Here is a 60,948-nt window from a genome sequence, read left to right as displayed (position 1 = left end):
AATACAAATCAAAACCACAATGAGATACCACCTCACACCAGTGAGAATGGGGAAAATTAACAAGGCAGGAAACCACAAATGTTGGAGAGGATGTGGAGAAAGGGGAACCCTCTTGCACTGTTGGTGGGAATGTGAACTGGTGCAGCCACTCTGGAAAACTGTATGGAGGTTCCTCAAAGAGTTAAAAATAGACCTGCCCTATGACCCAGCAATTGCACTGTTGGGGATTTACCCCAAAGATACAGATGCAATGAAACGCCGGGACACCTGCACCCCGATGTTTCTAGCAGCCATGTCCACAATAGCCAAACTGTGGAAGGAGCCTCGGTGTCCATTGAAAGATGAATGGATAAAGAAGATGTGGTCTATGTATACAATGGAATATTACTCAGCCATTAGAAACGACAAATACCCACCATTTGCTTTAACGTGGATGGAACTGGAGGGTATTATGCTGAGTGAAGGAAGTCAATCGGAGAAGGACAAGCATTATATGTTCTCATTCATTTGGGGGATATAAATAATAGTGAAAGGGAATAGAAGGGAAGGGAGAAGAAATGTATGGGAAATATCAGAAAGGGAGACAGAACATAAAGACTCCTAACTCTGGGAAACGAACTAGGGGGTGGTGGAAGGGGAGGAGGGCGGGGGGTGGGGGTGAATGGGTGACAGGCATTGAGGGGGGCACTTGACGGGGTGAGCACTGGGTGTTATTCTGTATGTTGGTAAATTGAACATCAATAAAAAATAAATTTATTATAAAAAAAACCCAAAATAATCTGTAAACTGGATTCAGGATTATTAAAATTAAAGAGAAACAGCCAGTGAGTTAACAAATAGCTATTGGTTACTTTGTGACTATCACTGTTTAGGTGTTTGAAGTTGATTGATGTGGAAAACATAAAAATCTCTGCCCTGGAATATGGAACTTAAATTTCAGTGGGGAAAGAACCAAAAATAAGTGTGTGGGCATATAAACAAACAAGATAGATGAATACAAACAGGTAGTATTTCAGTATGGTCTTTATAGATCTTGCCTAGAGAGAGGATGGTAGTGGTTGGAAGCAAGTCAGCTTGGCACAGATATATAAAGCATGAGGCTGTACGGTAAAAAAAAGAAAATGGTGAATACTAATCCTTCTTCTTCCTTCACAGTGACTTATCATTTTACATATGGCAAAACTGGCAAGAGGCTGTTTGAACTACAAACATCATTCACATTTAACCTGCTTCAGTGAAGGGACAAGCATAGCAGGTAAGGTGTTGCGATGTCTAACCAGACTTTCCCTTTTCTCAGAGAGAGGTCAGGGTTGATCTCAACATTGGTTTATTCTCTCTCTCTTTTTTTTTTATTTAAATAAAGCCTCTGCTTTAAGATATCTCCACACTTACATGTTCATATCAGGCTCTGCATTCACCCTCAAAACAATTTTTCCTCCACACTTCTTAATCTCAATAATGCTACCAACATACACTATGTAATTTGCTCAAGCCAACACTAGAAGTTATTCATAATAGTTCCTAATTTCTTTTTGCTTTAAGATTTTATTTATTTATTTGAGACAGAGAGAGAGAGGGCATGACTGGTGGAGAGGGGCAGAGGGAGAAGGAGAAGCAGGCTCCCCGCCCTGAGCAGGGAGCCCAACATGGGTAGAGTTGGTCCCAGGACCCTGGGATCATGACCTGAGCAGAAGGCAGATGCTTAGCCAACTGAGCCACCCAGGCACACTTCATAACAGTTCTTTTTTTTTTTTTTAAGATTTTATTTATTTATTCATAAGAGACACGGAGTGAGGCAGAGACATACATAAGCAGAGGGAAAAACAGGCTCCCCGTGGGGAGCCTGATGTGGGACTCGATCCCAGGACCCCTGGATCATGACCTGAGCCAAAGGCAGGCACTCAACCACTGAGCCACCCAGGTGCCCCTCATAACAGTTCTTGCTTCACATTATCCTCACCCTTATTAAATGGATAAAATCTGGGATTCTCTGGGTGGCGCAGCGGTTTGGCGCCTGCCTTTGGCCAGGGCGCGATCCTGGAGACCCGGGATCGAGTCCCACGTCGGGCTCCCGGTGCATGGAGCCTGCTTCTCCCTCTGCCTGTGTCTCTGCCTCTCTCTCTCTCTCTCTCTGTGTGTGACTATCATAAATAAAAATAAAAAAAAAGGATAAAATCTTCTTTTTGATATCTAAGGTTCTCAATAATAGCCTTCTCCATTCCAAGTATTAGCTTTATTACTGGTCAGTTTGGATCTTGGGACATGGCTCAGGATGAAACTGCCCTCACTCTAAAATATAGTCCTGGTAACTTCATTTGTGAAGAATTAGGACATTTCAGAATCATTGTCTGCCTCACACTACGTCTACTGAAAAAAAGCCAAAGAGAGGCAAAGTGCATGTTGGTAGTAGTCTTTATGGCCTTACTCCTGCCAAGAAAAAAAATCCAAATAGATTTCAGACTCTTGCTACTTTAAGAACTAAATAATCTGATCTATGGAGAAACCTATGAGGGGTTAAAAGAAGACAGAAGTTTTATTTCTGTGAGATGTGGCAATTTTTTCTTTTTTGCTATTTGGCAAGAATATTGTGTATGAGGTGAGGGATAATTTTCTTTACTCTCCCTGACGTATGGTTCTCTTGTCACATTGGGGTTCTTTTGTCGAATGATTATGGAGCTGGCCCTTCTGAAGAGCCAGAATGAAATTCTATCAGGATAGTCTTCCTCCTGTCCTCTGGAGACATACTTGCAACTAGAGTCTTAAAGAATGCCTTCTTGCAAGCAGCAGGTGGAGCTTTAGCTTTTGCTTTTGGAATGCTCTGAAATGAATGAGATGGGTATTGATTAAATTTTCCCTCTCCCTCTGCTGCTCCCCCTGCTTGTGCTCTCTCACTCTTGCTCTCTCTCTCTAATAAATAAATAAAATCTTTTTTTAAAAAAGGAAGGCTTTAAGTTCTAAAATATTATAAATATTGACATTTAAAGAACTCTTACATCTCTTTTTAAAACCTATCTACTAGTGATTAATTCCTATTACAGAAGTGTTACCCCTACTACCATCATTCATAAAAAAATGAACATGTATTCCTTAACCATTGTATGTTTTATTCTTTTCCCCTTCAACTAATATTTAACTAATATCATACTTCCCCAATTTTCTAAAATATGTAATATAAGTATATATTTGATACTTTTATTTCCTAAGGAACATTGGACTTTACATGTTATAAAATTTCTTCTGGATTGACTTATCATCAAAATTATTATGAGGATAGAATATTCAAAATATATCTTTATTATAAATTTTGATAAATCATTACCAACAAAGTAAAACTGTTCATCTCTCTTTCTTTTTTTCTTTCAAAAGATTTTATTTTCTTAAATTTTTTTATTTTTTTTAATTTATTTTATTTTTTTTTAAATATTTTATTTACTTATTCATGAGAGAGAGAGAGAGAGAGAGAGAGAAGCAGGCTCCATGCAGGGAGCCCGATGTGGGACTCGATCCTGGGACTCCAGGATCACACCCTGGGCCGAAGGCAGGCACTAACCGCTGAGCCACCCGGGGATCCCTCAAAAGATTTTATTTATTCATGAGAGATACAGAGAGAGGCAGAGACATAGGCAGAGGGAGAAGCAGGCTCCATGCAGGAAGCCCAAAGTGGGACTCGATCCCAGGACCCCTGAGGTCACGCCCTGAGCCCAAGGCAGATGCTCAACCACTGAGCCACCCAGTCATCCCAGAAACTCATCTCTTAATCCAGTGTATTCAAATATTATTACATTGAGAGAGAATTCAAGATCAATTCTATTCCTACTTTTTAGTGATGCATACTGATAAATCTTACTTATATAGATAAGTAGATAGGAATAGAAGGCGATTTATTAGACTATCTCCAGTTTTTGAACTTTTTCAGTTATTTGCCAAAAATCAGAGTATTCTGTCATCAAAAATTATTTGTAATGGTGTATTAACAGCGAATTTAGTTAAATTATTCTTCAATGTTATTGAAGGTAAAGAATAATAAATAGAATAGTTTGTAAAGGGTTTGTTATTTCCTAGTCAGTAGTCATTTGTTTTCTCAATTTCGAGGAGGTACACTAAAGCAAGGTTTTAGTAAGTTATTTAACTATTAATTACCCTTGTTTTTTAATTCTTACAAAGTACCTTGATCAGCCATTATTCTCAGAACAATTGGGAAAATAAAATATTATTAATATTATTTATGTGAGTGTACCTTTTTGACAAGTGCTTCTTTTTTTTTTTTGACAAGTGCTTCTGTTCATCACAGCTTTCAATATTTTTGTCAATCTCAGAGCTGGAGATTTCATGGTCATCATATGAAAAATGTTTGCAGTATATAATTTAATTGACAGACTATCCCCACAACCCAGTTTATCAAATTCAACTTTTTAAATTAAAATAATACGTTAATACATGTGTTGAGTTTTATGAAAAGTGATCTTTAATAATGAACAGAATACATAATTGAGATAGATTTTTAAAAGTGGCTAATATTAAGATGAAATAGATATGGTCTATCTATTTTATTCAATTCATAATGTTAAAAAGGATAAAAAGTCTATACATTGTTTCTCATCACTTAATATGTAAGGCTATAACAAAATAAAAAATAAATAAAATAGACCTACGTACAACAACATAGATGAATCTTAGCAATGTGGATTGAAAAATAAAGCCCAAGAAGACCAAATATAATATAATAGCTTTAAAAACACTCAAACCTCAACAAATCTAAATGACTTCTTATTTAGGCATATATATATATATATATATATATATATATGCTAAAATTAATCACTTGAGTTAGTTAGAACTTGATGCTTCTAATGTATAAAGGACTTGAAGAACTGGGGAAAAAAAACTTGAGCAAAAAATCCAGAGAAATTATGCAGGTAAACCCTAGTAAATATTGAAGTCTTAATGCTAAAGAATATTTAAAAGCAAATTATATAATCCAGGGAAACAGTAAACACATGAAATGAGAAACCCATCTCTAGAAAACAAATGCAGATCCTTGGAATTTTGTGTATAATAAATACTTTAATCTTATTTATGCCATCTTGCATTCATCCTCTCTTTCATGAAACACAGGAAATACCTGGGCATGTTGCCCAAGTACTTGGAAATCCTTTGGTTCCAGCTGCTACTTAATTTCTACCGAACAGAATTTTTGGTCAAAGAATGAGCAGAACCATGTTGCAATGGGTGCTCGTTTATTTGGTGGTGATCACAGAAGCAGAGGAGCTACTTTATTTTTCATTAATTTTTTGTTGTTGTTGTGGAAGAAAATACAGTATTTACAATCTGAACTGTTTTTTGTCTGTTGGGCGTGGACCCCAAAGAGGGGCTTGAATTTGCAACCCTGAGATCAAGAGCTGAGCTGAAATCAAGACTTGGGCACTTTTAACCAACTGAGCCACCAGGCACCACTGAACAGTTTTTAAATGTACATATCAGTAGTGTCAACCATATTCACATTGTTGCATAGGAAAGCATAGGAAACTTACCTATGTGTTATATAATTAAACTTGTCTGAGGAGTAGCCCTCCTCCCCTGGAATATTGGCTTTATATTAGAGAATCTCAGGATATTATATAGAAAATTCTCCTTAAGCTTACAGGTTCAATTAAAATTTAATTCTAAATTAGTTGCACTTTACCTCAGTAAAATTATTTATAGGAAAACAATCTAGACTGATCAAAAAGGTAATATACAGGTCCAAATGGAAAAATTAGACTAACAATTTTTTAAAAGAAATTAATCACTACCATTAAAATCTAATAAGCATTCCTTTATGTTTGACTTTTACAAGTAATTTCCTACTTCCTAGAGAAATACTACTTAGAATAGGGAAATTTAAAATTTGATAACCCAAATGCAATTTCACTGTTAAATAATCATAAATGAGATGAAACACATCCAAAATTATAAAATTAAAAAGTGATTAAAAGTGCAAAAACTGATGTGTAATATAAAAAGAATTCTGTCTCTTGATTTAAAAAAAGAAAAGAAAAAGAATAAAATAATACTATCTGAGATGGGTGGGTTAGGAATCCCTCCCTCTTGGAAACTTGTTGGTATTTTGGCTTGTTTTCTTGGCCAATGTAAGTGGCTCAGTTTTGGGAGATTTTATTAGTAGTGACAATTAATACTAATGTTAGCAATTATAATAATGATAACAGTTATTAAGCTCTACTAAGTGCATGTATTATATCACTTCATGAAACTTATTTTTCAGAACTCATTGTACTGGTTAAAAATTGAATAACTTTCCCAATGTCAAAACCTAATAAGATGAACTATGTTCAACTCCATGTCTATCTAACTCCAAAGAGGGTAGTGCTCTTAGCCATTACATTTTGCTGCCTCTAAACACATATAGACACTTCGATTAAATTTTTCTCCAGTTAATACAAATTAAAATATCTATGTTCAATTCTGGTAGGGTAATAATATAACAATGCTATTTATTTTTGCTTAAAAAATTTTTAAGTGTACATTGTCTTATTTGATTGTCACACAATCTTGTGTTCTATGGGGGGCCTTACTATGATTTCTATTTTTAATAGATGAAGAATATACTACTGGGGAGATTAAATTACTTCCTTAAGATCAGAATGAGCCAGCAACAAAACCAAGTTTATTAATTCCAAAAGTAACATCCTATCCCAAATTCCACCTCCTACCACAGATTGTATTCTTTAGAAGCAGGGTAACTGTTTATATTACAACCTGAAATCTGGCATTGTGATGCCCCCAGCTCTGGTTTTCTTTTTCTTTTTTTTTTTTTTATAAATTAATTTTTATTGGTGTTCAATTTACCAACATACAGAATAACACCCAGTGCTCATCCCGTCAAGTGTCCCCCTCCGTGCCCGTCACCCATTCACCCCCACCCCCCGCCCTCCTCCCCTTCCACCACCCCTAGTTCATTTCCCAGAGTTAGAAGTCTTTATGTTCTGTGTCCCTTTCTGATATCTCCCACACATTTCTTCTCCCTTCCCTTATATTCCCCTTCACTATTATTCATATTCCCCAAATGAGTGAGAACATACACTGTTTGTCCTTCTCCGATTGACTTACTTCACTCAGCATAATACCCTCTGGTTTTCTTTTTTAATATTCCCCTGGCTATTCAGGGTCTTTTCTGATTCCACACAAATCTTAAGATGATTTGTTCCAACTCTCTGAAGAAAGTCCATGGTATTTTGATAGGGATTGCATTGAATGTGTAAATTGCCCTGGGTAGCATTGACATTTTCACAATATTAATTCTTCCAATCCATGAGCATGGAATATTTTCCATCTCTTTGTGTCTTCCTCAATTTCTTTCAGAAGTGTTCTGTAGTTTTTAAGGTATAGATCCTTTACCTCTTTAGTTAGGTTTATTCCTACGTATCTTATGCTTTTGGGTGCAATTGTAAATGGGATTGACTCCTTAATTTCTCTTTCTTCAGTCTCATTGTTAGTGTATTATAATGCCACTGACTTCTGGGCATTGATTTTGTATCCTGCCACACTGCCAAATTGCTGTATGAATTCTAGCAACGTTGGGGTGGAGTCTTTTGGGTTTTCTATATACAGTATCATGTCATCTGCAAAGAGGGAGAGTTTGACTTCTTCTTTGCCAATTTGAATGCCTTTTATTTCTTTTTGTTGCCTGATTGCTGAGGCTAGGACTTCTAGTACAATGTTGAATAGCAGTGGTGAGAGTGGACATCCCTGTCGTGTTCCTGATCTTAAGGGAAAGACTCCCAGTGTTTCCCAATTGAGAATGATATTTGCTGTGGGCTTTTCATAGATGGCTTTTAAGATGCTGGGGAATGTTCCTTCTATCCCTACACTCTGAAGAGTTTTGATCAGGAATGGATGCTGTATTTTGTCAAATGCTTTCTCTGCATCTATTGAGAGGATCATAGGGTTCTTGGTTTTTCTCTTGTTGATGTGATCTATCACATTGATTGCTTTACGAGTGTGAACCAGCCTTGCATCCTGGGAATAAATCCCACTTGGTCATGGTGAATAATCTTCTTAATGTACTGTTGGATCCTATTGGCTAGTATCTTGTTGAGAATTTTTGCATCCATGTTCATCAGGGATATTGGTCTATAATTCTCCTTTTCGGTGGGTCTTTGTCTGGTTTTGGAATTAAGGTGATGCTGGCCTCATAGAATGAGTTTGGAACAGCTTTAGTAGAATTAGGTATTGTTTCTTCTTTAAACGTTTGATAGAGTTCCCCTGGGAAGCCATCTGGCCCTGGACTTTTGTGTCTTGGGAGGTTTTTGATGACTTCTTCAATTTCCTCCCTGGTTATTGGCCTGTTCAGGTTTTCTATTTCTTCCTGTTCCAGTTTTGGTAGTTTGTGGCTTTCCAGGAATGCGTCTTTTTCTTTTAGATTGCCTAATTTATTGGTGTATGGCTGCTCATAATATGTTTTAAAAATTGTTTGTATTTCCTTGGTATTGGTGGGGATCTCTCCTTTTTCATTCATGATTTTATTAATTAGAGTCCTTTTTGTTTTTAATAAGGCTGGCTAATGGTTTATCTATCTTATTAATTCTTTCAAAGAACCAACTCCTGGTTTTGTTGATCTGTTCCACAGTTCTTCTGGTCTCTATTTTATTGAGTTCTGCTCGAATCTTTACTAACTCTCTTCTTCTGCTGGGTGTAGGTTTTATTTGCTTTTCTTTCTCCGGCTCTTTTAGGTGAAGGTTAGTTTTTGTATTTGAGTTCTTTCCAGTTTTTTGAGGGATGCTTGTATTGTGATGTATTTCCCCCTCAGGACTGCTTTTGCTGTATCCCAAAGATTTTGAATGGTTGTATCTTCATTCTCATTAGTTTCCATGAATCTTTTTAATTCTTCTCTAATTTCCTGGTTGACCCTATTATCTTTTAGCAGGATGGTCTTTAACCTCCACGTGTTTGAATTTCTTCCAAATATCTTCCTGTGATTTAGTTCTAGTTTCAAAGCATTATGGTCTGAAAATATGCAGGGGACGATCCCAATCTTTTGCTATCAGTTAAGACCTGATTTGTGACCCAGTATGTGGTCTATTCTGGAGAAAGTTCCATGTGCACTTGAGAAGAATGTGTATTCAGTTGTGTTTTTGTAAAGTTCTGTAAATATCTGTGAAATCCATCTGGTCCAGTGTATCATTTAAAGCTCTTGTTTCTTTGGAGATGTTGCCAGATATTAGGTTGTACTACAAAGCTGTGATCATCAAGACAGTGTGGTACTGCACAAAAACAGACACATAGATCAGTGGAACAGAATAGAGAATCCCGAAATGGGTCCTCAACTCTATGGTCAACTAATATTCGAGAAAGCAGGAAAGACTATCCACTGGAGAAAGGACAGCCTCTTCAATAAATGGTGCTGGGAAAATTGGACAGCCACATGCAGAAGAATGAAACTAGACCATTCTTTTACACCATACACAAATATAAACTGAAAATGGGTGAAAGATCTAAATGTGAGACAAGAATCCATCAAAAACTAAAAGACAACCTAGGCCACAGCTTCTTTATCCGTTCATCTTTCGATGGGCACTGAGGCTCCTTCCACAGTTTGGCTCTTGTGTACATTGCTGCTACATCGGGGTGCAGGTGTCCTGCTGTTTCATTGCATCTGTATCTTTGGGGTAAATCCCCAGCAGTGCAATTGCTGGGTCATAGGGCAGTTCTATTTTTAACTCCTTGAGGAACCTCCACTCTCTTTTCCAGAGTGGCTGTAACAGTTCACATTCCCACCAACAGTGTAAGAGGGTTCCCCTTTCTCCACATCCTCTCCAACATTTGTTGTTTCCTGTCTTGTTAATTTTCACCATTCTCACTGGTGTGAGGTGGTATCTCATTGTGGTTTTGATTCCTATTTCCCTGATGGTCAGTGATGCAGAGCATTTTCTCATGTGCTTGTTGGCCATGTCTATGTCTTCTTTGGTGAAATTTCTGTTCATGTCTTTTGCCCATTTCATGATTGTATTGTTTGTTCCTTTGCTGCCGAGTTTAGTAAGTTCTTTATAGATCTTAGATACTAGCCCTTTATCTGATAGGTCATTTGCAAATATCTTCTCCCATTCTGTAGGTTGTCTTTTAGTTTTGTTGACTGTTTCTTTTGCTGTGCAGAAGCTTCTTATCTTAAGTCCCAAGAGTTCATTTTTGCTTTTGTTTCCCTTGCCTTCATAGATGTATCTTGCAAGAAGTTGCTGTGGCCAAGTTCAAAAAGGGTGTTGCCTGTGTTCTCTTCTAGGATTTTGATGGATTTTTGTCTCACATTTAGATCTTTCACCCATTTTCAGTTTATATTTGTGTATGGTGTAAGAGAATGGTCTAGTTTCATTCTTCTGCATGTGGCTGTCCAATTTTCCCAGCACCATTTATTGAAGAGGCTGTCCTTTCTCCAGTGGATAGTCTTTCCTGTTTTGTCAAATATTAGTTGACCATAGTGCTTTTTTTTTTCTTAAAAGCAATTTGATTATGATATACCTTGATTGTGTGTGTATATCTGTGTGTGTGTGTGTGTGTGTGTGTGTGTGTTCATGTTCATGTTCATACTGCTTGGGTTCATTAAGCTTTTCGCATCTGTATGTTTATAGTTTTAATCTAATTTGGAAAAATTTTAGTTATTTTTTTAGTCAAATAGCTTTCCTGGCCCCTTTTGTGGGACTCCTTTTGTGGGACTCCAAATATGTGTATCAGACTTTTTGATATTACTCCACAAGTCTCTTATATGTTCATTTATTTTATTTTTTTTTCTCTCTGTGAAAACATTTTGGATAAGCTCTATTGCTGTGTCTTCGAATTAACTCATCTATTCTTCATTGTCTAATATGGTATTAATTCTATCCAATGAAAATTTTATTTCAGATATTTCATCTTTTTAATCTCTAGAATTTCCATGTTTCTAAAGAAAGTCTTCCAGTTCTCTCATAATGATCATATTTTCTTAGGATATTTTTGTTTGATATCTATTAAGTGTTTTCCCCTTCATTCTTTCTTCCTCTATGTAAGATTTATATATAGAAAAAATACATCATTTGTCCAATAGAATTTCCTTCAAATAACAACTGTATTCACTTCACTTTCATGAAAGTGGGGTTCTATCAGATGGGTTTTTCCCCATGAGTCATGAGTGCTCCCTTCCTCTAAGCACCCACTCATTGTTGCCTTTCCTGGTACTCCATTAGCATAAATTGTCCTTCCACACTTTTTACCTTGGAGTTGTGGGTCTCAAATTTAGCTTGCCCCGGATGATATTTTTTAAATTCTGAAGTCCAATACTCATCCCAGACCAATTAAATCAGAATCTGTGGGAGTGGTACCCAAGTATTGGTCTTATTTTAAAGCTCCTCACTTATTACCAATTTGAAGGCAAGTCTGGGAACCACTGCCTTTGATATTTGGCTTCATATGTTTCTCATACTTATTTCTTTAGGGCATGTGCAACATCTCCTATCTCTTAAATATACATATCTTTTAAAATTACCTCTTATATTTTAGAAACACTCTATGATTGTCTTTTCAACTTCCCTATCTGCAATTTGTCTTCATGGTTTCTGATTCCAGGCCTGTGGAGAGGTAATGATTTATATCTAATCTTGAGAACTTGACCTTATTACTTGGTTAGATAACTAAGTTTCTCAATAGTCTATAATAAAACTTGTGTTCTTTCCATTGATATGTGGTGGCTCATTTATCATATATTGATTCTCATATACGTAATTCAAAGCCTTTTCCATTCTGTTCCATTCATCTATTTTTTTGTTTAAAGATTTTATTTATCTATTCATGAGATACACACACACACACACACACACACACACACACACAGAGGCAAAGACACAGGCAGTGGGAGAAGCAGGCTCCATACAGGGAGCCTGAGTGGGACTTGATCCCGGGTCTCCAGGATCATACCCTGGGCTGAAGGCGGTGCTAAACCACTGAGCCACCCAGCCTGCCCTATTTTTCTGTGCCAATAAAATACTGTTGTTGTTTTCCTACAGTTTTGTCATATTCATAGTATTTGGTAGGGCACCTCCATATCTATCCATTCAAGTTTTCTGTTTATATTTGCCTCAAGTTTAACATCCTATATTTGCCTAGAATTTTTTCCATTTCATCTATTTAAAAAAGGCTTTAGCAAATTGTTACTCCAAAGAGATTCAATTATTTTGAAATCTCTATCAATAGTTATTTTTTTCCTGTTTATTCCATTTTTAATTTAATTTTTTACTTTCTTGATAAGTCTTACTGAAATTCCGGTATCTTATTAATCTTTTGGATAAATAACCTTTTAGTTTTGCTAATTTCTCCACTTTTATTTTCTATGGTATGGACTTCTCTCCTTATCTTTAGTATTTTTCTTTCCTTTTCCCTGCTTTCCTCCTTATTTCCTTCCTTCCCAACTTCCTTCTTTCCCTCTTTTCTTTCTTTTCTCTTTCCCTTCTTCCCTCTCTCTTACCCTCCTTCCTTCATTTTTTCAATTTGTTAAAAAGAATGTTTTACTCAGTTGAGTTTCTTGATGAATGAATGAATGAATTTTTGATGAATATATTTAAATTATCCAGGGTAAAGCTAATTAGAGTCAAAGATGTCCAGTTAGTGTTGTTTGGTGTCAAATTGTTTTCTTAATCATTATATTATAAATTTCTCTTAATGATCACCTTAAGTATTTTATAAATTTTCCTTTAAGTGCATTTTAACTTCCTTGGATAAATTTTGAGATGTATTGTAATTTAGATTTTTTTTTCTTAAATTGCAGGGCACCTGGGTGGCTCAGTTGGTTGAGCATCTGACTCTTGATTTCAGCTCAGGTCATGATCTCAGGGTCATGAGATCAAGCCCCAGTCAGACTCTGTGCTCAGAGGGGAGTCCACTTGAGATTCTCTCCCTCCCTCTCCCTATGCCCCCCACCAACTTGCCTACTCTTTTTTCTCTCTAAAATAATAAATAAATAAATCTTTTAAAAAAACCCACAAATTTTAATTGTGGCAAAATACACGTATCATAAAATGTACTCACCTTAACCACTTAAAGAAAAGGTTTATTTATTTATTTCAGACAGAGTGTACAAGTGGGAGAGGCAGAGGGAGAGGGAGAAAGAATCTCAATCAGACTCCAGAGCATGGAGCTCAACACAGGTCTTGATCCTAGGACCCTGACATCAATGACCTCAGTGGAAACCAAGACTCAAACACTTAACTAACTGTACCATCCAGGCACCCCTCATCTTAACCATTTTTAAGTATACTGTTCAGTGGTGTTAGATACATTTACATTGTTTTTTTTTTTTTGCACTACCACTATAAATCTCCAGAGCTTTTTATCTTCCAAAATTAAAAGTTTATACTCATCAAACAATAACTTCCCCTTCCTCCCATCCTCCAACCTCTGGGAACCACTATTATACTTTGTGTCTCTAAATTTCACTACTTTAGGTATCTCACATAAATTGAATCAGACAGTATTTGTGTTTTTGTGACTGGCTTATTTTCACTTAGAATAATGGCCTCAAGTTTCATCCATGTTGTAGTATATGTCAGAATTTTCTTCTTTCTTTTCTTTCTTTAGTTTTATTTATTAATTTAATTTAATTAAAAGGTTTTTTTACTTTGAAAGAGGGAGAGAGAGAGAGAGAGAGCAGGAAGAGGAGCAGAGGGAGAGAGAGAGAGAATCTTGAGCAGACTCCACCCTGAGTGCAGAGCTGGACATGGGCTCAATCTTATGACACTAAGATCATGACCTGAGCTGAAATCAAGAGTTAGACCCTTAAACAACTGAGCCACTCAGGAGCCCATATTTATTTATTTGAGAGAGAGAGAGAGAGCAAGCATGAGTGGGTGAGGGGTAGAAGGAGAGGGAGGAAAATCTCAAGCAGACAATCTGCTGAGCATGGATTTCTCAGGATTCTGAAAATCATGACCTGAGCTGAAACCAGGAGTCAGATGTTTAACCAACTGAATCACCTAGATGCCCTAATAGAATTTTCTTCTTTTTAAAGTATAAATAATATTCTAGTGTATGCATATACAATTTGTTTATTCATTCATACACTGATGAACATTTGGGTTGTTTTTGCCTTTTGATTATTGTGAATAATGCTGTTACGAACATGGATGTACCAGTATCTCTTAGAGACCTGCTTTTGATTCTTTTGAGTATATGCTCACAAGTCAAATAAGTGCATAATTCAGTAATTCAATTTTTAATATTTTGAGAAGCTGCCATGTATTTTCCACATTCCCACCAATAGTTCACAAAGGTTCCACATCCTTGTCAACACATATTCTTTTCTTTTCTTTTTTGGTAGTAGCTGTCCTCATGGGTGTAAAGTGATACTTTACATTGTGGTTTTTGCTTCTGTTTTTCAAAATATTTTATTTATAATTTGAGAGAGAGAGTGAGAGAGTGAGTGAGCACAAGGGACAGAGGGAGAAGCAGGCTCTCTGCTGAGTAAGGAACCTGATGCTAGGCTTGATCCTGGTACTCTAGGATCATGACCTGAGCTGAATGCAGGTACTTAACAGACTGAGCCACCCAGGTACCCCTCGCTGTGGTTTTGACTTGCATTTTCCTAATGATTAGTGATGTTGAATAGCTTTCCAAGTGCTTCTTTACCCTTTGTATATCCTTTTGGGAGGAATGTCTATCCACATCCACTATTTTTTAATTGGGTTGTTTTCTGTTATTGAATTGAAGGAATTATTTTATACTATTAATCCCCTTAACAGATATATGATTTGAAATATTTTCTCCCATTACATGGGTTGTCTTTTCACTGTGTCTTATGGGTTGTCTTTTCACTGTGTCTTATTATGTCTTTTAATTTACAATAGTCTTAAATTTATGTATTTTTACTTTTGTTGCTTGTGTTTTCAGTGTCATATCCAAAAAACCATTGCCAAATACAATGTCATAAAGCTTTCCTCATTTTATTCTAAGAGTTTTATGGTTTTAGTTCTTATGTTTTGGTCTTTCATTACTTTTGAGTAATTTTTGTGTACAGTGTAAGGTAGGGGTCCAACCTCATTCTTCTGCATGTGGATATCCAGTTTCCCAACATCATTTGTTGAAAATTGTCCCCCCCCCCCCGCATTGAATGGTTTTGGCACCCTTACTAATAATCATCTGACTATATATACAAAGGTTTATTACTGGATACTTTCTTTCTTTTTTAAAAAATTTAATTTATTTATTCCTAAGAAATACAGAAAGAGAGGCAGACACATAGGCAGAGGGAGAAGCAGGCTCCCTACAGGGAGCCTGATGTGGGACTTGATCCCAGGACTCTGGGATCATGCCCTGAGCCAAAGGCAGATGCTCAACCACTGAACCACCCAGGTGACCCAGTTACTGGGTACTTTCAAAGATAGTTTGGAATTCTCTTATAAAGTTAAACATAATCCAGTAACTACGTTCCAAGTTATTTACTGAAATAAGTTGAAAACTTCTGTAAATACAAAAACCTACACACAAATGTTGATAGCAGTTTTGTTCATACTCACCAAAGCCTGGAAGTAGCCAAGACGCCCTTTCAATATGCAGATGGATAAATAAACTATGTTACAGCCAGTGAATGGAATATTATTTAGAGCTAAAAAGATATGAGCTATCAAGTTATGAGAGGAGATGGAGAAAACTTGAAGTCATATTCCTAAGTGGAAGAACCCAATCCTAAAAGACAATATACTATATGATTCCAACTATATGAAATTCTGAAAAAAAGCAAAACTTTGAAGAGAGTAAAAAGATCAGTGGTTGCCATGGTTTCAGAGGGGAGGGAGAGATAAATAAATGGAGCACAAGATTTTTAGAGCAGTGAAACTATGTATCTTTTAATGATTGATACACATCATTATGCATTTGTCAAAATCCTTTAAATGTATATGACACAAAGAGCTAATCCTAATATAAACTATGGACATTGATTATTATATGGCAATGTTGGCTCATTGATTTTAGTAAATGTACCACACTAGTGTAGGATGTTCATGATGGGGAAGGTTGCATGTATGTTTCCGGAAGGAATATGTGGGAACTCTGTATTTTCACTGTGAAACTAAAACTGCTTTAAAAAATAACATCTACAAAAAAATTATAGAAGTAAAAAAAGAATTCTTTGCTGTGTGTGAATAAGAATGGGTTAATATTTTAAGCTTATTACTTGGATTGGTTAGATATTTGATGTCTCTGCTTAGTTTTAGTGTGCTTAGTCTACCAGTTCAGAAAAACGTGCTAATGTCTCCAACTACAAGTTTTGATTTACCTATTTCTCCTTCATCTGTCAGTTGTTCTGTCATATATTTTGAGTCTCTCTCTTTCTACTATTAGTATTAAATCTTCTTCTATGGCTTCTTTAATGCTTATAACACTTTAACACTTGTGATGCTTCTTTATCACTTATAATATTATTTTGTATTGAGTTCTATTTTATTAGAACTTAAAACTGATATCAAACTTTCTTTAGTTCACATTGCCTGAATATATCTTTCTTTCTATTGTCTTTTTTCTTTCATTTCATTCTTTCAATATTTTTTGATGTTTTACATGTCTTTTGTAGACAACAGCCTTAGATCCAACTTGAAGTTTTCATTTCTTTCCTTCTTTTTTCTGTTTTTTTTTTAAATAGTAAGTTTAACCCATTTCTATTTATTGTGATCATTCGATACTGAATTATCATTGTTATTTCATATTTCCAGTGTACTTTTTTCAATTTTATTTCTTTTTAAAAAGTGCTTCCTGCTCTTCATTAGGTTAGTCAAAATATTTTTTTTTAAAAGATTTTATTTATCTACTCATGAGAGGCACAGAAAAAAGAGGCAGAGATATAGGCAGAGGGAGAAGCAGGCTCCCTGTGGGGAGCCTGATGTGGGACTCAGTCCCAGAACTCTGGCATCATGACTGGAGTCAAAGGCAGATGCTCAACCACGGAGCCACCCAGGTGCCCCAAAATATTTTCTTATTTTAAAAAGTTACATTCTATTTTTGGCCTGTGGTGGATACTCTTAACCTCAGATTCATGCTTGTGATTATTGCTCTTATTAATTTTTTAGACATTGTGTTAGGATAGAGAATATTATACTGTGGAAAACAATTATACGAAAACAAAACTAAAATGTTTCTTTCTCATGCCATGTATCAATTTCAACTGGCTAGATTCTACATTATCATTCTCTTCACTTGGAGGCCAGAACAGATAGAGGATCCACTCTATGGAATAATGGCAATAATTCTTGGGGAAAGAAAGCTCTGGAGGGTCTCTCATCAGTATTAAATATTTAACCTGAAAGTGACATATGTCACATATCATTGGCCAAAATGAGCTACAAGGCTCCACTTACCTTCAGAGACTGAGAAGTAAAATAATCTCATATGATCAGAAGATAGTAAAACTAGAATACTTGACAAATGTAAGTAATAACTAACATACTTATCAATGTCTTTATATTTCTCCTTAAAAAGACAAGCAATGTCAGCACATTCTAGCTTTTTTCCCCCCCTGGGCTCCATGTTGCTATTGTCTGTAATTAAACTTTTAGATTGTTACAGATATACATTCCTTTAAAAATTTCTCTGGTCTTAGGTTTTTCTGAGACAACAACAAACTTCACTAAAATCAGGTCATTTTATAAAACAATAAATTTTATTAAAATGTTTGATTCTCCCTTCTCATATCTCTGGCAGCCCTTGACTGCATTTACTTATATTTTAAGGATATCTTTGTGAGTATTTTCAGTGATAGATTTATTTGGGTAAGAATATTCTTATAGTGTTCTTGTATATAAAAGACTATTTGGCTGGATATAAATTTTAGAATCCAAATACTTTTTTTAAAAGATTTTATTTATTCATGAGAGACACACACACGTAGAGAGGCAGAGACATAGGCAGAGAAGAAACAGGCTCCATGCAGGGAGCCCAATGTGGGACTCGATCCAGGGACTCCGGGATCACGCCTTAAGCCAAAGGCAGACACTCAACCACTGAGCCACCCAGGCATCCCAAATGCTTTTTTTTAAAAAGATTTTATTTATTTATTTGACAGAAAGAGCACAGCAGGGGGAGGGGCAGGCTGAGGGAGGGAGAGAAGCAGGCTCCCCATTGAGCAAGGAACATGACACTGGGCTCGATCCTGGGACCCTGAGATCACACCCTGAGCTGAAGGCAGACCCTTAACTGTTGAGCCATCTAGGCGTCCCATCCCCAAATACTTTTTAAAAAATAAATTAAAAATATTATTTCACTGTCTTCTTGCATCCAATGTTACTATTGAGAAACATGAGGTAAATCAGACTTTTCTTCCTTTGTAGGAGATTTGTTCTTTTTCTCTGGGATTTTTAAAAATACTCCTTCTATCTTTGGTATTCTTAAATTATGGTAATTTGTCTTAATATGTCATTCTATCTTTAGCTTTTATTATACTATCAACCCTTTCAAAAGCCATAATTCTATTCAAAATGAATAATTTTGTGACTTATTTTCTTTTCATAAGTAAGAATTTCATTACCCAGCAGCTACATAACTCTATCACATTTTTTCTCTTTTTGTGATGCTAGTAGTCACTAGTGGCCACCGGTGGCTTTTGATGACTAGATCCATTAATTCACTGGGTTCCAAAATGCTGATATTGTAATTGTATAATTTCTTTGTCCTTTATCAGTTGGAATGCTTTTAGTAAGAGATTTTCCCTTTCAACTATTGTACCTGTAACATTTCATCTAAGAAACACAGGATGTATACATGATTCTTTCAATTTACTTACTATCAACATTCATGAATTTGTTCTCTGTAACTCTTATAAGATAGTTCAATTAGTTCATATGTTAACATTTTAAACTCATGGATTTAAAGATATTTGATGGGTGTCAATCCATTGGAATTCTTCATATTAAAGCTCAAATAATAACTTTTGACCAGAGAAAGACTCATTAGGTTGACTTCTGAATATTTTTAACATGATTGGAGAACTGTTTGGTAACTTCCTTGCTATTTGGAATGGTTCCAGGTTCATCTCTACATTCCTTCCCCCAGACATGCAATCATCTGTTCTTATGAGAAACTCGGCTTTCTCTTAGTGGAAAATAGCATTTCAAGACCACAGTCAGAGTGTTAACGATGGTCATTGATCAGCTGGAAGAAGTTTTTTAAAATAAATATTTTATGTTAACAATGGTCATTGATCAGCTGGAAGAAGTTTTTTAAAATAAATATTTTATGGATAAATATTTTATGGAAGTTTTTAAAATAAATATTTTATGGATACAAATATTTTATGGTTTTTTCTTTTGCTTTTAAAATGGCAAACTTTTTTTTATTATATATCATTGCTAATAAATAATATGTGCTTACTAGGTACAGACACAAGTCAAATCCCAAACACATACCAAGGTATCAACTGGATACAAAAAACACATCCTTCCCCTGTGGTGAGAGAGACCCTCACACCAGCATGAAACCTCAATAATATTGTTATTTTCTGTTATTATCTTTAGGCAGTTTTATCCATTACCTGTCAACTTCTAAATATAATTCTAGGAGAGAGAAAAGTAATTTGAGAAAAAAACCGGAATTTATTTAGGGAGTGATAAAAATAGAAAACTACTTACAGCGAGGATCAATACTGTAGTTGACTTTCTTAATAACAATCTTTCCTTATAGCTATGAGGTTATATTGTTCTGCCTAATAAAATAGTACAGCTTAAAAAAAAAATCCTCCCTGGAAATTGCATCCTTAGTACCCGAAGAGGGTCAAGGAAGAAACCCCCTAAGCATATTTTAAAGGATGCTCAGAGGGTGGCCGGAGCAGAACACTGTGCTGAAAGGTGGCTGCCTGTGCACGTCGCAGAAGGAAAGAGGCAAAGGTCCATGCCACAGCATCGCTGCAGACGGACTTCACTCTTGCTCTCTAGAGAAGCTTCTCTACTGTGGCTTTCTCCGCTCTTTTACACTTCTGAGCAACAATCGGTTCCCAACATTTGAGATACAGCCACATGAGTCTCCTATTCTGGCATGCATCGGTATTCCAGGCACCGCCACAATGTGGATCGTGCTGAAGTATGTTGGTTGGGGCAGCTGGGACCATGCACGCTCAGACAGTAGGCTCTTTAAAAAATTTTTTTTTCTTTTTGAAGATTTTGTTTATTCATGAGGCACACACACACAGAGGCAGAGACACCGGCAGAGGGAGAAGTAGACTGTGTGGGGAGCCTGATGCAGGACTGGATCCTAGGACCCAGGAATCAGGCCAAAGGCAGTGACTCAACCACTGAGCCACCCAGGTGCCCAAAATACTTTATTGTTTGAGAAATCCCTGTATTTCCTGCTTTGGAAACTGTGGATATAGTTCATCTTCTTCAATAACGTGAAAAGCCCGTGATTTTTGAACTGTCATAACTGAAGACTGCAAAAAAAAAAACAAATTTGTTTTACTCCCTTGTTTATAATGGCTATCTTCATCAAAACAGAGTATTAAGATGCCTTCATTTACATTTTGTAAATCATGACGAATGCTAAGATAATGTATGGGTCCTATGTCTTAATTCTGATTTATTTAGAGGAGATTGAGCCTTTCACCCAGGTCAAATGGATTCTACTTGCTTAGATTCTAAAAGTTATTTTAACTCGAGCTACATTTTAATTTGCTTCCTAATTGGACTCTACTTTCTCATATAGCTTTCCCCCCTACTATTGTTAATTGCCTTTTATTAGATATCCTGTTTCTGTTATGCTCTTATTTTTCAACCCTTCCAATTAGTGTGCCTCTTACATGGCATTCAGCTTTAATCTGGTGTTTCCAGAGCCCTCCTCCTACTGCCCCATAGTGGACCCATTGCTATTCACAGTGGCCATTCAAGGACTTCCCTTCCTGGCTCTCCTGGTTAGACCTACTGTTTTTTGTACATTGTGCCTTTTTCTTTGTTGTTGTGGTCATAACTCTTTGTCTACAAACTTAAATGTGTGAATAATTTCATAGTTTTAAGTACAAATAAATCTGATTCTGAGATTCTGGTATGCCAGCCTGGTAGGAAACTCAGTCTCAGTCATCTTAGGGCTCCTTTTCCCTCACTGCTATTGCAGAAGGATCCAGGAAGCTTATGTGTTGTCCAGTAAAAGAGAGAGGGACTCTTAATCGGCAGTGCAATGGGGTCACCACAGCTTGTCCCATTGTTTGAATTTGTCTGGGATCTGGGTAGTGGATGGCATCAGATTTTCTGTGACAACAGTTCAGTTTCTCTCAGTGAACTAAACAGTTTTTCTTCTCTGAGGTCTATCCACTTTGGGTATCTCTGTCAAGATGCAGGGTACAAGTCCTTAGGGTTACTGGAATGTGACAACTTGTGTTCACATCTAAGTCTTTGGAAATCTCTTCTATCTCTTTATTTGCCTTTTAGATGAATCACTCTAAGTATCACCATCTTCTGAAAAACAAAGGGGAAAAAGAGATATCACAGGATTTTTTTCTTTTTGTCCCTGTACCAAATACCTTCCCTGAGGTGAGAAAACATAGGCCCAGTGACCTATGAAGGTGTAATTACATTATTCCTAATACCCAGTTATAATGGTAAGAAGTCAAAGATCAACTTTATGTATTTCTTTTGAGTAAATCTGCATTTTTTTTCTCTCTGGAAGAGTTTAGGGTCCTTTCTTGATGCTCAATCTTTTAAAAATACTTTGAGTCTGTGAGCACTAGTTTGTCATTTTTATGTATTCACTTCTTGTATTATTTTAGGACAAAGAATGAGAGAAATATCTTGAAAAATACTGAGTCTCTGTCACATTTGAATGAGATCCTGTTTCATCTAATTAGTGGGTTATTTATTAACTATGCAATCTCATATTGTCTTTAAATCTCCCAGCACTTGTGGGATGTGGTGGGACAGACAAGTCCTATTCAAACTTCTACATCATCCCTTCCTCCAGGGTGCCTTCTTTCCTTCCTCTACATCCCTATTTCAGCCCCATTCTGAGTTATGTGCTCCCATTTTTTTTTTTTATTATAGTCACATACAGAAAGAGAGGCAGAGACATAGGCAGAGGGAGAAGCAGGCTCCATGCACCGGGAGCCCAACATGGGATTTGATCCCGGGTCTCCAGGATCCCGCCCTGGGCCAAAGGCAGACGCCAAACTGCTGCGCCACCCAGGGATCCCATGTGCTCCCATTTTTCTTCATTATTACCTGGTAATTCTTTCTGGGCAGTATTCATTAAATATATAAGCACTTGTTGAAACCTGTTTTACCATAATACAGTGTCAGCATTAGGAGGATGGACAATTTGGACCTATTTTGCCCATGGCCTTTTCCCCAATGCCTAGAAAAGTCCCTGGTACATAATAGGTACACTGTGGAACTGGTGAAAGACAACGTTCCCTGTTGTATTCCCACAAACTACAAAGAGCTTAGCACATAGTAGATACTCTCCAAATATTTGCAACTAATCAACTGATTCATTTTTATTTCCATTACCTTCCTGGCCCTGGTTTCTTCATCAGGAATTTCCCTGTTATGTATTTCCTATTTCTCTTTTTCAGGTTTCATCATCAGGCTGAGTCCAGACACTTTGAATGCAAACAACTATTTCTTTGCTAAGTTTTGACACAAGATTTGGAGTTGAAATGTTTCTTTCACTTTAGAGTAATAATTCATCTATGAGATACTGTGGGACAGTCTGACTAAAGCCATTATAGTGAAAATGGCAAAAACTGAAACCCATAGTATGGAAGAGATTGTACAACCCAAAAGAATGTGCAGCTCAGAATTTTCTCAACTAACAGGCTTTGCAATAATGCACGGTGACATTCTGAATAACAGATTATCCTGGATCCCTCACTCTAACAAACTTCTCTGGCTTGCATTCCATAGACTCATCTCCATTTCTGGGCCTGGTTGCCACACATTGGTTTGCTTATTTGGAAGGGTTGTCTGACCAACATCTTAATGAACTTAGTAGCCTGATTTGGTTTTCATATCATTAAAAAAAAAAAGATTGATTTTATTTATTTATTTATTTATTTATTTATGAGCAGTGGAAGAGAAAGAAGGAGAGGGAGAGAGAAAATCCCAAACAAACTTCCTGCTTAGTGCAGAGCCTGATGTGAGACAATCTCGCAATCCTTAGATCATGACCTGAGCCAAAACCAAGAGTTGGACATTCAACTGACTGAGCCACCTAGGTGCCCCTTCATATCACTTTTTAAAAGGATGTTTGTCCTTTTTTTGTTCTTGTTTTTACTTCCAAGAAATAATATCTTTTATCATGTAGATATTTATTGCTGTGAACTTCCCTATTAAAACTGCTTTTGCACATCCCAAGAGTTTTTTTATGTTGTATTTCCATTTTCACTTGTTTCAAGACATTTTAATTTTTAGTTTGATTTCTTTTTTTAATTTCCTCTTGATCCATTGGTTAAAACATTATTTTATGGTATGTGAAGTATGCCACAATCAAATAATAACAATTTCTTTAAAAGAAAAGAACTACATTCCCCAATCAAAATACATAGAGTAGCTCAAAGAATAGTACATATGTATAACATGTTGTTTAACCTTATATATTTGTGAATTTCAGGTTTTTTCTTGCAATTGATTTCTAGATTTATGCCATTGTGGCCAGAAAAGATGCTTAATATGATTTCAGTCTTATTAAGACGTGTTTTGTAGCCAGCCTAACATGTGATTTCTCCTAGAGAATGTTCCCTGTACACTTGGGAAGAATGTATATTATGCTGCTCTTGGATGGAATGTTCTGTACATGTGTGTTAGGTCCATGTGTCATTTAAGTTCAATGTTTCCTTATTGATTTTCTGCCTGGGTAATCAATCCATTGTTGAAAGTGGGGCATTGAAGTCTCCAACTATTACTGTACTGCTGCCTATTTCTCCCTTCAGGTCTGTTAATATTTGCTTTATATATTTAGGTGAGCCTGTGTTGGTTGCATATATATTTACAAATGTTATATCCTCTTGTTGAATTGACTCCTTTATTCAATTTATTTTGACTTTTGCTATTTCTTATTATAGTCTTTGTCTTAGAAACTCTTTTGTCTAAGAATAGCTACAACCTACTGTCTTTTCATTTCCATTTGCATGGAGTATCTCTTTTCATCTCTTTACTTTCAGACTGGGGGTGTCCTTAGAGCTGGAGTCTCTTAGAGGCCGCATGTAATTTTGTTTTATCCATTTAGCCACTCCTATGTCTTTTGGTTGGATAATTTAGTCTATTCCATTTAAAGTTGTTATTGTTATTATTATTATTATAAGACAGCTTTATTGTGATATACTTTATATACCATAAGATGTTTTAAGTATATAATTCAGTGATTTTTAGAAAATTTGTAGAGTTGTAAAACCATTTCCACAATACAGATATAGAACTTTTTCATCACTCCAAAAAGTTTTTTTTTTAAAGATTTTATTTATTTATTCATGAGAGACAGAGGCAGAGAGAGAGAGGCAGAGACACAGGCAGAGGGAGAAGCAGGCTCCATGCAGGGAGCCTCGACGTGGGACTCAATCCCTGGTCTCCAGTATGAGGCCCTGGGCTGAAGGCGGTGCTAAACTGCTGAGCCACCCAGGCTGCCCACCAAAAAGATTTCTTGTGCCTATTTAAAGTTACCCCTCATTCCCACTCCTGGTCCCTGGCAACCACTAATTTCCTCACTATATAATCTATGGATTTGCCTTTTGTAGATATTTCATTTTAAAAAATTAACAATATGTATTTTTTGTGTCTGACTTTTTATCTTAGCATGGTGTTTCTGAGGTTGTTTATATGTCAACATTTTATACTTTTTTATTGCTAAGTAATATTTCATTTATAAATACAGCACATTTTATTTATTTGTTCATGAGTTGGTAGACATTCAGATGTAGAGTAAATCTTTTTTCTTTAGAGCTTTATTGAGATATAATTTACATTCCATATAACTCAGTCATTTAAAGTATATAGATCAGTGGCTTTTTTGCATATTCACAGATTTATGCAACTTTCATCACAATCAATTTTAGAACATATCATTACCCAAGAAGACACTTCACACTGCTTAGTCATTACTCCAAAATCTATACCACCATGCCCTGCCCTAGGCAATCACTAATCTACTTTTTGTATTTATGAATTTTCCCAATCCGGACACTTCATATAAATGGAATCACACAATATGTGGTCTTTTGTGGTTGGCTTTCACTTAGCATAATGTTGTTAAGATTCATTCATATTGTAGCATGTAGCAGTATTTCATTCCTTTTTATTGCCAAATATATTCTGTTGTATGGATGCAAAATTTTCCCCTCAGTGTTATTGAGATATAGTTGACATAGAACATTGTGTAATTTTAAGGTATACAATTTGATGCATTTACAAATAGCAAGATGATTACCACTGTAGTGTTAGCTACCAACTGCATCCTGTCACATATTTGCCATTTCTTTTGTGTGGCAAATGTTTAAAATCTATTTTTAAGTAACATTCAAGTATATATAATATTTTTAGCTATATTTAACATGTACATTAGACTGTTAATCTCATAACTGGAAGTTTGTACCTTTGACCAGTATCTCCCCATTTCCCCCACTCACCAACCCTTGGTGACTACCATTCTACTCTCTGTTCCTCAGTTTGTCAGTTTTTGATTCCATACATAAATAATATCATATAGTACTTATCTTTTTCTACCTGACTTAACTCACTTAGCATAATGTCCTCAATGTCCATCCAAATGGTTGCAAATGGCAAGATTTCCTTCCTTCTTATGTTTGAATAATATTCCATTGCATATTTATACCATATCTTCCTTATCCATTCATCTGTTGATGGACACTTAGGTTGTTTCCATATCTTGGCTGTTCTGAGTAATGCTATAGATATCCCTACAATATTTTAATTTCAGTTTCTTTAGATATGAAAATATAAGTGGTATTACTGGATCATTGGTAGGTTTATTTATAATTTTTTGAGGAACTTCCATACTTTTCCATAGTAGCTGTACCAATTTACATTCTTACCAGCAGTGCTCTAGGGTTCCCTTTTCTCCGGATCCTTGTCAACAGTCGTTATCTCTTGTCTTCTTTATATAACCTTAATTTTAACAGGTGTGAGGTGGTATGTCATTGTGCTTTTTTTTTTTTTTCCACTGTGCTTTTGATTTGCATTTCCCTGATGATTAGTGATGTCGAGCACCTTTTCATGTGCCTCCCGGCAATCGGTATGTCTTCTTTGGAGATGATTCAGTTCCTCTCTGCCTGTTTTTAAATTGGACTGTTAGGGGTTTTTGCTATTGAATTGTATTAGTTCTATCTATCTATCTATCTATCTATCTATCTATCATCTATCTATCTATCTATTTATTTTATTTTATTTTATTTTAATTTATTCATTAGAGACACAGAGAGAGAGAGAGAGAGAGAGAGAGAAAGAGAGAGGCAGGCTCCATGCAGGGAGCCTGATGCGGACTCCATCCTGAGACTTCAGGATCATGCCCTTGGCCGAAGGCAGGCGCAAAACTGCTGCAGAGCCACCCAGGCGTCCCAAGTTCTTTATATTTTTTAGATGTTAATGCTGTACTAGATATGTGTTTTGTAAATGTTTTCCTCCATTTTGTAAGTTACGTTTTCATTTTATTAATAAATGCTTTTGAATATCTGAAAAAAAGGCTTTTTAAAAAAGCAGAAAGCTTTTAAATTGGAGGTCATCCTACTTATTTATCCTTTGCTTTTGCTGCTTGTGTTTTTGCTCTCATATCCAGGAAATCATTGCTGACACCAATGTCAAGGAATTTTATCCCTATGTTTTTTTTCTGGGAGTTTTATAGTTTCAGATATTCTTAAAGTCTTTACTCCATTTTCAGTTCATTTTTATAAGTGGTGTAAGATAAGTGTAAGAACCACATTCTTACACTTGTGGCTATCCACTTTTCCTAACACTATTTTGAAGGGATGGTTCTATCTCCATTGACTATTCTTGGCTTCCTTGTCAAATATTTATTGACCATAGGTGCAGGAGTTTCTGGGCTTCCAGTCTGACTCCATTGATCTACGTGTCTATTTTAATGCCAGTGCCACAGTTTTCATTACTTAGCTTTGTAGTATAATTTGAAATCAGGAAGTGTTATTTTCCAGTTTTGTTCTTTTTTTCTCAAGGTTGCTTTGGCTATTTAGGGTCTTTTGTTGTTCCATACAAATTTTAGTATAATTTTTTTATTGTGAAAAAATGTCATTGGGATTTTGATAAGGATTGCATTGAATCTATAGATGATTTATATGTATAAAATGTGTGTAGACATTTTAACAATATTAATTCTCCTGATCCATGAATATAGGGTATCTTTCCATTTGTTTGTGTCCTCCTTAATTTTTTTCATCAAAGTCTTGTAGTTTTCTGTGCACTTATTTTACTTCCTTGGTTAGATTTATTCCTAATTATTTTAGTGTTTTTGATGCTATTGTGAATGGAATTGTTTTCTTTATTTCTTTTTCAGATATTTTGTTGGTGGTCTATAGAAACACAATTATTTTCTGTAAGATAATTGTGTATCTTACAACTTTATCGAATATGTTAATTAATTCTAGAAGTTTTTCATTGGGATTCTTAGGATTGTTTTATATATGGGATCAAATATAAATAAAAGCAATTTTACTTGTTCCTTTTCTTTGGATACCTTTGATTTGTTATCCCTGATTGCTCTGGCTAAGACTTGTGTTGAATAAGAGTGGTAAGAGTGGGTACCTTTGTCTTATTTCTGATCTTAGAGAAAAAACTTTCACCTGTTCACCATTGATTATGATGTTAGCTGTGGTTCTGTCATATATGACCTTTATTGTGTTGAAGTATATTCCTTCTATACTTAATTTTTGAGCATTTTTATCATAAAAGAATGTTGTAGTTTGTCAAATGCTTTTTCTGCATCTATTGAGATGATCATATGATTTTTATCTTTTATCCTATTAATATGGTGCATTACATTTATTGATTTACATTTGCTGAACCATCCTTATATCCCAGGTATTATTCCTATTAAATCATGATGATTTTTTTTAATGTGCTGTTGAATTTGGTTTGCTATATTTTGTTGAGTTTTTTTGTATCTATATTTATCAGGGATAATGGTCTATAGTTCTCTTTTCTTGTAGTATCTTTATCTGGCTATTGTATCAGAGTAATGCTATCCTCATAAAATGAATTTGGGAGTGTTTCCTCCTTTTCAATTTTTTGGAAAAGTTTGAGGATTTCCATTAATTCTTTAAATGTTTGGAAGAAAATATTCCTTTTGCACTTGAGAAGAATGTATATTCTACTGCTATTGGATGGAATGTTCTAGATTTGTCTCTTGGGTTCATTTGGTCTAAAGTTATTTTCAAGTACATTGTTTTTTTATTGATTTTCTGTCTCAGTGATCTTGTTGAAAGTGAGCAATTGAGAACCCTACTATTATTGTGTTGTTTCCTATTTCTCTCTTTGGGTCTCTTTATACTTTCTTGAAATATTATAGATGCTCTGATGTTGTATGCATGTATGTATATTTGTTTGTTTTATCTTCCTGATGTATTGACCTTTTGCCATTATATAATAACTATCTTTGTCTGTTGTTACCATTTTGGGCTTAAAGTTTATATTGTCTTATATTAGGATGGATACTTTTTTGTTTTTGCTTGCATAGAGTATCTTTTGCTATCTCTTTATTTTGAATCTCTGTATATGTTTGGAGCTGAGGTGAATCTCTTGTACTCAGCATATAGTTAGGTCTTGTTTTTTAACCATCCAGCCACTCTATGCCTTTGATTAGAGAACTCAATTCATTAGCAATGAGAGTAATTATTGATAGGCAAGGACTTGTTAATGCCATCTTATTGTTTTCTGTGTTTCATGGTTCCATTTTTTTTCTTCCTTTCTTTATGCTTTCCTTTGCAATCAATGATTTTCTGTAGTGGTATGCTTTGATTCCTTTCTCTTTATCTTAGTTTATATTTTAGATTTTTACTTTGTGATTCCAATGAGGTTTACATAAAATATCTTGTAGATATAACAGTCTATTTTATGTTGATAGCAATTTAACTTTGCTTCCATGCCAAAACTCCATCTTTTACTCTCCCTCTTTTTACATTTTTGATGTCACCATTTACATTTTTATTGTGTCTCCATCCATTTAGAAGTTGTTGATGCTATAGCTATTTAAAATATATATATTCATTTATTTTAGAGAGAGCTCGGAGGCAGAGGGAGAGAGAATCTCAAGCAGGCTCCCTGCTGGGTGCAGAGCCCAATACAGGGCTCGATCCCACAACCTGAGGTCATGACCTGAGCTGAAATTAAGAGTCGGACACTTGCTTTACCAACTGATCCACGTGGGCACCCCTGTCTTTTTGTCATCTTAACTATATCTGGACACAGCGTTTCATTTGGCTCAGGAAACTTTCTAGAGCAGAGTGTCTCTCATGTGTTCGAAATCATGTTTGTTTCCTGGGGACACAAAATATGCCAGATGTAGTTTATTTTTTCTTGTTCTAGGTGGGATTTATATATCCTCTAGGACTCTAGATTCTTTTAATAAAGAACACATATTATTTTTTTAAAGAGATATTTATTTATTCATGAGAGAGGGGTATAGGCAGAGGGGAGAAGCAGGCTCCCTGTAGGGAGCCTGATGCAGGACTCAATTCCAGGACCCTGGGATCATGCCCTGAGCCAGAGGCAGATGCTCAACCACTGAGCCACTCAGGTGCCACAAACACATATTACTTTATTTTTTTAAGATTTTATTTATTTATTCATAAGAGACACACAGAGAGAGAGAGAGAGACAGAGACATAGGCAGAGGGAGAAGAAGACTCCTTGCGGGGAGCCTGATGCAGGACTCGATTCCAGGACCCCAGGATCATGACCTGAGCCGAAGGCAGATGCTCAACCACTGAGCCACCCAGGTGTCCCAACACATATTACTTTAGACAAAGATCTAGTTTCTAGGGTTGTTTATGAGAGTGTGTGGGTAAATACTGTTGTTGCTGTGGGAATACTTTGGGTTGTGACAGTGTTGAAAAATATATGTGTTGTCAAATATGTAGTTTTACTTCCTCCTATTTCCAGCTTAACATAGCAAAGTAGTACGTCATTCAAGTTCACTAAATATATATATGTAGGTATACTTAAAGTAATATTGTAGCTTAAGGAAGAATGCAGGAGAAGGGCCATATGGAAGACGGAATTTAGGAAGACTCTCTAAGATGCTAGATACTTGTTTTTGTGATCTCAGGCTGCTCTAACAAAATACCATAGATTGGTGGCTTAAAAAACAGGCATTTATTTCTCACAGTTCTAGAGGCTGGAACATTTGAGGTCATGATGCCAGCATGGATGGGAACACAAACATTCAGTCTAGGACAGTACTGTAGAAGAAGTCAGGAACCCTGATGCTGTCTTTATCACAGAATGTTACATTTCATTTGCCTTTGCCTTAACAAGCTTATTTTTCTCTCCTGTAGGAGGATTTGGGGATTTAATCAATAGCTCCACCATCCTCTTCTCAATTCCAAAACAAAAGTTCCTGTGTCTTTCCATACAATATATGTACACTGTGTACATTAAAAGCTTCAGCTCAAAAAAATAAAAATAAAAATAAAAGCTTCAGCTCGATGCTCACATTGTCTTTTGCTATCTTGCACACAACTTACTCAGCTCAGAGAACTTTTTTTTAGAGTACTTTTTAAGGCAGAATTTACCTCCAGCCTATAATTACCTTTGAAAATATAGCATCCATAAACGAAAAAAGAGAGATGAAGGAATGCTTATTAAATTTTCATTAGGCATAATGATTATTCTCTTCGGGTATTGCTAAACTTTTTGTTTGAATGAGTGAAAACACATTGAGAAATGTCACATTACACACTCATCTAGTGAACTCAACATACTTAGTGGAAATTTCTACTGGCTGTTTTTGGGTGTTGCTTTCCCAATTTCCTTTTGCCTTTGCTGTCTCCCAGAGTGAATCAAGGGAAACCTGTCTTTGAAAAGACTTCTTCTTTTGACTTGTCTTTTATTTAGGGAACTTTCTGATCTTACCAGAATAAGTAACATTAGTGTTCAGTCTCAAGTATTTCTGAGGGTTTACTCCTTTACCCACAGAAATACGCACTTGGGGAAGAAGTAAGAGAAGCTCTAGTTCTCCCAACCACAGGACAGCAAGAGAGTTAACCCATGATGGGGCAAGCAGAACCTCAAAATAAACGTGAGTACATTCTCTCCTCTCAGTTTTAAGGAGACAAATATCATTACAACTAAGATTTAAAAATACAAATTGTTAGTAGTTAATAGTTGTGAAGATTGAAGACGATAAGGAGGAAGAGTTAAAGGAAATGTCAAAGACTTTGGTGAAGAGGAAGCTCATAGACAGATTCAAATATGTTGGGTAAGAGAAACTTCTTTGTGAAACATAAATTCGGCCAAGAAAGAAGATAAATTATACAGAAAAAAAAAAAAGATGGGAAGAAAGAGAGTAATTTAGGAAGATTCTTTTAAAGGCAAGAGGAAGAAAGAAGATATACAAAACACACTGAATTAGGCTCAGTTTACCTGAGGCTCTGACTTTATCCCATTTTAAGCTGTACTTAAAGGACACAATATATTTGTATTACAAGAATATTAAGCCATATTTTTGGGAAATAGGAAAAATGTGAAATAGGTAATTTTTAAATTAATATTTTTGCTTCATCTCATCACTCTACCATGGCAGCCTTCAATGGGACCACATTGTACACTGGTCCTGAAATACATTTTTTTTAAAGATTTTATTTACAGGCAGAGGGAGAAGCAGGCTCCATGCAGGGAGTCTGACGTGGGACTCGATCCTGGGACTCCAGGATCATGCCCTGGACTGAGGTCGGCGCTAAACCATTGAGCCACACAGGCTGCCCTGACATACACCTTTTTATGTAACAATATAAAATGTCTTGAAGACTTTTTCTGTCAATACACACAAATATATAGGATTATTTTAATCACTGTGAAGAATTCCATCATAGAAATTCATCATAATTCAGAATATTTACTATTAATAATGCACATGCAAGTATTGGTTTCTGGTGCTTTTTTCTACTTCCAAAAGTGCTACATTGAATATCCTTCCATATAAATAAGTTCAGTTATTTCTTTCTTTTAAAAAAGATTTTGTTTGTTTGTTTGTTTATTTATTTATTTATTTATGAGACATAGAGAGCACACATGAGGGAGTGGGAGAGAGGGAGGCAGAGGGAGAGTGAGAAGCAGACTTCCTGCTCAGCAGGGAGCCCACCTTTTGACTTTTGATGTGGGGCTCCATCCCAGGACCCTGAGATCATGACCTGAGATTCAGGCAGATACTTAACTAACTGAGCCACCCAGACATCCAGTTCATTTATTTCTTTTTTATTTTATTTTATTTTTATTTTTTTCAGTTCATTTATTTCTAAATGATAGAGCTCTAGAATTGAAATTGTTGTGGCAAATGTAATTCATCTAAAAATTGATAAGTGCTTGGGATGTCTGGGTGGCTCAGCAGTTGAGCGCCTGCCTTTGGCCCAGGGCGTGATCCTGGAGACCTGGGATGGAGTCCCACATTGGGCTCCTTGCATAGAGCCTGCTTCTCCCTCTGCCTGTGTCTCTGCCTCTCTCTCTCTGTGTCTCTCATGAATAAATAAAATCTTTAAAAAAAAGTTGGTAAGTGCTGCTAACTTGATCTAACGGCTTTCTAATTTATAGTTTAGCATAAGCATGTATTTCCTCACCAGAAGAGTTTATCTCTCCTCAGTCTTGCTGACACTGTGTATTTTCTATTTTCTTTTAAAAATCTCATATGTGAAAAATTATACCATAATATTGTGGTTTACATTTCTTTGAGCATACTTTTTTGTTTAATGACTGTTTATAATTTTAGCAAATTAAATTTTCAGCAAATTTCCTGGTCAGATTTTTGCTCAGTTTTCAAACTGATTTTTGAAATTCTCTATACAGTCTAGACATTAATATTGTGACAAATTTTTCTTTCATATGTCCCTTGTGTTTCAACATTTTTTTGTGTTATATAGATGTTTTAATTTTATGGACCCAAATTATCAATTTTTTATGATTTTCAGGTTTTCTGTCTTATAAAGACTTTCCATTCTAAAAAATTGTTTATATTTTTATGTATGTATATATGTTTTTATCAGTAAGCTCTAAAATTGATTTATTCAGGAGGAGATCTTTAAGCTCTCCTCTAGATCTAAAGTATTATGATTTCATATTTAGCTTGCTCTTCAGTAGAATATTTTCCCGAGTTCTTGTGGCTGAGAAGACAATATATTTATTTATCTTTCCTTTTATCCTAGTAGGAGGCCAGCATCTGCAGCTGATCCCTTGGGCCACTGCTGTTTTTTTCATCTCACTTCTCAGTGCTTGTTTTATTGCAAATTGTTTGGGTAAGTTATTAACAGAAATGAAACTCTGTGAATTATTTCCCCAAACAACTTTCAAAAAGTTTCTCTAAGCCTTTTGTTATTTTGATTTTCTCCCAATATTTCAATCCATACTGCTTTTTAGGGTCTTGACTTTAAAATCCAGAGCTACATTTTTAACCTTTGATGGTGCTGTCTTGTGTCAGAGAATGAAAAATGGGAGTCAAACTCTTTTCTATAGATATGAAGGTTGGTGACTGTAGTAAATCATGCCCCATTTTTGACTGAGATTATAAAGGGCTGCATCTTATCAGTAAACAGTAACCAGCAACAACCCAGCTTTCAGATGGACTGTAGTCTGGTTTTGAAAAGAAGAACAATTGAAAGATTTGTTCTTTCTAATAGCAAGACGTTGTATAAAGTTATTATAATTATGGTAATATTGTATAGGTGCAGGTACAGATAAATAGACCAGAAGAGAGGAATAGAGAGCTTAGTTACAGATCCTGCATGTATGAACTCTTTATATAAAACAGAAGGGGATACTGCAGTTATTGGGAAAGGACAATTTTGTTCAGTTCATGTGCTAGAGGACCATTGAGTATCCTTATTCAAAAAGTGAAATTGGTCTCCTGTCTTGTATTATGTACAAAACCAACCCGAGGTGGATTATTGGCCAAAATGTGAAAAGCAAATCAGTAGTGCTTTTTAGAAGATAAATGGAGAATATATTTATCCTCAAGGCAGAGAATGATTTCTTACTCGTGCTAGCCAATGGAGAAAATAAAGTAAGAATACTGTGCAACAGAAATATCAAGAGGGAAAACAGCCACAGGAGGTGTTTGTAATGCATGTAATGATTAAAAATTAGTGTACAGTATATATAAACAATACTTTCAAATCAATAGGAAAAACTCCTGACAATACAGCAGAAAAGTAGGCAAAATTTTGAACAGGTACTATAGAAAAGAAATTGGAAATGTTTAATAAACACATACAAAAATGTCAACCTCATTAGGTTTCAGGGAAATGAAAATTCAACTCACAATGAGATACCACTGCACAATACTAGGATGGCAACAATTAAAAAGTCTGGCACTATGAAATGTTGATGATGGTGTGGAGCAACTGGACCTCTGATGAGTTGCCGCCGATGGGAGCAGAGAGCAGTACAACCAGCTTGGAAAACTTTGCCACACTGGGTGATAAGCTATATGTTGGCAAATTGAACTACAATTAAAAAAAAAGAAAGAAAATTTTGCCACTATCATAGTTGGCAATATATATATCCTACAACCAGCAATTCCACTCCTAGGCATGTATCCTACAGAGATGCATGCTTCTGTGCTCTAGGATGCATGGTCAAAATGTACAAAAGTGGTATAATTCATAATAGTCAAACACTGGGAGCAATGCAAATGTCTACCAGAAGAATATATAAATATATTTTAATTCATTAAGACAGTAGATTACTTTATAGCAATAAAAATGAATGGATTATAGTTGTATGTAACAATATAGATAAATTTCAGAAATTACACTGAGCAAAAGCAGAACCAAAAGAGTACATATTTTATGATTTTATTTATTTAAAGTTCAAAAGTAGTCAAATGTGATCTGTATGGTTTAGCGATATGTTATTAAGTGGTAAAATTGTGAAGCAAAGCACAAAGTGATTGCTTTAAAAGCCATGGCATAGTTACCTTTAAGAGAGAGGAAGTGGGTTGTATTTAGGATGTGAAGGCCATCTGGGGATGTTGGCAATACTGTGTTTCTTAAGCTGGGTTGTTGTTACCTGAAATGGTCACTTTTCAATAATTCGATAAACTGTACATTTGTGTTTTTCACTTCTTTGCACTCAGTTATATTTCAAAGTAAAAATATTTATTTATTTATATTTTTTAAGGGAGAGAGTGTGCATGAGTGGGGAGAGGTGGAGGGTGGAGGGGGAGAGAGAGAGAGAGAAACTTAAACAGGCTCCATGTCCAGTACAGAGCCCAATGTGGGGCTGGATCACACAACCCTGAGACCATTATCTGAGCCAAAATCAAGTCAGATGCTCAACCAAGTGAGCCAACCAGGCACCCCTCAAAGTAAAAATATTTAAAAGACCAATAAATGTATATAGCTCATAAAACTTGGCAGAACTATCCTGGTGTTCACTAAAAGTCTCCACATATTCTGATAGAAAAATATGCTTAAAAGCATATACACATGAAGGTTTGCAGAACTACTACCATAAAGCACAACATGGATAATATGATACTAAAAATATTAAATTTCAACAATTCTTTTCAACCTATTCACCTGGAGCTGGAACAAAGGACCTGGGAAGTAAGAATAGGGGATAGTTACCTTAACTCAGGAGAAGAGAAAGATCAGAGTGACCAACTCCCATTTCCCTAATTAAATGGTTATAGAGGAAAAGAAAACTAAAGCAACAACAACAACAAAACAAAACCAAAGAAGCTAACTCTTTTCCCTTTTGACAGTGACTCATCACAACTTTCTACGCTGCAGTAAAGGCATGGGAGTGTTCAAGTTACCAGAGTACCACACGAAGCTGATATGTACCAGAGAGATATCAAAATTGAAAGGTACAGATAGCCAAGGGCACAGGAGAATTTATTTCTTTCTTCCATTTCCATTCAGGTTCATGATCTGGATTTAAAGTTATCAGTACTGAGCAGCCCTGGTGGCTCAGCTGTTTAGCACCGCCTTCAGCCCAGGGCCTGATCCTAGAGACCTGGGATCGAGTCCCACATCGGGCTCCCTGCATGGAGCCTGCTTCTCCCTCTGCCTGTGTCTCTGCCTCTCTCTCTCTCTCTCTCTCTCTCTCTCTCTCTCATGAATAAATAAATAAAATCTTAAAAAAAATAAAGTTATCAGTAGTAAACCAAGAGAGATTAAATCATAAGATGAGTTATCTAGTACAAGAGGGAATGTCAATAAATAGGAATAGATTTCTCATGACTGTAATCAGTTGTATAACTGGAGAATATAACTACATGTCTAAGGTCCATTTCCAGAAATCCAAAACATAATACTAATTTAATTCCATTTTCTTTTGATTCAGGTGTATCTTAAGGACTGTTTCCTGCTAGAATAGAGAGCTTTACTGAAGTGACTTTATCTCTTTTATTATGCGGGAATTTGTAAAACCTCATTTGGGAGGATGAGGAAACCCTTGAGAGTTCTATAGGTTCTTTACCCCCTTTAGATAAAATTTCCTGCAAAAGGCTTTATTTTAGAAACATTTCATATATGAAGTAAATAGATGTAGGGACATTGAAAAATGATGATGTCTTCTAAGAGAATATCTTGTAATTTTCTTATAGTCACTATGTGATTCAGATACTTTTGTTCAAAAAACATTTAGAAATGTAATTTTCAGGATTTTTGAAAGGGGGGAACGAATGATTTTGTGAATCCTGGTATTATTCCCCAAAATATTAACTGGATAGTTAACAGCATAGCTATGCAATCTGTTACAGATGAAATGCTCCTTTGTAAGTGATTTTTGTTTTAATTTCTCACTAGGGAGCAGGGGCAGTTGCTGTCCTTTTGGCTGGAGAGCCTTCCAGTCCAACTGCTATCTTCCTCTTAATGACAACAAGACCTGGGCTGAGAGTGAAAGGAACTGCACGAGTATGGGGGCTCACTTGGCCACCATCAGCACAGAAGCTGAGCTGGTATGTTAGGAGGCTCCCATCTGTCTCTCTGTTCATTTGAATCTCTTTGCAGAGAAAAAGGAATTTCTCTGCTCTGCGTCTATGCCTTTGCTTCATCTCTTTTATCTTCCTCTCTCCTTTTTCTTCATCTGGCCAACGTCTGGTCTTTCCAGATTTGATTTTTGTGTCATTTCCTCCAGAAAAGTATCCTGACCACCTTCCCTTCTCCATCCTCCCTGTTCTAATTTGGAGATGCTTCTGTGTACTTTGTGCATTGTGTGATAATAGCACTGAGCTTATCTGTTCTCTGCCCCATTCACTTGGTAGAGTGTGGGGCCCTGCTTTTCTAATCTTTGCATCTCCAAAGTCCTGCACACTGGATAGGTCTTGATAAAATGTTTGGTAAGTAAGTGAATAAATGAATGGTTTAATCAGTACTGAAATAGCTTCTCAGGAGAAAGCATAGGAAAAATAATTCATGGTTGTAATTCTAAATTTAAAAAAATTCTTAAGTTTAATTCAATTCTTTAAAAACAAATGTATTTCCTCATCTAATATACATCCATATATGAACAAGAGCTCATAGTCTACCCTTTCCTAAGTTTGGGGGGTTTCCTGGAGGATTCTGTTCCAATGGCTTTGCAACCTATAGGCTGACTCTTTGAATAAAATGGAACTTAATTTAATACACAGCAATTAAAGAAGGCAATTTTAAAAATGAAAGTTTAAAAATTTGGATCCTATTAAGCACTGTGCTAAGGGATTTGCAAGTCTGATCTCACTAACTCTTCACAGAAACTCTGTGAAGTAGTAGAGTGGTCCCTTTTGAAGATGAGAAGTCTTGGGTTTGGTGAGATTAGAGCACTTACTAACATTACACAATATATGGGAGAGGCAGGGTTTGAAAGCAGATCTGACTGAAGACCGTGCTTTTGTGCTTAGCTGGTAATCTAGATCTTTTCCCTCTTTTCCATGTTAGGAAACAGTTATTAACAGTTATTAAATAACAAATGCAAATATACTTATAAAAATTTCTATTTTTATGCAGAACTTTATTATTCAATTTTTGGATAGACAGTTTTCATATTTCCTGGGACTTATAGATGAGAAGCATGAAGGCCTGTGGTCGTCGGTGGACAAAACACCATTTAAACCAGATATTTTGTGAGTATATTGACTGGGGTGGAAGAGCTTTATAGGTAAAGGTGAGAAAATAGTAAGCAGAAATCATTTGGGCTGGAGTATACTGATGTAGAAATGCTTACTCAGAATAGAACACCATGTGTTGTGTAACCTTTATACTAATATACTACAATACTTCTATCAGACAGTGCAGCTCTAAAGTTTTCACCAGAGGGATTTTCTCTGCATGTCCCCTGACCCCCCCCCCCCACACACACATATGTTTTGTTTTGTTTTTTTTTTTCATTTCAGATTTCAGCATGAGGATGAACCCAACAATCAGAAAGAAAATTGTGTTGTCCTTGTTAATGCTCAAGACAAATGGGCCTTGAATGATTTTCCTTGTAACTTTGAGACAAGAAGGATTTGTAAGTTACCTGGAACAGCATTCAACTAAAAACTTCCAAAGGAGTCCTTGTGATGGGGACAGAAAAGAAGAACCAATTAGATTCAGGCAGAATGTACCTGTACCATTGGAACAGAGAAAACATGCTGGGAGAGTAGAACATTTTCAGTTAGGGTAGCCTTATTTATTTTTGTTCTAGTCATTCAAGATAATGTGTTTTTGTGTGGTATGGTGGCAGGATTCATCTTTACTATGAGAATTTGTTTTCATTAACTTTGCTTTCTTGGTACTATATCAGAGCATTTACTTTTCAACTGGTGTGCATCAATTACATATTGAACAGAGTGGCTCCAATGATGCAATCCCTTAGTCTTCATTTTCCTCTACTCAGATTCTTAACTTTTAAGATTCAAACATGAGATATTCCAACTGGTAGTGGTATGCCTTTTTTTTTTACTCCAAATATGACAAACTCATTAATTTTTTTTTAATATTTACTTATTTGAGAGAGAGAAAGAGAGGAGGAGCAGAGGGAGAGAGAGAATCTCAAGCAGATTCCCCACCAAGCACAAGTCCTGACATGGGATTGTGAGGCTCAATCTCACAACCCCAAAGTCATGACCTGAACTGAAATCAAGAGTCTAATGCTCAGCGAAATGAGCCACTCAGGCTCCCCCTAGTCTATGTCTTGCAGTCTGATTATTTTTCATTACCTTCATGGTGACCAGCACAGACCATCTTTCTTACCTGGGTTATTACAGTGGACTTCTGACTGGTCTCCCTGTTTCTACCCTCAGCCCCTGTCAATGTTTCCAAGTCTCACAGCACTTCTCCTATTCTTCATAATTTCTTTAAGACAGCTGATAGTAATTTCATAAAAATAAATGCAAAATTTATTAGGACATTGTGGTAGTCCTAGAAGTTTGAAACACTTACAAAATTTAAATACTGGTTTTGTCTTTGAAAAAGAAAGATGTGTTAAAAAGGTAAACAGGAAAAAATATAAATAAAAGTATAAGTTAAATCTTCCACCCTGAATTCCAGTCTCTTAAATGCCTCTTCAGAGAAACTATGATTATCAGTTTCTTTCTTTTTTTTTTTAAAGATTTTATTTATTTATTCATAAGAGACACACACAGAGAGGCAAAGGCATAGGCAGAGGGAGAAGCAGGATTCCCCCTGCGGGGAGCCTGATGCAGGACTCGATCCCAGGACCTTGGGATCACAACCTAAGCTGAAGGCAGATGTTCAACCACAGAGCCACCCAGACACCCCTGATTATCAGTTTCTTATATGTATTTCCATATATGTTTAAATATGTGTTAGATAAATGTATGTATGTATATAACCTACTATTTTACACTGATGGAAACATTATCTACATCATCTTAAACATCTTGCCATTATTTTCTCCCATAAATCTCAGAGGTTTTTGTTTGTTTTTTCATCATGGTAGGTATACTGTTTGATCCCCATCCCTTCTTTCCCCTTTTCCCTACCACCTCCCCTCTGGTAACCATCAGTTTGTTCTCTATAGTTAAGAGTCTGTTTCTTGGTTTGTTTCTCTCTCTCTTTCTTTTCCTTTGTTCATTTGTTTTGTTTCTTAAATTCCACATATGAGTGAGGTCATATGGTATTTATCTTTCTCTGACTGACTCATTTCGCTTAGCATAATACTGTCTAGCTCCATCCACTTGTGCAAATGGCAAGATTTCCTTTTTTTATGGCTGAATTATATTCTGTTGTATATATGACACATCTTCACTATCCATTTATCACTGGATAATTAGACCTGGGCAGAATGTATCTGTACCATTAGAACTTGGGTACTTCTGTAGTTAGGCTATGTAGATAATGCTGCAATAAACATAGGCATGCATATATACCTTTGAATTAGTGTTTTTGTATTCTTTGAGTAAATACCCAGGAGTGTGATTACTAGATCATAGAGTAGTTCTATTTTTAATTTTTTGAGGAACAACCATACTGTTTTCCACAGTGGCTGCACCGGTTTGTGCTCCCACCAACAGTGCAAAAGTGTTCCTTTTTCTCCACATCCTTGCCAACACTTGTTTCTTTTGTTTTTGAGTTTAGCCTCCTGACAGGTGTGAAGTGGTATCTCATTGTTTTTTTGATTTGTATTCCCCTGATGATGAGCAATTTTGAGCATATTTTCATGTGTCTTTTGGCCACCTAGATGTCTTCTTTCTTTGGGGAAATGTCTATTCATGTCTTCTGCCCATTTTTAATTGGATTTTTTTTTTTTTTTTGGTAAACATCTGGCATTTTTTACTTAAAAATACCGTTTGGAAAATATTTTATACCCTGTTCCGTATAAGCAAATAGTATTTCATTATATTGGTATATCCTAATCTGAAATAATCTTTAAGTGGCAAAAATATTTCCATTATATAATAAAAATCAATAAAATAATGGCTGTGAAAAAAACCATGAGAACAATCCTAGTTCAGATCAGAAAAAGAAGACAGTTCCAAGAGGATTTCTTTTCCTTATGAAAATATGGGACTGATAAACTGTATTTGAATACATTAAGAGGTGATGTACAATTCTGCATAGTTAAGGGATGCATTATTAATCAGTACATAGAAAACTGGATAAATAACAAATACTGCCAATATTAGCTATACAAAAAGCAAAATGCTTTTTTTTTCAGCACCAAAAATCAGTTTTTTAATAAAGGATGCCAAGGTCACATTACCCTCTTGAATACATTAAGAGAAAAGATTCCATAGAGAAAAGATTCCATTCCAGATCCCACCCTAAGCAAAATGTTTTTAAGGAAGTATATAATATAATCATGATACAGTACAAGATTCAGCTGTGAATAATATTTACATATGTATAACATATCTGTAAAAATTTTTGATAATGAGTATGTATCATTTTTTACCAAGTGTATTAGAATGATTTTTCTTTAAAATATTCAGAGGCCCAAATAGTAATATTTATATCTTAACAATAGTTTACTTTGGGAATATTGTCTTGGGAATACAGATAATTACTCTTTTATATTTTGTAACTTCTGGATTTTCTGGTATCTAAGTATTTGTGTAGGCCCTCTTGTAAAATATTATGTTTTAAAATAGTTTCAACCAGATGATCTACCCCTCAGAATAATAACTTTAAGCACGAAACTCTGATTGTTTCTTTTTTTGCTGAACTTGAAGACAAAGTTAATTGTATAATAAATTATAAATATATGGTGAAATAATGTGCACTGATACTTGCATATATCTTTCAGTATTGAAATAAAATTTAAAATATCAAATTATACCCTACAGAGAAACAATGGTGAACAAAAGTATTTCCATAGGTCTTTCAGTGTGTCCTCATTGATGTTTATAATTTGAAAAAAGGGAATTAGAAAGTAGAAGATACATATACTGGATTACTTTTAGGTTGAATGACTTTTGGTTTAAAGGCATTTTGGTTTCAAAACCACAAATGGTCACTTAATACCTTAGAGGAATAAACATTTGTAAGAAAAAATATATTTTATATTAATGTGCATGAATTAATGATGTATGAATTTTGAGGGTCTCTTTGTCAAGCTGTGTGCAAGAAACATGGTTATTAAAGGTGCTATGTTCCTGAAATATTCTTGAGTAACCTTATCAGTATTGAAAAAATAATATGCAAGAAGTGAATAGGCTTGAGGTAGGAAATTGTCAAGCTGAATGTTCTCTTAGAACAATTTGACTGTTGGACCCTGGCCCTAGCTGAGGAATAGCCACAAATTCAGGTGAGATTCAGTTATTCAGTGGAAGAGAATAAAGAGAAAAGGGAGGTGCTGGGTTGAACAGACTGAGTAATAGTCTGTTTGGAGCTGAAGCTTAGCATGGCCTGCTCCTAGTGAGGCGCAGTAAAGGTCTTTAGCTAGAAGTCCACATGTCTTTGGAGCAGGAGTAAGTTTCATGACTTGAAGGAGTCTTACTCACTGTACAGGAAAACATAGTTGAGGGTACATGCTTGGGCAGGGGTAAAAATGAATGAAGCAAATCCTGCCAAAAGGAGCATTCTTTTCTTTTCCCAGTATTTGTTAGAGAATTGCTTGGTGAGTTTTGAGAAGTCCTGAGACTAATATGAAGAAAAATGCATGTCAATCAGTATCACAAATTATAACATTTAAAACTACTTATTTTATATCAGAAGCAACACAGTCCTTATGAAGTCCCTATGAAGTCCTCATTAAGTGCAGCACATGCAGCACATACTTCTCTCATGTTGGAGTTATATTCATGCTCTTTTTCCTCCGTATTTATGCATTTAAGTTGTGCTTTCTGTTCTTAGAGAATTTTTTTTGTTGCTTGAAACATTTATTTCTGGCATTTCACAAATCCGAAACATGTTGAAGAAACAGGGAACATCATTCCAGTTTTTCCTTGGATTTGAAGAGTCTCGAATGGTGGCACAGTCCTCCACTGTAACTATATTATTGGGCTCCCCTACATCCCAGAAGCTAAAAGAGAGTAATGCAGGAGATTTAAAATCCCAGCTACAAGAATCCACGTGACCTAATGTGCTAGACAAATTAACATTTGTTCTGTGTAACTTCACAACAGTTTTGTTAGTTAGGCATTATAATCTCCATTTTAATGATGAGAAAAAGGAGTCCCGGAAAAGCTGAACCATTTGTCTAAGTCAATAGAGTTTATGAGTAGCGAAGCTGAACTGGATCTTCCTGACTTTCTATTTTGTCATGCTCCCTCATGAATGTAGGCTCATAATGAGAAGTTACTGATATTCTGATGGATTTGTTTCCTTCGCACTCAATATCACCTCTTAACATTTGGTTCCCTTTATTACACATCAAGTTGGTGTTAACTTTGGTATATACTTCAGTGGTGCTCCAGGGCTGTTGTGAAGCAACTTTCTAAAGTCTCCATCCAACTGGACTATTCTCTTAGGACTGACCTTAACCATCTTGACCTTTCATTTCCTCAAATGCTAAGTGAAGATTGATAATGTCAGTGTATCTCAGAATGGTGTAATTTAGGTAAAAATGAAATAATGAGGGGATCCCTGGGTGGCTCAGCGGTTTAGCGCCTGCCTTTGGCCCAGGGCGCGATCCTGGAGTCCTGGGATCAAGTCCCACGTCAGGCTCCCGGCATGGCGCCTGCTTCTCCCTCCTCCTGTGTCTCTGCCTCTCTCTCTCTCTCTCTCTCTCTCTCTCTCTCTCTCTCTATGTCTATCATGAATGAATAAATAAATAAATAAATAAATAAATAAATAAATATTTTTAAAAAATGAAATAATGAATGAGATAAAAACTGAAAACTTCAAAGTGTTGTGCTCTAATGATGTAAGGTCATTATTAAAGAGAAAAGAGACATTTCAAGGGGCTTCCATGCTTTCACTCCATAAATCTGCTTTCTCAAATCACTATTTTTGTCTCATTTACTAGTTTGGGGCATAAGACTCTGAACTACACTCTTTCTCTCTGCTGCATTTCTAGTGAATTAGTCTTTAATTCTAACCCTCTCCTTATTTTCATCTGTTATTTACCCTTTATTCAAATAGTCTCAGAAAGTGAGAGCACTAGATCCTTATGCTTTCTTCATCTATCTTCTTGCATGTAATATCACCAAGAGTTGACCTGAAAATATCTCATGGAACAGAAGGAGGTTCTGAGAACTCCCCTAAACAATGGTCTAACTTCGAGATTTAAGACAGCGTTAAAATTTTTCTGCGAGAAGGAAATTACCTCAGAGATTCTGTGAAAGGTGTGCCATCTACCCATTGCCATTGACCCTCTTTCACCTGGTCTGTCAGTCCAATATAAAACTCTTTCCTCTTAGGTTTCGCAAAGAAAAGGAATTCCTATGGAAGCAACACATTAAAAAAAGAAAAAGACCAATTGTTTCAATTTTGAACAAATGTTGAAGGTAATTGTTATTAAAAGTGATAAAGCAGGACCCAGACTACAGATGATAGATAAGTGGCTCTGAAATTGTAAGATCATGGAGAATTCTCTCCTAATTTTTTTTATGGTGGTAAAAATATACATAACATACATCTTTAACAGAGAAGGAGGTTCTCAATATCTCATTCAAATGAGATATTTGAATGTTATTTGTAGCAAAATTTACTGTATATATATATACATCATAAACATTATTAATCGCAGCTTAAAGACAGTAGACATATCCTTGACATATCTGACATAATCATATGATATGTTCATCAACGTAATAGCCATTCTAAAATGAACTGCCAGGGGATCTCCGGGGGGCTCGGCGGTTTGGGCCTTTGGCCCAGGGCACGATCCTGGAGTCCTGGGATGGAGTCCCGCATCGGGCTCCCGGCATGGAGCCTGCTTCTCCCTCTGCCTGTGTCTCTGCCTCTCTTTCTCTCTCTCTGTGTCTATCATAAATAAATAAATAAATAAATAAATAAATAAATAAATAAATAAATAAATAAATAAATCTTTAAGAAAAATAAAAAATAAAATGAACTGCCAGCCCTTTTCCCCCCATCTTACTGATAAAGAAGCTAAACACAGAAATGCCTTTTTTTTTTAAAAAGCTCTTCTGATAATGAAAATAGAGTAGGTATCTACTTACAGAAATAGTAGGAACAGCACACATTTTAATACATTCATTTAACAAATAGTAATTGCGGGCTAAACACTATATACATGTACGAAGAAAGGAATAGATCCTATGAAGAAGGTTACACTGACACCAGAGGAGTCAATGCACTCCAACTACCTGCTCCTCCTGTGTGTTGATAACAACCAGATGAGCTCCCATGTTGGAGCAGTTTTTTAAACTCGATGTCCAGGACATAGTATTAGTAGAAAAGAGGTAGCAGCTAGATTGAAAATGTACCCAGTCTGACGGACAGCAATTCTTGACTGAACCTAGGAGAGAAGTTTCCATGAGTGTCCTAGCCCAGAGGAGCGCCATGTAGCATTCTTCTAAGCCTTGGAACAAGACTATATATATATAGGAACGTTGGGAGTATATTTTTGAGATTTCCAAATTCCCTATTCTATATATATATTTTTCTCCTTCACCTCATTGGAAGCAAGTGAGGAGTGAAAAGAAAGTGCATTTCTGAAGATAATATCTTCCACTTCTAGATTTTCTGTTCAGACATACCTCAAATTTATTCTAAAAGTTTTCTATCATATCCCCCAAATCTCCTTGAACTTCTTACCACCAATTCCTCGGCATTCTCATATAGTACAGGCAAGATTTTACATTTTGTTTTTGAAAAACAGGACATCCTTCAACTACTTTACTCATCCTCAAATCAATCTAGAAGCCAAAAAAAAAAAAAGTGTTGATATATAAATGTTGATGTTCAAATTTGAGGACTATTATACCCAATCCGTCACTGGAGCAGGAGAAGTCCATGAAAGCCTCATGTAGCTGGAACTTATTCTCGTCACAGAGTTGAAAGTTATGATATGTCACTGTAAGGAAAGGGGCATTATTAATGTTCATTCCTCTTGAAAAAAAAATAAATTTGATCATTTTTGTATTTAAAACAAAAGTATCAATAATCATGATTTTTTTCTTTTCCTTTCCTTCTTTCTTTTTCCCTTCTTTTTTTACACTCTTTGTCCTTCTACATGGGAGAGGCACTGAAATTTACTTACTCAAAGAAAGAAGAAGGAATTCACATTAAAAAAAAGATTCTATTTATTCATTTATGAGAGACACAGAAAGAGAGGCAGAGACACAAGCAGAGGGAGAAGCAGGCTCCATGTAGGAGCCTGATGTGGGACTTGATCCTGGGACTCCAGGATCACACTCTGAGCTGAAGGCAGATGCTCAACCACTGAGCCACCCAGGCGTCCCGAGGGAATTCACATTTTATGGTTTTCCTGATTTATGAAGACAAATGTACTCAATCTGTGGTCCCAAAACCCAGAGAAAACAAATACATTTTCACTCTTGTCTTATGCCTACCCTTCCTCCCTTTCTTTCAGAAAGTGATTTTGTCATGTCTCTGGCTAGGATCCCATAGAGAAGTTTACCCTAATGATAGGAGGGAATACAAAGGAGAAGACTCAAGGCCACCAAAGAGATGAAAAAAATGTCTATCATGAGAAATGTGTCAGAGTTTGCTGAGATGGGGTAACCATTCTGTACTATTTGGGATTCTAGTTGAGCAATAATCTCCAGAGAAATAGGGAAGAAAGTGGAACAGAAATATCCTTTGGGGGAGAAAAGAACCCCCAGGCAACAAGAAAGATTTTACTCCTAATATTCACCAGGGAGATTAAACTTGCCCTTTAGAACTCACCAAGACATCTGGTGATAAAACAGACACTTAACAGTAGAATGGAGACCCCAGCGATTGTCCTTAAGAGCACTTGGGAAGAGAAGCATCCTCTCTCTGTAGAAATAAATATGCAAACATGGTCAATCTTCCCCTTGCAAGATACAAAAGAGATTTGTTTTTTCTTTTTAAGATTGTTAAATTAAAAAGTTAATTAAATTGTTAAATTAAATAAGTTAAAAAAACTTATTTATTCATGAGAGGCACAGAGACACAGGAAGAGCGAGAAGCAGGCTCCCTGTGAGGAGCCCGATACGGGACTTGATCCCAGGACCCTGGGATCACAACCTGAACATAAGGCAGATGCTCAACCACTGAGCCTCCTAGGTGCCCTACAAAAGATATTCTTATTCAACCACTTCTTTCCTTCCACTTGCACTGTTCTATATGGAGTAATTCTCCAACTTCAGCATGCATCAGAATTAGACAGAATTTAGACGGTTGGAACACAGATGATGGTGCCTCACCTCCAGAGTTAACAATTCATTAAACCTGGTAGGGAGCCAACAAGTTCCCAGGAGCTGCAAAAGCTACTGGTCTGGAAACCATCTTTCGGAACCACTAGAATAAACCATTGCTAATCTTAAGACTCATGACCCGAGAGAGATGTGCAACTTTTCCTTCCTAAGCCTCTCAGGTTTCAACCCTTCTCTGTCTTTCCCTTTCTCCCTCTCATCTTCTCTGTTCTTCTTGTTTCTCTCACTCTACTTTTCTTGGTGTCTCATTTCCCAAGCCCTCTGTAAATCAATTCAGATAAAACGTAGGCCATCTTCTAGTGGTTCCCCTTCTCCTCCTTCCTGACACACATTTTACAGACAAGGAAAGTGGATTCCAGAGAAGTGAGGTGACTTGCCCAAGGCGACACAGGGAAAAGGTGGGCAGAGCAGTCTGATTTAGCTCTCCCTGGAATTCAGTCAGTGATCCTCAGTATAATATACCATCCCTGACCACTGCCTCAGCTTCCTCTCTTGGGTTCTGTCCCTGTCTTCCTTCTTTTGCTCTGGTGGAGACTTTTCTGTTGTCCCATCCCTCAAAATATTTATCACCTCTTCCCAAAGGAAAGATCTACAATAGAAAGGGAGAGTTGCAAATTTTACCTGTGCCTTGGGATATAGATGGTTGGGATGAATTCATTTTCTCTCTCTGTCTCCCTCTCCTTCGCTTGTCAGTTTCTGAGTCCAGAAGTACTTTGTTAGTAAGATTCAAGGAAAACGAATCTTTTTTCTTTCTTTCTTTCTTTTTTTTTTTTTTTTTTTAGGAAGTGTGACCCTAAGACATAATAATATGAACGTGTTCTGTGGTTTTGCATTTCAGTCAGTGTTTCCTTTCTTGCATAAGGATGAAAAGGGAACTTACTGGATGACATGTCTGTCTCCTCATTTTAGGAAACACAAAATGGGGAAATGGTGAGGTGGTTAAGTAGCATCAGAAATGGGCTGAGCCTGTAGATACACCAAGGGCTTAAAAATACTGTTTTGTTTTGGTGGATAAAATGTCTCTACTTTCTTTCAGACCTCACCCATCCTTTAGTTTGTCCTTGACATTTGTGAGGCCGACCTCTACATTTCCAATTTCATTTTCCATCCTTACCACCACACATTTGTTAACAAGGGACAGAATCACTCTTGGCACAGAGCTAGGCATACAGTACATGCATTTACAACTTAGCCATGTGAATTCCTTTTCCTATTGTATGGTTTTGTTTTTTCTTTCTCCTTCACTGGCATCTCTTGAACCTTCTTGATTTCTCTCACGCTTGTATATGTTGTATTGTGGGTTTAATATCTCTTCTATCAAAGTGCTCACCACTATGCAATCTCACAGGTCCATCCCAGCTGAATCACCTCATGTGGTGTGATTACTTTGAAATTCAGCTCCATTCCTATGTCAAAACACAGCTTCTGGAAACTTCAAGACTCAGCAGATAGTGTCATTCTATTCTTCTGAATTATTTGAGGATTTTTGTTTTGTATTGGTGCCTATATTAGGAGAAATAAATTTGAATGTCAGAAGAAGCAATTTCAATTAGACAGGGGGGCACCTGGGTGGCTCAGTGGTTGAGCATCTGCCTTTGGATCAGGTCATGATCCCGGGACCCCACAGAGAGCCTACTTCTCCCTCCACTTATAGCTCTGCACCCACCCCCCCACCCTGTCTCTCATGAATAAATAAATTATATCTTAAAAATTCAATTAGACATGAAAATATAATGTTTCTCTGGAAGGTAGATGTAGTAGTGTTCCACTCCCTTCCATAAAAATACTTAAGAACAGGATCAAACTGGTCTCTATTGATGAAAATTCACAAGTGTCAGGAGGCATTAGTAATATACATATATGACCTGGTAATCAGTACACTGTGACTCACAGATTTCACATCTTAGAAAATATCCTTGTTCTCAAAGGGACTTTTTATTGTTTCGATGTATTACTCAATTTCTTCTGCATCCTTTATTTTACAGTTATGTAGTTTTTTTTAAAAGTTAAAATATTCTACAGGTATATTTTATAAAAGATATGCATATCTAACATGGGTTTTATCAGCAAATTGCTTTTGACTGGTAAAAAGAAATTATCTAGTGGATGGGTTAAATAAATTATTAAATGATGAATCATAGTGACTACAGCCCATGATTTATTAATTATGATCAATCTGTAATAACAAATATCAAGAAACAATTATATGTTAATTTATGAACATGCAATTGACTAATGTTAATAATCAACAAATTAATATCTTACTAGTCAAAATACATGTATATTTTATCCTTTGTCACTTTTTCCAAATTATAAAAGCAATATTTTTATTGTTAATAGTATGAGAAAAATGTGGCAAGTAAAAGACCTCCCATCTGTGCTAAGTGCACCCTTCTAAAGTCAACCAAGCTTAATAATATACCTTAATGTCTCAGTGTGTATACATGCTTAAAGTATATACCTTGAGACATTTTCCAAGCTTAAGTCAAGTTTATATAATATATTGCTTATTTTTGGTCAAATGAGATCATACCTGCAATATTTTCATGTTTTAAAAATTACTTTTATAGTCACCAATGTATTTAGGTATCTATCTTAACTCTATTGTTTAAACTTTTTCTGTAATCTATAAACCAGGCACAAATAATTCATAGTTTTTCCTTCCTCTTACACATGAGGTCATGGCTACCTTTATATATATTTGCAGGTGCACATCTTTTGGCTCAATGATACATGCCAAATCTTAAAAATAATTATTTGACTTCAGTTTTCATCATAGAATAACATTATGAGCCATAACCATAAATATAAAATTTTATCTGAAGGCAATTTTCACTGCAATTGAATATTAAACCTTATTAAGTAAATGTAACACAATGGCATTACATTTGGGAGCATTGATTGCTTGACAGAGCAGCTGGTACATGACTCATGCAATCAGTATGCTGCTATATTTTTGTGTGATACAAACTTCCTCTTCACTGTGGGAGAATAGAGAACAAGATATTTTTGGACACTTTACTCTTCTGGAATCTCTTATTGCTACTCTTTAACAACAATAAGAATTTCTTTCTGTATCAAATATGATTTTCCATGAATTTTGTTAAGCAAGATTTTGGAACTTTTCTGCCTATGAAATTGCAAGGTGGCAAAATTGATATTCTGCTGTTAATTCATCTGTGTAAAATGTGAAAAATTCCCATATAGAATTTAACTTAAAAGACCTGTCACCTAAATGGAAGTTAAATAACAAAACAAATGACTTATTTCATATTTAAAGATTTTTACATCTTTCAGAGGTATTCTGCGAAGATTAAATGCTATAATTAATTTCTGTTACATTTGTATTATTAGCTCATTTTTTATTTTTTATAAATGTATGTGAAACATATTATTTAAATTTTTCTGAAAAATTTTATTAAAGCTATGAGACATTGTACTCCTCATTTTCTTTAGAGATTTATTTATTTATTTATTTATTTATTTATTTATTTATTTATGAGAGAGAGAGAGAAAGAAAGAGCATGAGTAGGAGGGGCAGAGGGAGAGGGAGGGAGAGAATCTTAAGCAGACTCTTCATTGAGTGGGGAGCCCAACACAGGGTTCCATCCCATGACCCTGAGATCATGACCTGAGCTGAAACCGAGTCAGACGTTTAACCAACTCAGCCACCCAGGTACATCTGCACTCCTTTTTAGTATTTGTATTCACTACCAACTGTCCTATGTATTTTTTAATAAAAAAAAAGAACTTTAGAAGAGAGATTATGAAGATATAACTATTTGAAATGGTAGCTGTAATGATGATTAGATCATAATGCACATTCCTTAGTTAATTACTTGGCATGCAGGTCCCAAGCCTTCAGTTAAGTGGGGCTCTCTCTTCCCTGACCCTCCCTTCCCCCTCAACCTCTCCCTTCCCCTCCCCTCCCTTTCAGTTCAGTTCTGTTGGGAGCAGATTGGGAAGAGGCTGCTACAGGTCTCTTGAAGACTCAGTCAGAGATGAGCAAAGTCACGGGAATAGCATGTAAAACACATGAAAGAAGCAAGCATCTTCTAAGGCCTAATGAATTCTATTTGGGGGACAAGAACAAGCTATTCATTTGCTTTTTCCCATGCTGGTCCCAATTTGATGCTACTGCCTCTGGTTCTAAAAATTCTGCTTTGGGCTTCAGTCAGCTCTCACTGTATTTTGGCAGCTGAAAAATCAAATCTCTTTCCTCTGGCAATAGAACCTCTCTGTGAAACTGTCTTTGATACGTTGATAATGTTGCCCTTGTGCTTCTTATATATCTCAATAAAGGAAAGTGTTATTTCCTATCACAAATTCAATTATCATCTTTTTCCTCAGTTTATAATCAACAGTGGCCTTAAATGTTTGAGATTTACTATGTGAGCTCTATGATATTTACCAAGAGAAAGGCAAATGCACAGGGAATGGAGGAGAATGTCGGAGCTCAATGCAGTGATCTAATATAATACATTCATTCACAAACATGATACTGTGTCCCAAATAGGAGGGATTATTTGCTGGAGATCATATAAATATTGAGTGACAGGACAAGATTTAAGACCCAGACCTCTCATTTCAGTGGTTAGTGCCATGTTCCCCCTATTTCCTGCTTGCTTCCTTACTAGAGAGTAGGTTTTCTCCCAAAGGCAGTTGAGAAAATAAAGTGGCCTTCACAGAGTCTGCCATCAAAAGGCCACAGACCCTGGATTTAAAGAGCAGTCGTGGAATTCTGACAGCCTTTTCCTGAATTTACAAAGTAGAGCAAAGGAAAAATGCACATTGTCTACACATAGGATTTCACATAGGAATTAAACAATTCATACATTTTTATTGAGATATAATTTACATATAACATTGGGTAAGTTAAAGGTATACAACATGTTGATTTGATACATTTATAGATTGCAAGATGATTACCACTGTAGTATTAGCTAACACCTCTGTCACATCCTATAATAATAATTATTATTTTTTAAAGATTTTATTTATTTATTCATGACAGACACAGAGAGGGGGTGGGGCATTTGCTTCAATGTGGATGGAACTGGAGGGTATTATGCTGAGTGAAGTAAGTCAATCAGAGAAGGACAGTGTATGTTCTCATTCATTTGGGGAATATAAATAATAGTGAAAGGGAATAAAAGGGAAGGGAGAAGAAATGTGTAGGAAATATCAAAAAGGGAGACAGAACATAAAGACTCCTAACTCTGGGAAACGAACTAGGGGTGGTGGAAGGGGAGGAGGGCGGGGGGTGGGGGTGAATGGGTGACGGGCACTGAGGCGGGCGCTTGACGGGATGAGCACTGGGTGTTATTCTGTATGTTGGTAAATTGAACACCAATAAAAAATTAATTTATTAAAAAAAAAAAAAAGAGGGAGTTGGGGTCAGAGACACAGGCAGAGGGAGAAGCAGGATCCATGCAGGGAGCCCAACATGGGACTCCATCCCAGGTCTCCAGGATCACACCCTGGGCTGAAGGCGGCACCAAACCGCTGGGCCATCGGGCTGCCCTATAATTATTATTTCTTTTTTGTGGTGAGTACAGTAAGTTCTGGTCTCTTAGCAACTTGGAAGTCTATAATACAATACTGTTGACTATTATCTCCATGCTGTGCATTCAGTCTTCAGGAGTTATTTCTCTACTAGTTGCAAGTTTGTGTCCTTACATAATATCTCCCCAAATATTTAATGAGCATAAGCAATGTGGATGGGATAGATGGTACCTGTTTATGAAGGTATTATCATAGTAATTCAAGTAGGAAAAAGAAGCAGTGGTGTAAGAAATACCTGACAGCCACCATCTATCTGTACTACTCATTTGTTCTTTAATATATGTCACTCAGTGGGTTAAGCTGTTTACACAAATCTCATCTAATGCACAATGATCAATAATGAGGTCCCATTATTAATCTAATTTTAATGATAAGTAAATTGAGCCAAGATGGAGAGGTTAGAGGGCATGCTCCATTACATTAAGATGTAAGAAATAAAGTCACATTTTGAACCCATTAAAAATTTTTAAAAAGAACTTCTTAATAACTATTTAATATTAGTTAAATATTAAATATTAGTTAAAAATTTTAATGAAATTCTTGGTATTTGACTTTAAGTTGATTTATCAACTTTTTCAAAACCATTATAGTAGCATTTTATTCTTTTAGGTAGGTTCTAAGCCTAACATGGGGTTCAAACTCAGGATGTAATCAAGATTGTAATCAAGATTGCATGCTCTACCAGCTGAGCCAGCCAGGTGCTCTTGTAACTTTTTATTCTTGATAATACATATAGATTTGTATTTTATCACACTGAAAGGAGTTTCAACATATAGATCATGTAGACATTTAAAAATTCAATTTATATTTCCAATGCCTGATTAAGCTTAAATAAATCTATAAGCATTGACAATGAATCCAATGAATGCAAAGATTGTATTGACATTGATTAAATAGGATAATTCCCTTTGTGAATGATGATCACACACAAGTCAAGGAATTCCAATAATGACCTATGAGTATACACATTCAGCTATCTGGCCTTCCAAAGCTAGAAGCTAAGGCCTCTGTGAATGTGCAGATTCTGACTAATAAAGTAGCCTAAAGCCATAGGCACTACATCCCTCCCTTTGTAAATTTATTTGATTATAGTCACAAGATAAATAGCTGTTGGGGGAGGTTCTTGAAGAGAGGTGACCCATGTGCTGGATCCAGGCACTCAGAGGCTCCTCATTCCCTCCCCTGTCTCTGGAATGTAGATTCTATTGCCCTCCTGCTCCCAGAGCCTGCCCCAAGAACATGGCCTTGAGATAGTCATGTGATGCTGAGAACACCTGCGTGGTGTACAAGACCAAACTCAGCCAAGACCTCTTTAAACTTTAGGATTTGCTTACTGGCCATATGTATGTCATCAGTGAGAATGGCTAAAATTAACAAGACAGGAAATAACAATGTTGGAGAGGATGTGGAGAAAGGGAAACACTCTTGCACTGTCAGTGGGAATGCAAGCAGCCACTCTGGGAAACAGTGTGGAGTTTCCTCAAGAAGCTAAAAAGAGAGCTACCCTACGACCCAGCAATTGAACGACTGGGGATTTACCCCAAATATACTGATATAGTGAAACACTGGGACACCTGCACCCTAAAGCTCATAGCAGCAATGTCCACAATAGCCAAACTGTGGAAGGAGCCATGATGTCCTTTCACAGATGAATGGATAAAGAAGATGTGATATATATATATATATATATATATATATATATATATATATATACACACACACACACATATGCACACACACACACACAGTGGAATATTACTCCGCCATCAAAAAAGACGAATACCCACATTTTCTTCCACGTGGATAGAACTGGAGGGTATTATGCTGAGTGAAGTAAGTCAATCGGAAAAGGACAATGAGCCTATGGTTTCACTCATACGTGGAACATAAGAAATAGTGAAAGGGATTATAAGGAAAAGGAGGGGAAGTGAGTGGGAAAAATTAGAGGGAGACAAACCATGAGAGATTCCTAACTCTGGGAAACAAAAGATTGTGGACGGGGAGATGGGTTGGGGGGATGGGGTGACAGGGTGAGGGGCACTGAAGAGGGCACTTGATGGGATGAGCACTGGGTGTTGTACTGTATGTTGGCAAATTGAATTTAAATTAAAAAATAAATAAATAAAAATTAAAAAAACCAAACTTAAGATTCGGCGGCCAGGGCAGGCATTCCTTCGTCTCCCTGCTGCCCAAGGCAAGCCTCATATGTGAATTCCCTTTGCCGAACAAAACTGCCCCCTACCAACCTGGGGCAACTTGTCTCTTTCTGTGGTCTGCCCCTGCCCTCTACGTAAGGGGCGGCGGCGAGGGAAGGGGGCGTTTCGGATTTGAGGCAGGAGGCCCCGAGCGGCTTGGGAACAAGCGACAAGCCGGCCAGGAGACCGACAAAAACGGGCCCTGGCCCAGAGAGCCGGCGGAGGCAATCCTGAGTGGGCCAGCGCCCTCTGTGTGCGGAGGGTGGCCCATATGGCAGGTGCTTGTGAACCACCACGCGAGCAGGGGGTGCCCCCAAATGCCAGCCAGCCTTATGCTCTTGGGAGGCACACGGTTGTGTTGCCGCAGCGGGCTGGCCTCGACTGCGGGCCGCTCTGCCGGCCACCGGCGCCCAACCCGAGGCTGAAGCTCGGGGTAGAGAGTTAGAGAGGAGCTGACGCTAGAGACGGATGCGTGGGCGGCCGCTAGTCCGCGGGCTGCAGGGCGCAGCCGGGGCGGGGAGCAGGGTAATCAGCTGAGCGCTTAGTGCGCTGTTTTGCAAAAGTAGGAGGGCTTGAAATGCCTCAGATTAAGATCCAGACACCTGTGACAAAGCTTGATTGGGATGCTAAGAAGTAGAGTCTCTGAGAAAGCATCAAAAATAAAGCGGAGAATGTTGTGGTAATTGATGAGAAAACAAACAAATGGCCCACGTCTTCACACCCCTAGTACAAAGGCAATTTTGAATGGCAATTAACAACCTCCAAACTGCTAGGAGACAGTCTACGTTTGCTGGAGGAACCCACAGAAAATTCAAGGCTTGGGCACCACTTTTTGGCAGTTCTCCTGGTTGGGTCAGACCCATTGTAACCCAACCACCAGGAGTTTGATCCTTGGTGAACCACAGATACTCCAGGTGGAGTAAACTTTATTTGCAGCAAATGAGATCACAGGGAATAACTTCCAAGGCCATGACCCCTCCCACTCCCGCCAAGCAAGGGCGCATAGGTTCTTTTTATTGAAGGTTCAGGTGAATATTTAGGTAAGGAAGCCTTGTCACCATAGTATGTAGAGGCGGGCATAAGGCCGCACGTGTGCCTAAAGGTAACACCCTATATACATGCTATATGTTATGTAAAGGAGGCTTGTAGTCCTCCTTGGGTGGCGATTTTAGTATTATAATAAAGGTAACTGTAAGTCATTCTAGAGGTCACTCCACGGTCCATGTGTGAGACAGGATTGGGGGTCACTTTCAAGCGTCTGGGTGATCTGCGCTGGCTGGAGGTCTTGTCAGGGCAGCCTCTTCCTTGAAGGGTGGTTTGGGTTTCCATTTGCCTAAATGAAGAGAGAAGCTGGAAAGAAGAACTTAAGGTAAAATGTGGGACAATGGTCAGTGAGTACAAGCAGGTGGGCAGTAAAGGTCAGGTCTTGGGGTCCAGCTGGTGACACCACCTTATCCCAGAAACTGTGATTGATAAGATGTAAGCCTATCCAACCCCTAAGAATGTGAAAGAGACGCAAGCCTTGGTAGGGATTTTGGTGTTGTGGAGGACTTTCATTCCCCACCAGGCACAGTGCTTCCATCCTTTATGTCACCTGGTAAAGAAAGGGCATGTGTGTGACTGGGAATCAGAGAAGCAAACTGCCTTTGAGAAAGCAAAAATACGAGCGAGGCATGTATTAAATATCTGGGTATTTCCCAAGCAGGACTGGTGTTTGAGTTAGATGTGTCTATGACTCTGGGAGGTATGGGTTAGGCACTGTGGCAGAGCCAACAGAAGGGGAGAGTACCCCTAGGATTTTAGTCCCAGCTCTGGAAGGGGGCAGAAACCCAATATACTCCCATGGAGCCTCAGCTCCTAATGATACACACAGTGTTCCTCCAGGTGGAACCTCTCACGAAGGTACAGTACATTGTGGTGAGAACTTCTCTGCTTGCTAAGGGGTGGGTTGAGAAAATGTTCCATTGAACCACCTCAGCCATGGCTTAAACCCCTGCTTTGAATTAAGTGACTTGTCTCTTTGTAGCGGAGGAGCACTATGTCACCAGCCCTGTCTCTAGAAAGAGGGGTGGTACTGGGTCTTGTGGAGTATTTAAATCCTCCAGATGCCTGCCCCTATTTCTTCTTCTCCTCCCCCTCCTCCTCCTAAGACTTTATTTATTTATTCATGAGACACACAGAGTAGCAGAGACATAAGCAGAGGAAGAAGCAGGCTACCTCTGGAGAGCCTGATGTGGGACTCCGTCCCAGGACCCAGGGATCATGACCTGAGCCAAAGGCAGATGCTCAACCATGGAACCACCTAGGCATCCCAACCTGCCCCTATTTCTATGGCAGCCCTTGCAGCCTGTGAAGAGGGGCCAAAGGAAATTCTTGCTGATGCATGGTATACAGACGGGTCTAGTCAAGAAAGCCAGCCCACATGGACTGCTGTCACTATTCAACCCATTAATGGATGCCGCCTGCATGGAAATAGAAACAAACTGTAGCAGCCAGTGGGCTGAGCTCAGAGCAGTCTCAATGGTGATCACTATGTGCCCTGGCTGTTAACCCTTTACACAGTTGTCCTGCTCTAAAAGGATTAACCCTATGGTGTGGACAATGGAAAGCCAAAGGGTGGATGATTATGAATAAACCCTTACAGGGCTCAGGATATGTGAAAAGACACTTGGGTCCATCTGCAAAAGCCTGGGTGGCCCTCACTGTTTTTCATGTCCTAGCTCAGAAAGCACTGACACGGCCCGGCCATCAGGGAGCTGAGTCCTTAGCTCAAGTGTGAAACTTAGCTATTGACCCTCCAGTAGATACAGTAGATTAGATGCACAGAAAGAGTGGCCCTCACAGTGCCATCATACCACTCGGGATGGTGTATTGCCGGGAATGCGGAACTGCCCTCCAAGTGCAGTGACTTGGTTAATGCAGTAACAGCATGTGTGTGTTCTAAATAATGCCCAAGGCAACTGCCAAAAGAAGCTGGGAGTCATTCATCAGAGTCCCCCACTGGTGAGGGACTGGCAAATTGATTATATTGGCCTCCTCCCACTGAATGAGGGTTCTAAATATGCCCTGGTCAATGTGGACACTGCATCTGGCTTAATCCAGGCTTCCCCCGTTGCTGTGCAAACCAGGTGGTCACCATTAGGGGACTAAAGAAACCAAGTACTATACTCTCTTCGAATAGTGATTGGGAGTCACATTTCAAAGGTCATGGTATGTTAGATTGAGCAAAAGAATGACAGTGAGTAGACATTCCATCTCCTTCATAACCCACAAGCAGTGAGGTTGGTAGGAAGATCTTACAAAAATGCAAACCCGATATTATTTCTATAATTTAAATCCAGCAAGAGCTCTCCACACACCTTTTATTATTATTTTTTAAAGATCTTATTTATTTACTCATGAGAGACACACACAGAGAAAGAGAGGCAGAGACATAGGCAGAGGGAGAAGCAGGCTCCATGCAGGGAGCCTGATATGGGACTCAATCCCGGGACCCCAGGATCATGCCCCGGGTCAACGCAGGCACTCAACCTCTGAGCCACCCAGGCATCTCTCCACACATCTTCTAAAATAAAGTTTTATTCAGATTTATTATTATGGCCATAGGCTGTTCATTAGGAGCTTATCTTTTCAATATGCTTATTAGAACATTTCCACATATACCTGTTTTTTTTAAGATTTTTATTTATTTATTTGAGAGAGAGAGAGAGAGCTAGCAAGAGTATAAGCCAAGAGAGACAGTGAGAGAGAGAGCACAAGCTCCCCACTAGGAGCCTGATGCGGGGCTCAATCCCAGGACCGCGGGATCATGACCTAAGCCAAAGGCAGACACTTAAACACTGAGCTACCAGGTGCCCCTCTACACACCCTTGTAAAGTATGGCTAATACTCCTGCTTCTCCTTCCCTCTAACTGGAAGTTAGATTGCCTGTGGTCTTTCTCTTGGAATCTCCAGTGCTTGGTATTCATATTTTTTATTTTTTAATATTTTTAAAAAGATTCTATTTATTCATGAGAGATACAGAGAGAGAGAGAGGCAGAGGGAGAAGCAGGCTCCATGCAAGGAGCCCAATGTGGGACTCAAACCCGGGTCTCCAGGATCAGGCCCTGGGCTGAAGGCGGCACTAAACCACTGAGCCACCCGGGCTGCCCCATATTTTTTAAATATATAAAAAACAAGACAGAAAATGAGTGGAAGTGGATTGCCAAACCCACTAAGTTTTTATAGTTATCATAAAGAAGTCCTTGTTCCTGAAAACAGCTGGTTCATATCACTCTTTTGGAAAAGAGATTCACAGCATAAAAATGATCAACATTTTTTCAATATTCTTGGCAAAATTTTTGTGCAGTGCAAACCCACATTTGAATTTGTAGTTGTTTTTTCCAGTATGAATTGTGTCGTATATAACTGTTCTTCAGTGTGAATGAGGTCAAACCTTAATGGATAAAACTTTGTACTCTATTGTCCTTGTTTTGCAATTTCTTCAAAACATATACTTATAAAGTTTCTTCTACTCATTGTTATTTTTTACTGTAAGCACTAAATGATGATAAATCTATTGTAAAACTGCTATCATAATCAAATTATAACTTTCAAAAAAGCACTTATCATAATAAAGATACTCAATAAGCATGAGGGTTCCACATTTCTTAAGTTTTCTGTAATTAAAGTTCAGAATTCTTGGAATGTATTGTCTCTTCCTTTCATACATTGTCAAATACATTTTTTACATAGTCTATGTTTTTTGCTCAGTATCACTGTACTTTCTAAATTCTTGCTCTTTCAGTGTTCATTTCAATTCACTCTTTCTGGATATTTTGGATTCAAATGTCTAATAGGTGATTTGTCTCCTGTTAAGGAAGATCTTTATTTTTCAGTGTTATGGCCTAATGAATGTAATTGGGTACATTTATCTCAGAATTCAAATATGGCTCTGTTTAAGATATATTTGCTTTATACATCTATTGGGGGAATGACTGCTGGGATATAATAAATCAAGCTGTATCCTGTTCAGATATGTATGAAGTATTGGATTGTCCTGAAGACCCACATCCAAACAGAGAAATCAGTGCCTCCCCAAAATTATGACTTTTTTTTTTGTCCCATGAAGATCTTCTAGGAGCTGTTCTGGCCTTCAGGCTATTAGTTTTTCTCTCCCCACTGTTCTGATCTTAGGACTGTTTATCCAATATGGAGACATACATAATGATATTTGCATTATCAGAGCAAATAATTGAAATCTCAGTTATATCCTCCTTGTTTCCTTAATGCTTTGCTTCTTCCATTCTTTGATTTATTGGTTGGCCTAGTCTGGTCATCTTTGTCTTGAGATAAACGTTCTTTGGAGTTATAGCTTCTATAGTTATTTCTGCTATTTTAGCCAAGACCTCCATTGTGATTGTGGCCTTCAAAACCATAAAACCAGGAAACACTATGAATGTGGTTGGTGATCTAATTCTTAAATGCTATAGTCTATAGTGGGCTTCCTCATCCAAGTATGTGTCTGCATGATCCGGCTGGGAACTTCTTCATCTTTCCCTAATATTGACCCACAATCAGTCTGGCAAAGTTTTCCTTCAGTGTAACGAGGTATCCAGCACTGTTTTCTATTGTGTTCTGGGTAACTTGGGCTTTCTAGCATTTCTGAGCTTGACTACTGCTTTTCTGGGTCTAAGGCTACCAAGTAGTTTCAGTAAGCCCCAAACAATCACATTCAGCATGCTGATTATCTGTAGTGTGTGGATTGCTTTCATACCCACCTATCTGAGCACCGAAGGCAAAG

At 37.0% G+C, this 60,948-nt stretch overlaps 2 protein-coding genes across 4 annotated transcripts; one reads left to right on the top strand and one right to left on the bottom strand.

Moving 5' to 3' along the window:
* Positions 1-1,165: 1,165 nt before the first annotated feature.
* On the top strand, positions 1,166-42,862 carry LOC129503409 (C-type lectin domain family 4 member D-like). 3 transcript variants are annotated; one of them, XM_055315453.1, is made up of 7 exons: positions 1,166-1,255; positions 31,134-31,236; positions 33,356-33,442; positions 35,911-36,015; positions 36,959-37,110; positions 38,138-38,253; positions 38,524-42,860. In XM_055315453.1, the coding sequence occupies exons 2-7, from the start codon at positions 31,206-31,208 to the stop codon at positions 38,666-38,668; spliced, it is 636 nt and encodes a 211-aa protein (XP_055171428.1). In that variant the 5' UTR covers positions 1,166-1,255; positions 31,134-31,205; the 3' UTR covers positions 38,669-42,860. The 3 variants fall into 3 exon arrangements, with proteins under 3 accessions (XP_055171428.1, XP_055171427.1, XP_055171429.1); XM_055315452.1 differs by having other exon boundaries at positions 33,353-33,442; positions 38,524-42,858; XM_055315454.1 differs by lacking the exon at positions 35,911-36,015 and having other exon boundaries at positions 38,524-42,862.
* Positions 42,863-42,904: 42 nt separating this feature from the next.
* Positions 42,905-48,086, bottom strand: LOC129503408 (C-type lectin domain family 4 member E-like). Its single transcript, XM_055315451.1, has 6 exons — positions 48,028-48,086; positions 46,895-46,987; positions 45,969-46,058; positions 45,349-45,500; positions 44,343-44,458; positions 42,905-43,097 (listed from the first exon to the last, which is right to left on the bottom strand). The coding sequence occupies exons 1-6, from the start codon at positions 48,062-48,064 to the stop codon at positions 42,905-42,907; spliced, it is 681 nt and encodes a 226-aa protein (XP_055171426.1). The 5' UTR covers positions 48,065-48,086.
* Between the last annotated feature and the right edge of the window lie 12,862 nt (positions 48,087-60,948).

Source organism: Nyctereutes procyonoides, unplaced genomic scaffold (assembly GCF_905146905.1).
Source record: "Nyctereutes procyonoides isolate TBG_1078 unplaced genomic scaffold, NYPRO_anot_genome, whole genome shotgun sequence".
NCBI classification, from domain to species: domain Eukaryota; kingdom Metazoa; phylum Chordata; class Mammalia; order Carnivora; family Canidae; genus Nyctereutes; species Nyctereutes procyonoides.
Note: the sequence above shows the minus strand (reverse complement) of the source record. Positions and strands in the feature narration are given on the sequence as shown.

What these genes read in the sequence shown, in the direction of transcription:
- LOC129503409 (XM_055315452.1), top strand. Translation starts at nt 31,206, where the DNA reads ATGATGGGGCAAGCAGAACCTCAAAATAAAC. An exon ending in TTTTATTGCAAATTGTTTGG is followed by an intron (nt 33,443 to 35,910) that starts GTAAGTTATTAA and finishes CCCTTTTGACAG; the next exon opens with TGACTCATCACAACTTTCTA. An exon ending in AGAGATATCAAAATTGAAAG is followed by an intron (nt 36,016 to 36,958) that starts GTACAGATAGCC and finishes ATTTCTCACTAG; the next exon opens with GGAGCAGGGGCAGTTGCTGT.
- LOC129503408 (XM_055315451.1), bottom strand. Translation starts at nt 48,064, where the DNA reads ATGAATTCATCCCAACCATCTATATCCCAAGGCACAG. An exon ending in TTTTATCACCAGATGTCTTG is followed by an intron (nt 46,059 to 46,894) that starts GTGAGTTCTAAA and finishes CTTTCCTTACAG; the next exon opens with TGACATATCATAACTTTCAA. An exon ending in CTGCTCCAGTGACGGATTGG is followed by an intron (nt 45,501 to 45,968) that starts GTATAATAGTCC and finishes CTTCTCTCCTAG; the next exon opens with GTTCAGTCAAGAATTGCTGT.